This window comes from Cibotium barometz, chromosome 4 (assembly GCF_041138505.1).
Source record: "Cibotium barometz isolate CiBa-2024 chromosome 4, ASM4113850v1, whole genome shotgun sequence".
NCBI lineage: Eukaryota > Viridiplantae > Streptophyta > Polypodiopsida > Cyatheales > Cibotiaceae > Cibotium > Cibotium barometz.
In genome coordinates this window covers 7,718,931-7,784,245 of record NC_141049.1, presented here as the reverse complement: position 1 = coordinate 7,784,245, position 65,315 = coordinate 7,718,931, and the positions used below count along the sequence as shown (strand labels likewise).

At 42.2% G+C, this 65,315-nt stretch overlaps 1 protein-coding gene across 3 annotated transcripts; it reads left to right on the top strand.

Moving 5' to 3' along the window:
• The first annotated feature begins 17,534 nt into the window (after positions 1-17,534).
• On the top strand, positions 17,535-56,970 carry EMB2804 (tubulin folding cofactor B). 3 transcript variants are annotated; one of them, XM_086785108.1, is made up of 9 exons: positions 17,535-17,649; positions 17,723-17,856; positions 25,066-25,217; positions 25,351-25,469; positions 25,763-25,824; positions 44,735-44,776; positions 56,020-56,153; positions 56,297-56,366; positions 56,565-56,970. In XM_086785108.1, the coding sequence occupies exons 2-9, from the start codon at positions 17,746-17,748 to the stop codon at positions 56,613-56,615; spliced, it is 741 nt and encodes a 246-aa protein (XP_086641234.1). In that variant the 5' UTR covers positions 17,535-17,649; positions 17,723-17,745; the 3' UTR covers positions 56,616-56,970. The 3 variants fall into 3 exon arrangements, with proteins under 3 accessions (XP_086641234.1, XP_086641242.1, XP_086641227.1); XM_086785101.1 differs by lacking the exon at positions 17,535-17,649 and having other exon boundaries at positions 17,661-17,856; XM_086785116.1 differs by lacking the exons at positions 17,535-17,649; positions 25,066-25,217 and having other exon boundaries at positions 17,656-17,856; positions 25,337-25,469.
• The last annotated feature ends 8,345 nt before the right edge of the window (positions 56,971-65,315 follow it).

Genomic DNA, 65,315 nt, shown 5'->3' with positions numbered 1-65,315 from the left:
AGGAAGCGGGCTTGATAAGGGAACCTTTGGCTACACATTGCATGATGCACATTGGCAATGGTTGTGGATTACGATATCTGTTATTAGGATTTAAAAACCTTGTATAAAAGATGACAAAACTATTGGAAACAGGGTTGCATAAATGCATGCACACACACACATAGTGAAGAAGCTCAAGGGGGCACACAATGAGATGATAGATAGATAATGAATGTGTAATGTATAAAGATGATAAGTATACCTCAAGATGAGTGTCTACTAGCACAGGAAAAAAAACTCTTAAAGAGGGAAAAAGTGCCCGAGTTTGTCCTAGTGTGTTTACACATATCATTACCAAATATGGCTACAAATCTCCCTTTGTAAACAAGGAGTGAGCTAGTACTAAAAGTACAGAGATGTGCCAAGCTCTTTGGACTATGAGAGGGATCCCAGACTAATCCTTTGTGAAAAGCTTTAAACTTCTCTCGTGAGAGAGCATTTATGAATAAATTTGCCATGTTATCCTGCCAAGATGATTTTCCCTGTGGAGCATCTCTCCCTAACATAATGATAATTCACCTCAATGTGCTTTCTACAAGCATGAAAAAGTGGATTCCTCACAATTGCATGTCCACGAGACCTCATGTACTTCTTAAACAAATTAATCAGACACATATAGATCAAGGAAATAAACCATAGACTTTAATCAAATTGACAAGATTAAAACATAGCATAGAACATGAGATAAAGTAAACATCACCATCAACACACTATTGGGTGTAATCTCCCCCTTCATGCATGTAGCTCCCATTTCCACGACATAAGTCTTTTGAGATTTGTATTTAATATATAGCCCAAGGAGCTAATAATAGTTGTGCGTACAAATTTAGGCTTGCTTTTTTACTTTTACAAAAATAGGTCAAGCACTAAAGCAGCTTGTTCACACACTAACTGTAAATAACCAAAACTCTTCTAGCATATGTGCTTGTAATATAGCAACATCATGCACAAGCTTGCATAAATAATATGTACAATCATTTGGCACATGGCCAACAAATATAACTCATACAAAATAATAATATTATGAGATGATATAGATTAGATCCTTTATGTACGACACGTGCACTACTCAACACCTATATCACAAATGTAAACACATTAGTTGTTCAAATTAATTGCTATCTCCATAACAATTAATCCCAATATGAAACTTGGATAGGCACAAACACAACATACACTCACCACTTGTTACAATACGATAAGAGTATCATTATACACCCATGGCATGTATTACCACTTGTTACACTTCAATTAGCATGGCACATCAATTGCATAAACCATTTGTTATGCTTTGACCGTGTGCAGTTTGTCTAACGTAGTCCACTCATTTCACTTTAGCCACATACAATCGTCAAGCATGGCACTACTTGTTAACCTCAACAACATACACCTGTGAAGCATGGTCTCAAGCTATACCAATAATACTAGGTAGCTAGTATTTAATGCAGGGTCACCCACGATACCAATTCACTAGGATGGCACACAAGCGTCCGAGCATCCCCGTTCAGCTAAAGGGTGGACATTATGTAACATCCCTCCTGCCTCGATAAGCAACTGACCTCAGTAAGGAATTCTATGTGTAATAAATGTTGGTATCCACACAAGATCACACAAGAAGCTATGGAGGATGAAATATCATCATCATGGTGGAGTGTGTGTGTGTGTGTGTGTGTGAGAGAGAGAGAGAGAGAGAGCTAAAGTGTGTGTGTGTGTGTGTGTGTGTGAGTGTGTGTGTGTGTGTGTGTGTGTGTGTGTGTGAGAGAGAGAGAGAGAGAGAGAGAGAGAGCTAAAGTGTGAGAGAGAGATTGCACAACTTGAATGGTACTCATATGAAAGAATGAAGGACCCAAGTACTTGCTTCTATAGGCACGAAGGCCTTTGTCTTTTGACCCTAAACCTATATAAGGGGTGTTTATAACACAAAGGACACTAGACTAGACTGCAAACTAACTCCGAAATATCTAACAAACCCACCTTCAGAGTGATGGTGGAGTTGCATGCATTGCCTTCAGTAGTCCCGTATACCAACACAAGCAGACACAAGACGTGTTCCCCGCTCCAGATCGAGATGCCAGTAAGCATGGCTCAGAGGCCAATGATCATGACACAAAAGGCTGAGAGGCTCAACAAGCGTGGCTTAAAGGCTTAACAAGCATGGTCTTGGTGGGAAAGATTTAGAGGTGAGGTCTTGCCTCGAGTGACAAAGACAACCTACATCGGCATACCAAAATAACCCCCCTCACCTAAAGCAAGGGCAAAGAAGGGTATGATGGAGAGGAGCCTTTTATAGAAATAAGACGTTACATAATCTAAAAGGATCCAAAAGATAAATAACTCAGATTTTTGGAGACTACCCGAGCAAAGAACCCTTGATTCAAACATAAAATAGGAAATAGATAATTATGGAGAGATTTAGATCCTCCCCTCGATGCCGATGAAGATCCTTTTTTGGCGTCGTTTCCATGCTAAAGAGACCTCACGTCCAAGCAAGATTTTCGAGGTAGATGTGTTCAATGAAACAGTAACGATCGATGATGATGCATTTCTCATCTATTGAGGGAGCACACATATGCACATCAAATGTATCCATGGTCAAACGCCTCGATCCATGAAAGCTCTTGGTGATGAAGATTTTTATCTCCCATTTTAAAAAAGGTGATTTTATCTCTCGTATGGGTTGGCGAGCAGAGGTGGCCGTCTTGTGAACAAGCATAAAATAAAATAAAATAAAATGTTGAAGCTGCTTTTTTTCTTTTGCTGGTGAAGAGCACCTCACTTCACTGGCTAGTTGATGACGAATTAACTGTTGGGCGTTGCAAAGAAGGAGGTGAGCAGGCAAATGAGGGCGACGATGGTGTAGTTGGGGGCCAGCAGGGCGCAACAGTGGGCACTAGCGTGAGAGGCCACGCAGTCGTATAAGGAGCCGTGGGCAGGCGTCCAGAGCCACAGACGGAGCGGAGCTGAAACAAAAGAAACAGAAGCTGCTGCTGCTGTTGGCATGTCAGCAAGAGCGTCAACGAGGAGAAAAGCCAAAGCGCAAGACAAAAACACAGTTGTTTTTCGAGGAGAAAAATGCAAGGAAAAAGTGCATGCCATAAGGCAGATGGTGAAAGGAAAAAAAACGCTTATGGCAGCACCTCAACGAGAAGAACCTCCTCTGATACCACATTGGTATCCATAGGACCACACAAGGAGCTATGGAGAATGAAATATCATCATCATTGTGGAGAGAGAGTGTGTGTGTGTGTGAGAGAGAGAGAGAGAGAGAGCGCGCTCAAGTGTGAGAGAGAGAGATTGCACAAATTGAATGGTACTCATATTAAAGAATGAAGGACACAAGTACACGCTTTTATAGGTACTAAAGCCTTTGTCTTTTGACCCTAAACCTAAATAAGGGGTGTTCACACCTTGTTCACACCACAAAGGACACTAGACTAGACTCCAGACTAACTCTGAAATATCCAACAATAAATTCTAGTGTCCCATACCACCAGAAATTATCCCACATATGTGTCTCATACCATAAGACTAATACGTAGTGAAAATTTCATAAAGCATAGTTCAACAAGATGGAAGGGCCAATTTCTCTAAGAATTTCTGATTTTGATGTATAAGAACTCTCCTTGACATTTATAAAAAGTCTTAAATAAAATTTGTTGCAAAAATAATCAAATGAAATGAATATATTACCTTAGGAGTCCAAATATTCGCTATAGTAGAAGTCTTCTTCTTTGTCATCAAATTTTAGTACTTTTTTGCGAAATAATTTGAGAAGCAACAATTTAAAAATTATAAAAGTAACAACCTAATCTGATTCTCGTTTGTTGGAAAGAAGCTTGTCATGCCGCTTTAAGTCGATGAAAATCTAATCTTTGAAGTTGATGATGCTTGAATTTGAAGAGTTGGCAAAATATTCGAAGTAGAACTTGTCTGTCGAGAGAGAAGTGGCAAAATAAATTTTGTTAATGTTGTATAGTCAACAATAAGCCATGGTTCCAAAAATCTTCAAAAGCTCGAAAATATTGCCCAAGAAATACGTCTGACGTAGAAGATAACTAACATAAGAACTCCTTGGTGTCAAAATAATCCAAGTAAATAAACACTAAATAAATCTTCATCAAAAGAGTCGTGAAATGTCGAAGAAGAACCACCATAAAGTTTTGTCCACTTGCTAAAATATGCATAAGAATTGCCTCTATGCAATTTGTAGAAGAAGTGGAATTTTTGTAGTTGCGAATTATTGCCAAAAATCCCCTTGAAAATATGCACTTGCTAAAATATGCATAAGAATTGCCTCTATGCAATTTGTAGAAGAAGTGGAATTTTCGTAGTTGCGAATTATTGCCAAAAATCCCTCTTTGAAGAAATGAAGGGCTGAATTTGCAAGACCTTAAAGCTTAGTAACATAAGCTGTTAAAAGCTTCAAATCATAAGCTTTGAATTAAAAGCAAGGGTTCATGGTAACATAGATTTCAAATAGTATAAGCTTATAATAATATAAGCTTAATGTTTAAGCTTGTTTTAAAAAAAAACCTTCTCCACGGCAGCGAAGCACCGACAGCACAAACTATGAAAAGGAGAAAAAACCGCCTACCAGCTAGTTGCGTAATCGCCGGTTGTAGTCGCTCATCAAGACAGAGAAGAAGAGAAAAATCGCCACCCCTTTTTTGTGTATTTGCCTGTGCCTAAAGAGAGAGAAAAACAAAACTAGCCTACATCTCTCTAAGTTGCGCCTTGTTTATTGAGAAGAGAAGAGAAGAAAAGAAAAATCATGCGCCTTCCATGATAGATTTACTACTCTGTGTGCCAATTCAAAAACTGAGAGCAAGGCATTAATCCTCAAGCTTTGCTCCCCTACATCTATAAAGAAGGATCTTTGAACCATTCTCAATTTTCAAAAAGCACTTTTGTGAAACTAGGCGTGGTTTCTCTTGCGCAATAGTGGTTTTGGAGGAAACCGTGACAATCTCTCTATGCCCTTGATCTTGTTCTTCCAAGAGTCCTTAAGTTTTTGTCTTCTTTATCCTTTGGATTTTTATGAGCTTATTCCTTTTTTTCAAGTGCAAGTACCCACAGCTCTGATACCACTGATACCACTGTCTCACGGGACCTCATGTACTTCTTGAAGTAATTAATTAAACTCATATATACATCAAGGAAATAAACCATAGACTTTAATCAAATTGACAAGACTAAAACATAGCATAGAACATGAGATAGAGTAAACATCACCATCTTCACACTATTGCGTGCAATCTCCCTCGTCATGCGTGTAGCTCCCACTTCCATGACATAAGTATTTTAAGATTTGTATTCAATATATAGCCCAAGGAGCCAATAATAGTTGTGCGTACAAATTTGAGCTTACTTTTTCACTTTTATAAAAATAGCTCAAGCACTAGATCTTGTTTACACACTAAGTGTAAATAACCAAAACTCTTCTAACATATGTGCTTGTAATATAGCAACACCACGTACAAGCGTGCATAAATAATATGTACAATCATTTGGCACATGGCCAATAGAATAACTTATACAAAATAGTAATATTCCGAGATGATATAGATAAGCTCCTCTATGTGCGACATGCGTACTGCTCATCACCTATCTCACAAATGTAAACGCAATAGTTGTTCTAATTAATTGCTATCTCCACAATAATTAATCCCAATATGAAATGTTGATAGGCACAACACAATATACACTCACCACTTGTTACACTACGATGAGAGTATCATTATACACTACGATGAGAGTATCATTACACACATCATCTAGCATGGCATATATTATCACTTGTTACACTTCAACTAGCATGGCACAACAATTGCATAAACCACTTTTTACACTTCAACTATGTGCACTCAACAACATATACCCATTAAGCATCATCTCAAGCAATACCAATAACACTAGGTAACTAATATTTAATGCGAGGTCACCCACGATACCAATTCACTAGGATGGCACACTAACGTCCGAGTATCCGTGTTTAGTTAAAGGGTGGACATTATACATTGTCATAGCACTCTGACTATCAGTAAAGATGGTAGTGGCCAAGGACTCGCCAATACCCAAATCAGCAACAATAAGGTGTCTGAGCCAAACACACTCAACTGTAGTTATAAATGCTACCCTATACTCAGCTTCACAGCTAGAAGTGGCCAAGGACTCGCCAATACCCAAATCAGCAACAATAAGGTGTCTGAGCCAAACACACTCAACTGTAGTTATAAATGCTACCCTATACTCAGCTTCACAGCTAGAAGTGGCCATAGTGGGTTGCTTCTTGCCGAGCCATGACATACATAACATCTAGCCTAGTCTAAGTCTGTAAATGCATGCAACTATGATTTACCCCCCTTGGGATAAAACAACCCAAAGTGCTTAGTGTTCTTTAGGTAACAGAAAATCTATTTGACATATTGCTAATGCTTAGTGTTCTTTAGGTAACAGAAAATCTATTTGACATATTGCCAATGCTTTGTGTCTGGGCTATACATAAATCTGCTCAATACTAAGACCCCATATTGAATGTCAAGCATGGTATTACATAAGAAGATAAGACATCCAATGGCTTCTTAATACAAACCCGCATCAAAAGGATCACATGCACCTTCAAGACTAAGTGACAAACTAGCAATAGGTTTGCAATCTCCAAGATTAAACCTCTTCAACAATGCCTCTATGTACTGTGTCTGGATGCTAACAATGCCATCAATATGCTATCAAAACTCAATGCCCAAATAATAGTACAACATGCCAAGATCTGACATTTCAAAAAACCTAGCTATAAAAGCTGAAATATAATCCTCATTAGGGCATGTGAGTAGCATGTCATCAACGTATAGCATGCTGACCAAAAATTCATCTTTAGTCCTCTTAATGTAGAGGATATTATCAGTAGGAATGTCGTAAAAACTTGGTGCAACCAAGTATGCATATATGTTCTCATACCATGCTCGGGAGCCTACTTAAGGCCATACAAAGCTTACTTTTGATTCCTAACCTTTCTGAAATACATAGACCTCTTCATGAAAATCTCCATTCAAAAAAGTAGTTTTGACGTCCAATTGATATACATTCCAACCTTTATGTCCTGCAAATGTAATGATACTCCGTATGGTAGTCATATGATATGTGGGTGCAAAGGTCACACCATAGTCAATGTCTTTTTCCTGTGCATAATTCTTTGCAACAAGCTTTGCTTTTTGTATTGCTCGACACTACCATCAGCTTTATGTTTAAGCTTGTAAACCCATTTCGTGCCAATGGCCTTCTTGCCACATGAAGCTCCCAAGTATCATTTTTTTTGTAAAGCATCATATTCAGATTGCATAGCACTCATCCATTGTTCTGATTCGTTTGCTTTATGAAAGGCCTGATAGATTCCTCTTCATTACATAAACTCTGGCAATAAGAGCATGACCTACATCAACATGAGATGCATGATGAGAATTTGCTCATGTTTTGCTATGCAAAGGAGTGGCCAATTTTCTATCACATAGTGTTTAAACCAGCCATTTTAGCATACTTTTTGACCCCTCAATTTTCCTTCTTTCCTTATCAACTACATTGTCCACATTTGTCTCATTCAATAGGCTGATTTGTGGGCTGAAAAGCATGCTGGTTTTCAACCTATGTGGACTAGTTTTTAGCATTCCTTTGAGTATCCAAATGCTCTACATCAATGTGTCCTACATTGAACAATGGAAAGAGAGTGTGGAATATCCTGCGAACATACATTTTAATGTTTTTGACACGAAAGCAAGGGATAAATTGCATCTTCCACAAATATAAAATCTCTACTCACAGGAATCTGCTTTTGGTACCAGGATGCTAGAGAGATGGTAACCTTTATTTTCCAAGCTATACCCTATAAAAATACATTTAATAGCCTTATTGTCAAGCTTGCTGCTGCAAATTCACACAAGCACAAGTACATAATAAAGATAACAAAAAATGAGCAAGTGGGCCACAGAGGGCTTTCTATCATTCCAAGCTTTAAAAGGTGTAATTTTATGCAAAGCCTTTGTAGAACACTTGTTCAAAACATATATTGTACACATGGCTGTTTCTAGCTAGAAACCATGTGGTAACTCTTGACTTTTGACCATACAACATGCCATCTCCATGAGAGACATGTTTTTGTGTTCAGTTACACCATTTTGCTGAGGTGTATAAGACACAGTACATTGGTGTTTTATCCCATGATCAACCATATATGCATAAAACTCCTTAGACACATACTCCCCCTCTTGATCAGTACACAGGGTACCAATCTTACATGTAGAAACGTTTTCAACCATAGCAACAAAGTGCTTAAAGCATATAAAAACCTTTGATTTCTATTTCAATGAATATATCTAGGTATGTCTGGAATAATCATCAATGAATGTGACAAAATAGAGGTAGCCCCCAATACATGGGGTCTTCATAGGACCACATACATCACAGTGTATAAGCTGTAAATTTTGGACAGCTCTAGTTGAACCATCTTTGGGAAATGATGACCACATAAATCTCTCACAAACATGTTTGATAGGGGCTTCAAGATGTGGCATCATAGACACCATGTCATGCTTCTGCGAATGCAACAAACTGCCAAAGTTCAAGTGACCAAAGCGTGCATGCCACAGCTTAACATCATCCATTCCCTTTGTGGCAGAAATTGTACCACAACATGCTTTTGTTTTTCATATGCATCTAGCCTGTAAAGATCATGAGACAAAGTACCAAAAGTAACAATTGTATTGACATCACTGCGATCATGAACAATACATCCGTCATCCACAAACTAAACCACTAAGTTAGCCTTAATAATGGTAGAAAGACAGATAATAAGTGCACCTTGATCCCTAGTATATATAATACACATAATTAGTTACATCACAATTCTTAATTAGACTTAGGAACATTAACACATCTCATTAAATCCAAAAATTTATAGAAACTACCAAAAACCAGGCCAAACCAGCTCTCAGGTAGGGGACATGAGCCCACAGTCTTGTGCAAAAAGACGTGATCTGACACATGAGCCGTGAATCATGAGGCTGTGAGTTTAGAAACATGAATCTACAAATGTGAGCTTAGAGGTAGGTACATCTAATATAGTATGTACTAATTATTATAGCCATAAAGACACACCTATCCATGTCCTTGGAAGATTTTCTTATAATATAATATGTATCAGTTGTTTACAATTATTAGAAAATTAAGTACACTTATTACCCCCAATAAGTGCACACCAACCCTATCGTAGACCTTGTTCTTGGATTTTTGTAGGCCTATTTCACACCAGGGAAGTATGTGAGCTTACATATACAAAAGGATCGAGCTTGCATACATAAGCCTAGACACATGAACCTACATACGTGAGCCAAGGGATGTGAACCTGTATACATGAGCCTAGACACATGAACCTACAGACAAGAGTCTAGAGGTGTGAACCTGGACACATGAGCCTAGAGACGTGAGTCTAGAGGCACGATCCTGGAGACGTGAGTTTAGAGGCACGAGTCTAGTTAGACACATGAGCTTAGCAATAATAAAAAAACTTGTTTAAAACCATTCATAGACCTGATCCACAAACGCCAAGGATCTTTTAATGCAAACCCAATCTAGACTACTTGTTAGAAATGATATTACAGTCAATTGGAGCACATCAAACCAACCCTCCTCAAATCCACCTCCCTGCAAAAACAACCGGTGCCCCCCAGTTAAGAAGGCTAGTCTCCTTGAGTGACACAGATATGAGTAGAGAAACAATGGAACACCTTAAAACAGGAGCCGCCACGGTCCTCTGAACTCCGGATTCATCAATTGGCTTTGTAAACAACATCTTAAATTTTACGAAGAAGGTATCTAACCGCCCTATTTTTGGGTGCAACTCCAGTTAAGGAACGAGAGCAAGACCAAGAACGTCAAGGCTCTCTCCCGCACGAAGCAATCAAACCATGCCCGATGCCACAATGTTTCAAACATTTGGTGTTGATCCTAAGCTAGGTTTATCCTAAGCAGACCATGACCAACAAGTAGCCCAAGAACTACAATTACTGACACATGAGACATGTCTCTTTTATCGTACCACTAGGGATAAATATTCCATAATGCACCTAGTAGCAAGCTCAAGAAGCAGGAATCCTGCTCCCCACCACACGGGCCCATTATAGAAGTGCCTTTACTACGAAATCATGTTCCAGTTCTTCTCCATTTGGACGAGGAACATGGAACATGGGGAAGGGTCAAGAGCCAATGTCACGGACTACATCCTTACCACAAAAGGGTTCCACAAGGGCATTCATAGAATGTATTGTCGTGTGCAATGAGCCAACAACCTCAAATCCAAGACCAAGGGGCATTGGAAAACGCGTAGTCCAACCCCATAGGGCAAGAGATCCCACATGAATACACAGAAGACATGCTTAGGATGGTGTTCGAAATAGGAAGGGGGGTTGCAACCAACATAGTACCTAGAGGCTTAAAGTTGGACAAAACCAAGACAATCCATATCTCAAGGATGATGACCAAATTTGATGGAACTTGAGATCCTATTCAGTACCTAGAGAAGCTTGATCAAATTTGTAAGGCCATGGGATGGATTGGTGATCCCACCAAGATCTGCTCATGTGGATGTTGCCTTGATGAAGGCAAAGCAAACATGTGGTTTAGGTCACTAAACCCACTTGAAAAGGCCAGCTAGATTCTCACCCCAGTGGAGCTAGATGGAGGGCATAGATCTATAACCTCAAGCAAGAGGAGGGTGAAATAATGTGGGACTATATTACAAGAACCAAACAAGTATTTCCATATGAGATATAGTACTCTCGCAAAGACTAGATGACTTATCGCCCAATTTATGTGATCGATCAAGAGGCTTCATGACCATCTCTATAGGTTTAGACACTACATCTTCGATGAGTGCTATTGCAAGGTAATAGACCTAGAAGACAATCTCTAAGGCAAGGATATAGAAGTCATTCACCCAAACCAAGAAATAGGGGATGCATCATCCAAAGTCTCTCTTAATCGATTTATGATTGGTCAAGAGGCTTCATGAGCATCTCGATCAGTCTAGCTATAGTTTTTTTTTTTTGCAAATGTTATGGTTACAAAGTTGAAAGTGAAGAGTTATTAAAATCATGTCCGATTTTAATTTTTTACGGTTGCCTTGTTGGACAAAAAATGGTGTACAAGTTATAATTCAAGCACATTGCACATATGTGGCAACTAGAGAAATCATATAACTTGATCATAGTGTAAGCTCCACCTCCCTTTTGGTGGCCACAGTCTTGACTGAATGAGTGTGAGTGAATTAAGATACGTTTCTTGCCGCTCCTATGTGTAGGTGTCATGTGAGCCTATAGCCTCGATATAAGGAAGCCAATGAAGAACATGCTCTCTGTGGTTTCCTTCTTCTTGGTCAAGATATGGTGGGAAAAATGGGCTTTAATACTTTTATTTAGGAATCTTTGCTAAGTCTTTAGCAATTTAAAACCATATTTGTTGGTAGTGATGTGTGTGAACACACTAGGACCAGTCATGGCACTTTTTCCCTCTTTAGGAGGTTTTTCCCCCCGTTCTAATATACACCCACCTTGGGGTATACTTATCATCTTAGTATAGCACACATTCATTCTCCATCTATCATCTCATTATGTACTCCCTTGAGCTTCTCCACTGTGTGTGTGCGCATGCGCGCACGCATTCTTACAACCATATTTCCATTAGAGCATACGCTCTTCATCCATATCCGTTATGGTCCTATATGATGCAACATGTATTGGTAGCCAAAGTGTGTAGTACTTTTTATTGAGGTTTTTCATCCATCAGAGCATACACTCTTCATCCCTAGGAGAAGAAAGAAGACCTGTAATAAAGTGTGTAGTACTTTTTATTGAGGTTTTTCGGTCAGATTTTGCCTATGGGCACATTTTGGGAGTTGTTTGCATGGTTTTTGATTTTTTGCATACATATTCAGGGCCCAGACTTGCATTGTTCTTCATCGTCGAATTTAATCTACGAGCTACACTTTAGCGACATTGATCTCTACATCTTACGAGTAAAATCTCTACTCACTTTACTTTGGATTTCTTTCATACACCTTGCAGGTCTCCATTGTCAGTGGCCTTATTATCATCCACCGTGGTTGCATCAAAGAATCACTTAAAGCACTTGTAAGTTGCATGATTACTTTCTTGGGTATTATAAAAAATGGTAGACAGTGATGTATTTCGGATATTATCCACTGAGGATAAGCTTGACGAGATATCCGTTATGGTCCTATATGATGCAACATGTATTGGTAGCCAAAGTACTATAGAATGTTGTGGTACTGAGAAACATCCTGGTTCCTCTGATAAACATGATGCAAAAGGCACATCTGTAGACACAGACTCAGTTTCACATGGTGTATTACCACAGGATAGCATACCTCCTATGTGTAGAAATAAACACATAGTGGGATGGAAGAGATGCACAGGCACATGTGTTGCTTATCATTCCTCACATTCGGTCATGCAGGATTGCTAAACATGCTTGGGATGCACTTGCATCATTGTACTAGGTAAATAATGAAGCATGTTTTGCTTATCTAAACAAGCAACTAAAGTCAGAGCATATGAATGAGGGGAGACTCTATGGATAGTTTCCTTACAAAAATAAGGAGCAGTTGGCTAGTGTTGATGAATAATATCCTGATAGTTCATTGGTGCTTACTATCTTGAATGTGCTGTTGGAATCATATCAAAAGTTTTGCTTCTACCATCAGACTTGTGATGAAAGGCAATCCAATTGCCTTGAAGTTTGACGACTTGGCTTTTGTGCTCTTGCAAGAAGAGCAATCTAGGCAAAACAGATTTGTCATCCATACATGAGATTAGGCTTTTGTCACTAGCCAACAAAGAGGCAAAGGTAAATCCTTGTTGGAATATGTGGTGCCCCCATGTACCAATGTAGAAGAACCATGTGAATGGGTGGTATGATGAAGGAGATAAGGATAACGATTATGTGAAAGATGAGGATGATGATGTGGCATTTGGATGAGCCTTTCACAATGTAACCAAGGCCTATATTATGAGCATGATGATAATGAAGAAGGTGCTAAATGCACTTGCCTAGTACTCTGTTGTTATATCTTCTTAATCACTCTACTAAGTTAATTGTTTTCACTAATCATAGCTTATATTGAGTATGAGCCATCAAATGGATGCCATGATGATACTATGATGGATGATGTCAACAATGTTCATGTCAATGTATGATCAACCAGCAGGGGCTTAGACAACCGTGGAAAACATGTAGCCTATATGTATATCACAGCATGTAGATGTGTGAGGTCTATGTATGTGATACAACATGGATATGAGAGACCCATGTTATGTTTCCCATGATGATGAAATGCCACCTGTAAGCATTGATGATGTAGCTTATGTGGAATGATGACCATGTATGAATGTATGTGTATGCTTCCGCACTTATCCCCTGGTATGTATGGTCAACTTAGCAATATGTGGTGCCAACATGTATCAATGTAGAAGCACCATGTGAATGGGTGCTATGATGGAGGAGATAAGGATAATGGCTATGTAAAAGATGAGGATGATGATGTGGCATATGGATGAGCCACTCACAATGTAACCCAAGGCCTATATTATGAGTATGATGATAATGAAGAAGGCGCTTGTAGTTGATGAATACACTCGCCTAGTACTCTTTTGTTATCATCTTCTTAATCACTCTACTAAGTTAATTGCTTTCACTAACCATGGCTTATTTTGAGTATGAGCTACCATACATCTTTCTTGCTCACACACTTCCCATGATCCATGTATGTTTGCAATCCTTTCCTTAGGGTAGTTACAAGCCAAAATCAGAGTCATCGGGCAAGCCTGCAAACAAGGAAGGTGACAAGCCAAAGAAAAAGAGCAAATGCAACTATTGCAGGAAACTTAGTCACTACATTACTGAGTGCACGAAGCGGATGGAGAAGGAGAAAAAGAAAGAGCCAGGTATGGCTATAGCTGATGTGTCAACATCTAATGTAGAAAACAAAGAATCTGCAAACTATGCACATGATGATCGGGCTTTCATAGTGCAATGCAGTTTGACCCTTTGTATAAGAATGTATGCATGGCTATTACATATGTACATGTTTAGTATTTTGACAATGGTGCTAGTAAGCACATTACTGCTCATTGTAGTTTGCTGCATCACTTGAATTTTCTCCACAGAGAACATTGTTACATGTGCAAACAACTCCTTATGTCATGTAAAAGGAATTGGTAAAATTGTTCTCACTGCACAAATGGTGTAGCAATCATGCTCTTAGATGTATTATATGTACGAGGGATCAAGACAATCTTGTTATCTATATCTGCCATTACTAAGGCTAGCTTAGTGGTTCAATATGTGGATAACAGATGTATTATGATCGCAGTGATGGCAATACAATTGTTGCTTCTGGTACTTTGTCTCATGGCCTTTATAGGTATGAAAGACAAAAACATGTTGGATGTACAATTTCTGCTACAAAGACAATGGGTGATGCTAAGTTGTGGCATGCATGCATGCCACAGTATGTTGTATGTACAATTTCTGCCACAAAGACAATGGGTGATGCTAAGCTGTGGCATGCATGCTTTGGTCACTTGAATAGTTTGCTATGTTTGCATAAGCAAGACATGGTGTTTGAGCTACCACATCTTGAAGACCCTATCAAACATGTTTGTGGGGGTTGTATTCTTGGAAAAATGTAGCAAGCATCATTTTCCAAAGATGGTTTAACTAGATTTGTCCAAAAATTGTAGCTTATACACAGTGATGTATGTGGTCCTATGAGGACACCATCTATTGGGAGCTACCTCTATTTTCTTACATTCATTGATGATTATTCCAGACATACTTGGGTATATCCATTAAAACAAAAATTAAAGGTTTTTATGTGCTTTAAGCACTTTGTTGCTATGGTTAAAAATGGTTTAACTAGAGCTTATACACAGTGATGTATGTGGTCCTATGAGGACACCATCTATTGGGGGATACCTCTATTTTCTCACATTCATTGATGATTATTCCAAACATACCTAGGTATATCCATTGAAATAGAAATTAGAGGTTTTTATGTACTTTAAGCACTTTGTTGCTATGGTTAAAATGTTTATGCATGTAAGATCGGTACCAAGCATATTGATCGAGGGGGGACTATATGTCTAAGGAGTTTATGCATAAATGGCTAATCATGGGATAAAACACCAATGTACTATGCCCTATACACCTTAACAAAATGGTGTAGTTGAATGCAAAAAACAGGTCTCTCATGGAGATGGCATGTTTTATGGTCTCAATAGTCAAGAGTAACCTCATGGTTTATGGCTAGAAGCAGTCACGTGTGCAACATATGTTTTGAACAGGTGTTCTACAAAGGCTTTACATACAATTATACCTTTTAAAGCTTGGAATGGCAGGAAGCCCTTCATGGCTTGCTTATGCATTTTTGGTTGTGTTGCTTATATACTTGTGCTTGAGCAAATTCGCAGAGCAAGCTTAGTTAAATGTTTTTTTTTGGGTATAACTCGAAAAGTAAAGGTTACCATCTCTATCCTCTTGCTACCAAGTGGATTCTTGTGAGTAGAGATGTTATATTTGTGGCAGATGCAATTCACCCCTTGATTTCATGTAAACAGTAGCAAAATGTATGTTCGCAGGACATGTTCGACACTCTCCTTCCATTGTTCAATGCAAGACACATTGGTAGAGCATTTGGGTACTCAAAGGAATGCTGAAAATCAACCCACACAAGTTAAAAATCAGCATGTTTTTTAGCCCACAGATTAGCCTATTAATGAGGGAAATGTGGATGATGCAGTTGATGAGGAAAGAAAGAAATTGAGGAGTCAAAATGTATGCCAAAATGGCTGGTGCAAATACTACGTGACCACAAATTGGCCACTTCTTTGCTTAGCAAAACATGTACAGGTTCTCATCATGCATCTCATGTTGACACGTGCCATGCTCTTGTTGTGAGTTTATGTAATGAAGAGGAACATGTCTCCTTTGATGAAGTAAAGGAATCAGAATAATGGATGAGTGCTATGCAATCTGAATATGATGCTTTAATAAAAAAATGATACTTGGGAGTTGTATGATTTACCTCATGGCAAGAAGGCCATTGGCACAAAATGGGTTTACAAGTTTAAATGTAAAGCTGACGGTAGTATCGAGCCATACAAAGCAAGGCTTGTTGTTGCAAAGGGTTATGCACAAGAAAAAGGCATTGACTATGGTGAGACCTTTGCACACCCACATGTTATATGACTACCATGTGGAGTATCATTGCATTTGCAGTACATAAAGGTTGGAATGTACATCAATTGGACACTAAAGCTATTTTTTTGAATGGAGATTTGTATGAGGAGGTCTATGTATCTCAGCCTCGTGGTTTTGTTCAGAAAGGTTAGGAATCAAAAGTATACACATTGAAAAAAGCTTTGTATGGTCTTAAGTAGGCTCCCAAAGCATGATATGAGAAGATACATGCATTCTTGGTTGCACAAGGTTTTTGCAACAATTTTACTGACAGTACCCTCTACATTAAGAGGACTGAAGATGAATATTTGCTCATTATGTTATACGTTGATGACATGCTGCTCATAGGCCATGATGATCATATTTCAGCTTTTATAGTTGATTTACAGAGGTCTTTTGAAATGTTAGATCTTGGCCCATTGCACTATTATTTAGGTATTGAGTTTCGGCAGCATAATGATGGCATTGTTATGTTGCATACACAATACATAGAGGCATTGTTGAAGAGGTTCAATCTTGGAGACTGCAAACTTGTTGGTACACCATGGAACCTGGTTTGCGACTTAGTCTTAAAGCTATACACTTAGCATGAATAGGGATGCTATCTTAATCTCCTCTAGTCTTGTAAATCTTGTTTCAAGTTTCTATGGAAGAGTGTCCATGGTTTTTAGGATATGATGAATCTAATCCTTAAAGTCAATGACTCATATTCTAAAGTCTCATCTTCACTGTCCAAAAATTTGTTACATGATCGACAAATGTTGTGACAAATGATCGAGGTGGTCCGAGCTCATGTCTCAACCTCCTTTGCAAGAATCATTGGGCGAGTCTTTTGTGTTTTCAAGATTTACTTTTAAGGTATGTCACCCTTGTGAATGGAGATATGATCAATGTCTCAATCGTGTCGTACCAACTTTGCATCTTGCCTATCGAGGATCATGTGTTGTACGACCCTCACAAGGATCATGTTGTGTGACCCTCTTTGATGGAAGTCCATTACCATAAACAAGTAGTGTAAAATCAACCCAAAGGTCATGATGTTAACATCCTAAAGGATTCCCATGAGTTTTAATGCGTTCCCATACCAAGAGACTAGTGTCTACGAGTGGAATGCTTTACAAAGAGACTAGTGTCTATGAGTGGCGGGCTTCCCTAGTTTCCCAATAACTCTTGGTGATTATGTTGACTCCATATTTCTTTCCTTTGTACACAATGAGGATTACGACATTCATTTAGTTGCACTCAAAATAATGTCTATAGAGAGAAAGAACAACTTTGACCTACTACTAACGCTGATTCTAACCTGTAAGTTCTCACACTCCGACGTTAGTTTACTAAGACTTTCGAAATGATTTCCGTTTTTTTTTTTGAAATATAGAGTTGCGTGAAGGCAAGACGATCATGGCGACGACGCACGCAGGGCTGCAGAATGTGGGCGATGGGATCGTGTCCCTATACGTGTCCCACTCCAATCTCAAGCACCATTCAAGCCAGCTACGCTTCAGCCTCCATGTAAGTGAAGACACACATCGACATCGTTACAATGGATTTCTTTGAAGGTTTTGGGCTTAGTTCAGGGTTTTGGCGTGGCCAACCCTCCTTTGGGAAAACACCCTTACGCAGTTATTGTAAATCCATATGCATCATTTCATTATTTCTCTAGAAAAAATTAGAGCAAAACCCAATCTCCTTTCTCAAGATCCATGTGTCGGTGATGTTGGTTCACTTTCTTTTGCTTCTCCCTAGACATTCAAGGCTGCCTGCAGTTGTGAAAGGTTGTATCTGTGTCTTGGACGTACTCATTTGCGGCCAATATATCCTCCTTTGTACAAAGTATTGAAGCAAGAATGTACTGTTTCTCAAAGGCAAAACATTTGTTGTTATCATACTGATTGTGGCTAGATTTAGTTTCTTGGGGTGTATTATTTGTTGGGGGTGCACTAGATTGGGAATGATATGCCTTCCAATCGTTGTGCTTCCTTTGATAGGCCTTGTACTAATCTCAAAAGGTGTATCTGGTAAAATGAACCATCTTCTTGTATGGAAACTCCAACAAATGGTGGACACTTTTCCTAGGTTGATTTTTGATAAAAAAATATAGCACTTTAACATGTCTTAAATCATATAATTGCTTACCAGCTACTCTCCATGCAAAAACGCACATGAGAACTGCCATCTTCTCTGATCCAGGTATTATCGAGGTAGTATGTGTGAATGACTCCTAGTATGACCCTTGGGCCTCGACTACCCTTATATAGTGGCTAAAGGCTGGTCATCTACTAGGGTTGGTCGGTTGGGCAACTGTACACGACTAGATACAATGTATGTAACAGTTGTTCACACTAACTAGTCCTTGGGTGCCGTGGTGTCTAGTATTCGGCTATCTTCTCTGAACTAGATATTGGGTTTCTCTGAACTAGATATTGGGTTGCTGCTTGGAAGATGCACCTCAAAATAGTTCCTTTGAATGATTGTAGCATGATCCTTGACTGCCCTTATATAGTGGCTAAAGGCTGGTCAGCTACTAGGGTTGTTTGGTTGGCCAGTTTGGCAATGTCTAGATACAATGTATCTAAAAGGTGTTTGCACTGACTAGTTTTTGGGTGCCCTGGACACGTGTCCGGTATTCGGCTGCCCAAGATTCTTTCTACGAGCCCAACCCTGATGTCGCCTAGAAGGTGGCTGATGGTGATGTTAATATCCATATGGCACTCACAGATGTAATGCAAATGACATCCCCTCTTGCTAAACTTGGAGCATTGGGAACACATAAAGCACCCTTGATCCATGCTCCTTTATCGGTATTTGGGTTCTTTTGGTCTCGTCCAATGGTGGCTCTAGCATCTACTCCAAACACACGGGTTCGGTCACCAATAGAAACGCTAACCAAGTTATCACCACGGGAACCACCTCATCATTGATAGCCTTGTTCTCCTCCTCAGTGGACTTACAAAAACCCTTTTAAGCAACTTGTCTTCAAAGAATGTTACTAGTGTTGGCTCTGACCTGATTGCCACTTACGTAGGCACTTCCTCGAGATCTTCCAAGGGTCTACACTCCGTACTTGGCGAAACAGTCTCCTTTGCCACTTCTTCTCCTAAATTCTCCTGGGCAACCTTGAAAACTCTATTGTTGAGTTACAACCTCGAGTGAACTCTCCACTTCTACACCTTTGTCTTCGGGTTTGGTGGTTGTCAAAGTTGCATCTTGTGTTTGGATCTCTCTGTGACACGTTGCCAATTGGTTCTCCCAACTCTTCAAATCATTATCATTGTGCTTCCTCGCTTGCATAGAGGAGATGAAAGGCTTGTATAGCTGCTCCCAAAACACCAAATGTTCCATGGTTCACAACCTGAGGCAAACTTTCTCCATGAAGAAAAACACAAATTTGGCTTCTTGGAGAAGTAGCAAATTTGCATGTCTACCTAGGCTTTGACCTAATCTATATCTTGTGAGCAGTCGGCCAGCCCTAGAGGCAGTCCGCCAGCTCACTCATGCACTATATAAAGAGTTTCCCATTATTTACTCCTTTATCCACTTCCCTTGCACATAGTTCAACACTCAGTTTGCTGGCCATTGCCATTGTAAAGCTTTACTGCTATTATAAAAGGTGATCTTGTCCAACTCTCTCAATCTCCTTTGCACTCTCTCATATGTTTACTGTTTATGCTTCCGCCTGTGCTATCTCCTTCATGGTATTATATGCTTAGGTCCAGGCTGCTCCAAACTTTGCAAATCTGCCCACCTTTCCCTCCTTTTGCCGAGCGTTTTTCTCCACATCTCTCCTGGCTGCAGATCTGAGACAACAGTGGTTGCGTTTCCCCAACTGTGCTGCATTTTCAGGGCCAGCCAGCTGGCTGTTTGCTGCAGGCCAGTTTTGGTGGCTGCGTTTTCTCCTACAGAGGCAATCTGACCAGTTCACTTGGCTGCGTTTTCTTCTACAGAGGTAAAAGGTGGAGTTGTGGCTGTGTTTTCTACACCGGCATCTGTTTTTGGTGAGTTCTTTGCATTTGGTGTTGCTAGACAAGTGGCCCTACATTGTCCTCTTCCTCCACGAGTCCTTACCCTTCCGGTAGGAGGTTCCCGGTGGATCTTGGACTGTTTTGCTGCTGTCCCGCCTCTTTCTCTCTACGGTTTGAGAGGGGGCTGATTGTTCCTAGTGCCTCGCTTCGTTCGAAAGCACTTGAGAGAAGTGTTTGAGAGCTGAGATTTGTTCTTTGCTACTGTGGATATGGCTCCCCCCTACGAACAAAGATGACAAGTTGAAAGGACCGAACTACGCTCATTGGAAGCGTCATATGCGGGTCTAGTTCATCCACAAGGGTTTGTGGGACATTGTTCAGGGCACTGAAAGGAAGCCCAAGTGTCCTCAAAACTCTAGGAGGTGGACTCAGGATCAGGAGGATGAATTTGCTGGGGAATTACAAGACTGGGAGAATCGGGACTTGAAGGCGCATTCTGTGCTTGTGCGGACCATCACCGAGGTGGTCTCACCGGCAGTGCAAACTCTCACCAGTGCTCATGAGGTATGGTCAAAATTGGAGGATCTCTTTGCTTGAGATTCATTGATGAGGGCAGTTACCTTGCAGGGGCAGCTCTACGGCTTCTTATTTCCTAAAGGCAATTCAATGCAGTCTTTTCTCATGAAGGCCAAGGTTATCCATGACTAGTTATTGGCTATGGGTGCTGCTTTGTCCTCTTCTAAGCTGGCTGCTCTTATCCTCACCAAGCTTCCTCTGGACTATGATGTTATTTCTCGATCTTTGCAGTGCCAGGTCACATCCACTCAGTTGGATTTTGATGATCTTAGTTCCCTACTTTTGGAGGAGTCGTCCGTTCTCATCTCACAGGGTAAATTGAAGGTGTCAGTCAACAGTTCTGACCAAGCACTTTCCTCAGTTCAGAAGAAAGGTCGGAGTCGCTATTTCTCTTGTGGAAAAAAGGTAATCTGTCCAAAGATTGTTTATCCAAGAAGAAGGACAAGACCAAGGGCAAGGCTTCATCTCAGAGAAAAGGCAAAGACACGACACAGGATAGTGATACAAATTCTAGTACCACTTCTAGGGCTCCTAGGGCGCTTCCGGCTTAGGAGAACCCAGATAGTGTACTTCTCTAGTACACATGCAGTTTCCCTCCATGTGCTTCCAGCCAGAAGAGGCTTGTGGGCGGGAGAGGGGGCTGATTACAGCTCCACTTACTGGTGCATGGGGACCGTGATTCGGAGTTCCAAGCATTAGACATCTGGCAGGACTTGGTTATCTTTGGTACAGCACAGATTATGAACCAGATCTGTTCCAAGTTCATTGTTCGAGGCTTTTGGGACGTGATGTGTTCCGTCCATTGTTGGGGATTATGAGCGCGGTGTGTCCAGCAGCTCATCATCTATTCTTGGAGTTCACTACACACTTCTGTGGGAATTCGTGGCCAAGCAAAGTTCCTTGCTGTTCGTGGTGGCACCTTGTTTCGAGGAAACAAGTTGGCAGTGCTCTCTCCGAGGTGATTTCAGTATTCGCGGTGTTGGAGGGTCCATGGTTGCATCTTCATTGACTTATCTTCTTCCGACTCTTGCACACTATGAGCTGCAAAGGGGGTGTTAGAATTGTGCATCTCAGTGTTCTGGGGCTTTTACCACTTATCTGGCATTTTATTGTATTTCTCCTATTTATTTGTCGTGTGAGCAGTCGGCCAGCCGTAGAGGCAGTTGGCCAGCTCACTCATGCACTATATAAGGAGTTCCCCATTATTCACTCCTTTATCCACTTCCCTTGCGCATAGTTCAACACTCAGTTTTGCTGGCCATTGCCATTGTAAAGCTTTACTGCTGTTATAAAAGGTGATCTTGTCCAACTCTCTCAATCTCCTTTGCACTCTCTTGTATGTTTATTGTTTACGCTTGCGCTATCTCCTTCAGTGGCACCCGACTCACAGGATTGCCATTCCCTTGGGCTTTGTGGAACACCTCCAATCAACCTCCAGGGAATTCTTCCATGTCTTGTGTGCACTTTCCTGTGCCTTGGACCTGTGCACCTTCATTTGGGACTGAATCAGTGTTTAGCCTTGCTAAGCCTGATGCTCTGATACCAATGCTACATGCGGAAGCTCTAGGAGTCTTCTTCAGCCCTAAATACCATCTGGGAACATGCTGATGCAAAACACAAGCAGAAGATAGAGAAGAGAGAGAGCTGAGTATACAGTATATTCATATGGTACAAAAAGGTATACAATCTTCCAGCCCTTGGCTGCCTTCTTGAAAAGGTGTAAACCTACTCTATACCTATATCTATGATCCAGCCCAATGATGGATTGATTGAATGAAAACAATGAGCTCAATTGCCTTTTATAGGCTTGGAATAACTTGATGGACTGTTGGTTGGCCAGGTCCTGGACAAAAATCCACATATTGTGCTGCAGCCAACAGGTCCTACTCTCCCATATGCTGGCCGACAGCACCACCTTGTCCACGATCAGTCATTCTTTTGCCAAAAGTAGCAACACATGCTCAAAAATCTAGTTCTGATGTGTCTTTATCTTGTTGTCTCTTCAAGATTAGCCTGGGATTAGCCAGTGCATGTCCTGCACATGACATCCCCTTTTGTTAAACTTGATGACGGGATTCCAATTTGTGTTCTTGGATGACTATCATCATCCCATTCTCTATTCCCGGAGTCCCCCTGTCATCATTCCCTCTCTGGCAACCATTCACTGAACACCCGGCCTGGTCTTGAAATCCACTCTAACTCTGATGAAGATCTATGTATTTGTTCCATCCAGTCCCCTTTCCATTCATGCCCTGTCCCTGAACACAGTCTTTGGTCGTCTTTCCTGAGTATTGAGTCTAGCACTCTCACTCCACCCCTTGGAGGATCAACCTCCCGTGGAACCGTTGCCGGAAAGCCTTTCCTGGTGTGCCCCAAGTGGCACTCTACTCACAAGACTGCCATTCCCTTGGGCTTTGTGGAACACCTCCAACCAACCTCCTTGGAATTCTTCCATGTCTTGTGTTCCTCTCCTTGGGCCTCGTACTTGTGCACTTTCCTGGGCCTTGGACTTGTGCACCTTCATCTGGGACTGAATCAGTGTTTAGCCTTGCGGAGCCTGATGTTACATGCAGAAGCTGTGGTAGTCTTCTTTCAGCCCTAAACACCATCTGGGAACATGTTGATGCAAATGCAAGTAGAAGATAGAGAGAGATAGCTCAGTATTCAGTATATTCATATGGTACAAAAAGGTATACAATCTTGCAGCCCTTGGCTGCCTTCTTGAAAAGGTGTAAACCTAATCTATACCTATATCTATGACCCAGCCTAATGCTTGACTGAATGAATGAAAACGATGAGCTTAGTTGCCTTTTATAGGCTTGGAATAACCTAATGGACTGGCTGACTGCTGGTCGGCGAGGTCCTGGACAAAAATCCACATATTGTGCTGTAGCCGACAGGTCCTACTCTCATATGCTGGCCAACAGCACCACCTTGTCCACCATCAGTCATTCTTTTGCCAAAAGCAGCAACACATGCTCAAAAATCTGGTTCTGATGTGTCTTTATCTTGTTGCCTCTTCGAGATTAGCCTGGGATTAGCCAGTGCATGTCTTGCACATGACACCTATGCAACTACTAACGCTGAGGTTACTGTTTATGTGGCACTCACACCTGTGATGCACATGACAAGTTGTAATTGTACAACCAAGATAGAGTCTCTCTTTTTAAAAGAGCTCACACTTGCTCAACTTGATACGAACATGTTCTACCCTGAAGATCCACAAATCAATCCCCCAAGTGCTCACCATGTTGACATAAAAAAAAAACTACAATATTCTTTCCTAGATTTGAACAGTGTCACAAGGAATGCTTTGTTGTTTCATAGGTTTTGTGCCTAATAGGTTTCGTTTCATGTTTCAATGAGGTTGAAATGAAAGTCTCATTAATATCATGATCTACCTGCAACGTGATAGCACTATTGCTTGATTTTAGGTGTGGCAAGCTTGAGATGTAGGCTGAGAGCTATTGGAAGAACATACTGGGCATTGGGCAAGAGTTAAAAATTTAATTTCACCAATTTGGGTGAAACACACATTTTGTTGGGAACATTTCATCCCTTTCGGAATGTGCTGTAGCATTCTAGGAAACACGTTTTCATGTGGCTAACATAGCAATGTGTGAGTAGCAACACCAAAAATTTGTAATGCACATACCTCATTGAAAATCCCCTTTTTGAGTATATTATCTTCCCTTATTTGGATCTCATAGATGATATGTTCCAAGTTCAATCTTGGTGATATCCTTCACACCGTGCTGCTATCATTGATCAGATAATAATTTTCATGACAATAACTTCGTGAAGAACCTTGTTGATCTAGGCATAAGCACCTTGTCCTCTTTGCCAACTACAATGTCCCCCCAAAAACTTGCTCAGCTAAATAAGCCCCGTGCGGGCATAATCCTATAGTTGCCTAACAGTCTCTTTACGTTCCTTAGCCCTCAGCTGTATGGGATCCTTTACATCTGATATGTGCCAAGGATGAGCTCTATCATTTCATCCAAACCCCTCTTAGAGAGCAATCCCCGTTCTCTTCCTACAACGGAATTATTTTCTCTCTACAACTCACTCTTTGGAAAGCACCCCTTTGTATGTAATATTGTATTCTAGTTAGAGTTTTTTAATGATTGTTAACCTGTGCATAGATGAGAAAAGGATTTTCTGTCAACGCTTGCTGAAACAGACTTCAATAGAAGCTGTGAAGGAGAGACTTAGCATGAACTCTGGCACTGCTGTTGGAGGGATGCTACTCCAACTTTTTGATGAAAGTGATCACAAAGTTTGTGATATGGTGGATGACTCAAGACCTTTAGGATTCTATTCTCCTATGGACGGGTAAAATTTTCCTTGTCCAGGCTATGCAAATGTGCTAGTGTTGATGAGACAAGTTCTAAGTAGCAGTATTGACAAGGCTACACTTTGCTTAAGTATGATACTACTTACCTTGGTAAAAGTGGGATGTTTTTAGGTACCGAATTCACATAGTGGATCTTGACCCTGGTTCATTTACAGCGAATGGGTGGTTAGAAGATACCTCTCTTGTGGAGAAGTACACTATAACTGATGAGAACTACGATAAGCGAGACGGTTAGCATTCTCTCACTTTGCTTTTCTGTTTAAAAAAGGGTGAGATCTCTGCTGCATTCGATTTGTGAAGCTGAACCATAGAACTCAGCATAGTAATTGGGTTTATTCTGGGTATTTACCAATGAGAATGTAGTGGGCTAAGGTGGTGGTTACTATTATAGTAATTGATAAGCTGTTTTGTATAGTGTTGCCAACAGTCTGAATTTGAATTGTGTGGTTAAGCTAGCAGTTTTTCTTGATTTTGAAATGGCACAATGAATCATATACAAGCCATGTTGTTTATGCTTTACCAGACACATTCAGAAAGTTCAAAGAAAAGAAGATTGCGGAAGACTCATCTTGGACTCATCACAAGGTTGGTCATTGGGTTTTTGGGAGCTTAGATTAGGAAATTTCTGGCTATTCTTATTGCCATCCTTGAACATTATCGTCAATGATCAATTTTTTCAAGAAATATTCATTGTATAAATTAACCTAAAATTCAATTGTGACTGCTCCTGTACGTTCACCTATTCACACCAAAAGAACCAATGTGCTGACATCTTCTCAATAGAGCTTGTGTGACCACAAAAATTTACTCTCTAAGACCAGGTGAGAGAAATAAGGCTTTTCCTAGGTCATGCGAGAGTCTTGAGATGGAGTCCACACTGCCTTCCTGCCAATCCTCAGTGGCCTATGTTGAGGAGTTCAATGTGGAACTCCCCCAGCCGAACAATCACCCACTACGCTCAGCTGGGAGAAACACATTTGGGTTGACTACCTTGGATAGGAGGTAGCTGCTCACAGAAATGCAAAACTCCCTTGGTTGCCCACGTGGCGTATGGCTGGTGTAGCTGTACCTGGGAAGGATTTTACCACAGCAATGGATCTGGCTTTCAGTAAGGTGGTGCTTCTTGAGCATAAGTGCATCAAGTTTCAACCTCGCCTCCCACCAATGCTATTTGGGCTCCTCCTGAATAACCATTTTGTGGCTGCACCTCCCTCCAATCCATGCACATTTTTATGCTACCTCATCAGCTCTAGATCCAGGACATGCTCTGTCGCCATCGAGCTACCTTTCGACATGGGTCCATGGGATCCACTGTATGGGTGTCCTCCTCCTAGGTCTAGATGAAGCTGGTGATGGTTGAGTGGTGAGGGAGGGGTCGGTGGCTGGGGCCGAAGCTCTCTCAAGAAAGTGTCCCCATGTTTGTGGAGCTCGAGCAAAAAGATCCCTAGGCAATGCTGGTCCGGGAAGTCAATGATCTTGGAGAGTGGGCCAAACCCCTCATGGAAGCAACAGTGAAACATCCCGCGCATAGTAGTTTGGGGATTGTTTGAAACGGGTTTCCTAAAAGTTTCAAGCGTGTTTCAAACGGGTTTTGTAAAATCAGCCCAAAGTTTCCTACTTGTAGGTTTTTACATGTACAAAATTTCAAAATATATACTGTATAAAATATGTAAAAATAACACTGAATGCATAGAATACATGGAAACATCAATTTCAAGCCTACATGTAAGTTGTAACAATTTACAAAGTACATACTGATCACTGACATAGCACTTTGCAAGTGGCATGAGGTTTGAACAATGAAAACTTTCATTACAAACAAGTTAACAACTTGTTACTTACTACTTAAAAACTTGCAACTTGCAAGACTGAAGTCTGAACGGGGTAGACTGCAGTCTTTGAATCACAAATAACAAAAACCATATAATCTTCTATCATGAATGATCATGATTCATAGACCATGGTCCATGATCCATGATCCAATCATCCATTATTCCATGCCACAAAAAAAAACCATACATGACACTACATAGGTTAAAAGTTTGAAGTGTTTATGTCACATGAATCATGATGAATCAATAGTCATGGCCCAATGCCAATAAACAATACAAAATAAATCATGATAAGCCACATGGCTCAGGCTCTTAGTCTAGCTAGTAGCTAGTCCTGCAAGTCCTCAATCTCCTTGCCCTCATCATCGTCAGACTCAGACTCAATGTGAGAATCGGAATCGGATGTGGAGGAAGCCTCAGTTGAGCTACTTTTTCCAATAAAAAATTTCTTTCCACGCGGGTTGGGTTGATTTAATTTTTTTAATTTTTAAAATTTTTTTGGCCTCTTGCTTTGCGTGCATCTGTAGACTGGCTTTGATACTCCCTTTTTGCAAGGCCTTGCCATGGGGATGGGAGTCCTTTGTGTCTGTGGTGCAAAGCTACCTTCTGTAACGTTATGTTTCTTGGATACACTTGTACTACTTGTAAGTGAGACATCCACATCTTCCGCCTCCTCATCTCCATTACTCTCCTTTTTTGCCAGTAACTTCATTTGGCCTAATAATTTGGCTCTCTTTCACTTTTGTAATGATGCCTTGATAGCATCCGGCACAACTTGACAAGGGCCAACCCCCTTCCCCGCTAAACCTACGAAATGGGCCTTCACCCTGTCTATACTGCCACCAGACTGCAACCCATAGAATTTGCACTTCCATTTGGAAACACCTCCACCCTTGTAGGAGGACGATTCGATCACATGGGTCCACATAGCATCTCTTGCGCGAGGCATTTTGTTGAAGGAGTGTGCCTGCAGAGAAACCCCCAATTCTCAAACCTATGCATTTATACTTCAATCGGCAAAAATCAGACATGTAATGGATTACATACTTGCTTAAGACCCCTGGGCAGAGTCTAAGCAGATGTTGGAGGCTTAATGGGGTCTCTGTGAAGAAAACCCCCAATTTTCAGCATCTCCATCTTGCCCCAAATTGGCCCAAATTAGCAAGCTTCAAGCCTTAGGTATTGAGCAAATTTGATAAAAAACACACCTGGCTGCAAGCACGCGACCCGAGGGAAGAGTGGGGGATTCGTAAAGAAATGTGCAAGTTAGGGATGGCACAGAGCTCGATGTTGACGTTGAGGGAGAATGGCGTACCAAAACAGAGAAATGTCTTTATCAAAATAGTCGCAATTTTCAAACGTTGGATTTGGGAAAAAAAAAACCAAGTAAAAAAAAAATTGCATGAAAGAAACACGTTTCCTACAAGGAAACGTTTCCACGTTTTCTATCTTGAAGGAAACGTGTTTGCAGGCAAGTTGCAACTATGCTCCCATGGATCTCATAGTATACTGGGCATCGACATGTGTAATGCTCCTTAGTATCAACCTCTGTGTGGCATAATCAGCGGATCCTCTCCTTCCTGGGTCTCCATATGAGCTCCCCGGCTCTGAAGATGCGCTTAGCTCTTCCTGTAACCACTTTGAGGCGGTGGGATGAAACCTGTATTTGGAGAATTGCAATTTGCATGGCATGGGACATGTGAACACTCAAGTAGCTTGGTTGCTGGATGAATCCATCCTTAGTGAGGGTGAGGAAATGATCTCTGTAGAGGTTCATCTTTGGTGGGAGCTCCGAAGGTGTGATCCATGTGCAGTGGGTGTAGTAGTTGAGAAGATCTAATCAGATAATCTAGTTGGTGTCCTCATGAGAGAGCTGGAGAAAAGGGGAGTCCAAATATACTAAAAGGGTGGGAGGCGGTCCATGCGGAGCCCATATCGTGAGAACTAAGTGGAAACTTAGGCATACCATACGCTAGGGTGACCCTTAACCTCAAGTGGTAGCTGTCTCGAGGACTCTAGGGCAAGCCTCGGGTACCTGTGGGGATCCATGTGACTGATGTGATGGAGGTATGTGACTATCTAGAAGAGTGCATTGAGTGTCCACTACCATCGGGGCTGGAGCTATAACATGCAACGGAAGTATTCGTAATTAAGGAACCTATCACACAAGTCTCACACCGCCTTCTGTATTCTGAGTTTTGCGGGTTTAGTAATCCACTTTTAGGACTTCAAACTTTAAGAGTTTTAGAGAGAGAGAGAGAGAGAGAGACTATACACCGTATGGGGTCCCGAATTACCCACTGAAGGCCCCCCTATCCCGTTACCGGAATAGTATTTGCTTTATTACTTTGGACTGACGATAAGCCAAACGCAAGATCTCGGAGGACCAAGAGTCGGCTGAACTGTACATGGCTGTAGAAGCACCAATGATGACCGATCTCAAGCCTATGCACTCTTCCCAATGGATGTAGGAAGGCTGCAAATCTGAGGCTGAGAGAAGGGGCTGATTGGGACTGTTCTAGGCTGTGTATATATGCTGAAAATGAATGAATGCGTTTTACCTTCACCGATAGGGCTGTAGCAAAACGATGATATGTGTGTATGCTGAAAACTGTATGTGTGCTGAAAACGCAAGGTACTGAAGTGCTTCTATTGGTTGAATGCTGTAGATGCTGCGTTTGATGATGGATGGCTGAATGCTTCATGTGTTGATTCTCCTTGTGCTGAAGGGAAACGCTTGACTCCAAGTAATGATGATATGGAATGAGTGATGCAATGCTAAGCTATTTATATGAGCTTTTGATGCTGGTCGGTTGGCTACAGAGCTGTCCGACAATGCTAAGCTATTTATATGAGCTTTTGATGCTGGTCGGTTGGCTACAGAGCTGTCCGACTGCATCATTATTGCTACACGACTAGAATAATGTGGTAAATGCTATAAAATGGTAATTAAATACTAATAAATATGGAAAAAATATTGAAATAATGCTGAATAATATTCTAATGCTTCTACCATGGTCTATGTGGTCTTATGTGCCTATGGGATGGATGATATGCAAAATGCAACCATGAGCTGATGCAAACCCTAAGGCTTCTATGACTTCTATATGTATGAATGATTCTCTCCAAGTGGGTTAAGGGACTTTGACTGACTGATTGACTGTCTAAGGCTGAGGAATGACCTATGTAGCTTGTGCCTGACATATCCTGAACTGAGGATTACAATGGGGTCACGACGTATGACAATTATTATCCTAAAGGGTACTAATACTGTACAATGTTGCACTGATGATGATGAGCCATCTTGTCACCATGCACTATAGTGCAGAGTGCATGTGACGAGAGCAAACTCTGCGTGGATACTTTGGTGTGGGACTAATGCTTTGCTGTGGATCATACAAGAGAGCATTGCCTTTGAGAAAAGTCGCAGCTTTTCTCACTTTAGAAGACTCCGTGTAATTGCCACCAGAAAAAGCAGCATCAAACTGCTGTAAAAAGGTAAGTGCCTTAAGCTTATCTTTGGCCCCACTGAATGTGTCAAATTTCACAGCAGCTCCCCCTTCCTTATAATCCTTCGCCTTACCCATAGGCGTTAGATTGTCGTAAGGAAGTGGCTTCACAAGATTGCTACCCCCAGCATTCATGCCCATCATAGGGTCAACATTACCAATTCCCACACCTGGCATGCCATACATTCTAGCCATGTTTCCAAACATTCCATTATGCATACCGGGCTGCATGTCCCCATACATATTTCCTTGCATTCCAGGTTGCATGCCCCCAAACATGTTTCCTTGCATTCCGGACTGCATACCACCTTACATATTCCCTTGCATACTAGGCTGAAAATTAGCTCCAAAAGTCCCTGGAATATCCATGCCTCTGTGAGGGTAACCCCCAGTCATGGATTGGAACACAGAGCCACCACCAAAATAACCTGGATGCATAGATTGCTGAGGAATAGATGGCTGTCCGAAAAAGGAACTCTGTGAGTTAGCACCAAAAGCATGTTGCATGTTCGGAAACTGTCCAAAAGATGGATCCTGTGGGAAGGCACCACTATTGCCCTGAGGTGGGTTCTTAGAACGCACTTTCTTCTTCTTCTTTTCAGGCTCAGAGCGGGATCTCATAAATTCAGCAAACTTCTCACTTTGTGTGAGCTGCATAAACACATCCATTACACCGGCCAAACGATTTTTAAACTGAGCATCATCTTCTTCTTTACTAGGCATATCTTCTGGCTGTGTTACATCCTCATATTGTTCATCATCTGCAGCCTGTTCTCTTGCAAGAATATCCTCAGATTCATTTCTCTCGAGAGGTCTCTTGCTCTTCCTCTTCATTATAAAAATATTCATCTTTTGTGTCTGACATGTTGCTGAATTTTTCAGTAATGACTTTCCTCGAGTCAACCACGAGCTCACCCCCTTAAGAAAGTTGATGATGGGTCCCGGCAACGAAACTTGGCCTTCGGTAGAAACTAAAGTGCGGTAGACTAGCAGTCACCCTTCCAATTGTAGTCCAATAAATAATAAAATTAACTGGAGCTAGAATGCCCCAAAACTGAAATGAAATCGACACCTGTTGGCTGTCATGGCCCTGTGAAAATGGAACAGTACAAGTGTGGGCATGGTGGTTGCAGAGTCAGAATATTTTATGATTCACATGGGGGGTGCCCGGACAGAGTTTAAGATGTGTGGACATCCCTAGGTGTGAAGGGGGGAACTAGAAACATTAAGCTTTAATGTTTATTAAAGTTTGCCCCTAGGCCTTAGTGGCCCTAGGAACTTATTAAAGTTTGGGGCCCTAGGGATTAATTTGGGGGAGAGTCACTCCACTTTTGGAGTAAGTGTATCTCTCTCTTCTCTCTCTCTCTCTCTAGCTTTTGGAAAGGAGGGAATCGTGGAGTTCTTGAAGCGCATGTACACAAGCGTGGAGAAGTGGAAGGAGAAGGGCGACTGCTGAAGACTCTTTGTTGCAGTTTTCCCTGTGCAAACCAGCCGTACAGCCTGTACGGACAGGCTGCAGGCACTTCCTTGGTCCACGCTACACACAGGCGGCTGTTAAATTCTGCTGGATTCTCTGCGCACAGGTCTGATCAGGCTGTACCAGCAGGTACAACAGCAGTACAGTACTGTACGGCTGCCGTACAGTGTACGGGCAGTCAGGTACAACAAGTGCAGTTGCTGCAGGGGTGTAGACAGGTGCTGGACAGGCCTGGTTACTCAGATTCAGGCGACCAGAATCAGGACAGCCGACTGTTTGTGCAAGTACAACTCCTGGCACGTATCCCGAGGTGGTACAGACGGGTACAATGCTGATTTTCAGATCTGTATTTTCAAGGACAGCATAAGAGTGAACATCAGGAGGAAGATACAGGCAAGTACAAGCACATGTGTGAAGCAGGGTTGTGGATACAAGTGCCTGCAAGTACAAATTGGTGCTGTTGCTTTCTCCAGTACTGTTTCACGAGCTGAACTTGGTAAGCCTTGTTTCTGTTCATCTATCTCTCTTTCTACTGCTTGATGTCTGTTGCAGATATGTGTTATCTGGCCCCTTGTGAGAGGAGGGGTATGGCAGATTGACAAGGGTTGAGACAGAGTTTGGACAGCACATGTATGTTTGAGTTGAGATGATGTATCACGCACTTGAGTTATGCCAGATGTATGCCCATGGCTGGCCTGCTTAGCGATCTTGGCTGATCAGAGGGAGGCACAGTGTGTTATTGTGGAACACAGATCTGTGTGCATAGATCCTCTGTGCTGAGAAGGATTTGTGGGCCGTCAGATTGGACTTACAGGTGTAAACTCTTGGCTGATCTTTGTGTTGTACTCAGCCATTCATATTATTTTAATTGAATAAAGAAATACCGCAAGGGGCGCCAAGCTTTGGGGCCAACAGGTGTCGCTGTGTTTTCAGATTTGGGCACTCTAGCTCCAATCTGTGTTCTTTTCACATCTAGACTACAAGTGGACGGGTGATTGCTTCTACCGCACTCTGGTTTTCTATCAGAGGCCGGTTTCAAGGTTCCGTTGCCGGGACAAATCATCAACTTTCTGAAGGGGGTGAGCTCGTGGTTGCTTTGAAGAAAGCCATTGCTGAAAATTCAACAAACATGTCTGATACAGAGGAAGAGTACTTCTATCATGAAGAAGAAGAGCAAGAGACTTCTCCTGAAAGAGATGTATCTGAGGATATTTTTGCAGGAGAACAGGCTGCAGACGTTGAGCCTTATGAGGATGTAACACAGCCAAAAGATGTGCATGGTAAAGAGGATGATGATGCTCGGTTCAAAGATCGCTTGGCTAGTGTTATGGATACTTTTATGCAGCTCACACAAAGCGAGCGATTTGCTGAATTTTTGAGATCTCGTACAGAGCCCCAGAAAAAGAAGAAGAAGGTTCGTTCGAAGAATCTCCCACAGGGTCATAGTGGTGCCATCCCACAGGAACCATCTTTTGGCCAGTTTTCGAATATGCAGCATGCTTATGGTGCAAACTCTCAGAGTTCCTTCTATGGACAGCCACCTATTCCTCAACAGAATATGCATCCAGGTTATTTTGGTGGTGGCTCGGTGTTCCAATCCATGACTGGGGGTTATCCTCAGGGAGGCATGGGTATGTATGGGCCTTTTGGAGCCAATTTTCAGCCTGGCATGCAAGGGAATATGTATGGTGGTATGCAGTCCGGTATGGCTGGAAATATGTTTGCAGGCATGCAACTTGGGATGCAAGGCAATATGTTTGGTGGCATGCAGCCAGGTATGCATAATGGAATGTATGGAAACATGGCTGGAATGTATGGTATGCCTGGCATGGGAATGGGAAATGTTGACCCAATGATGGGTATGAATGTTGGGGGCAGCAATCTTACGAAAACACTTCCATATGATAATCTAACGCCTATGGGAAAGGCGAAGGATTACAAGGAAGGGGGAGCTGCAGTGAAGTTTGACACTTTCAGTGGAGCCAAGGATAAACTTAAAGCACTTACCTTTTTACAGCAGTTTGATGCTGCTTTTTCTGGTGGGAATTACACAGAGTCCTCTAAGGTGAGGAAAGCTGCCACTTTTCTCAAGGGCAATGCTTTGCAGTGGTGGTCTACTCTTCTTTTGCAGGGCATAGCACCCACCACATGGGTCCAATTCAAACAGGTTTTCTCTTCCGTATGGCTCACATCTACATTTGAGGTGGATGTTATGACCGCATGGCACAAGCTGGATGCTTCAAAGTGTGATAGTTTGGAGGATTATAACAAGAAGTTTTGGGAAGCTCTACTCCCAGTGACTTCTTATCGTGCCGTGCCATTATCTGAGCAGGTAGAGAGTTGCCCAAGGAGGTACGAGATTATTGTATAAAGACAAGAGTAACGAACATGTCACAGATGATTGAAAATGCTATGACAGCTAATGCGTTACTCACAAGTGGTTCATCTGGGTTTAAAGGCAGTAAGAAATTGGGCAAGAAAGTTGAAAAATTTGGGCATGCTTCTCGTGATACTAAAGGGTCTTCAGAGACAAAGTATAAGAAGTTGCCAATGCCCAAGAGGACTTCTGAGGAAAGACAGGCTTTGAGAGATGCTCAAAAGTGTTTTTACTGTACTGAAGAGGGGCATATGTCATTCAATTGTCCCAAAAGAACGTCCAAAAAGGACCCTGACAATAAAGGAGAGCCCAAGCCAAAGAAACCAAAGCCTTCTGCAGGCTTAGTTCCTGATCTTGTGGGGGAGCAGCTAGGTGGTGAAGCTACAGAGTTGTGCAGGGCATGGGGCAAAGTGAGAGATCAGAATGCTTTGATCTTCTTTGACACAGGTGCTAGAGCCAACTTCATTTCACCAGATTTGGCTGGCCGATTGGGGATTCGCGCAGAGGAGATGGGGCCGTTACATGAGGCAAATATGGCTTGTCCAGGGTATGCAGAACCCGTTACTCCTATCATTGGGAAGCTTCGGCTTCATTTGCAGGGTTATGTGGACAGCGAGGAGTTCTTCATCATGCCTTTGGATGGCTGTGATGTTTTGTTGGGGATGGCATGGTGCCACAGGGTACATGCGGTGGTGGATACTTACAATAGGAAAATTACTCTGACTCATAGAGGGAAAGAGCATGTATTGGATGTAAAACTCAAAGGGGAATCTGTCCCTATTGTATCCGCTTTGGCGATTTCATCAGTAATGAAAAAGCATCTTTCCGCGTACTTGATTTATGTAAAGGATGCACAGGATGATGAGTCTAAGTCTAATTTGTCAATGTTAGATAAGGACAGGGCTGATTTCTTAAGTGGGTTTCAAGACTGTTTTTCCGAGTCATTGCCAGGAGAATTACCTCCCGAGAGGCCAGAAGATCATGCCATAGATCTGATTCCTGGTAGTACTCCACCGAATAGACCGCCGTACCGTGTTAGTGCAGCCCAACAGGAAGAGATTATGAGTCAGGTGCAGGAGCTTTTGAATAAAGGGTTGATACAGCCTAGCTCATCACCCTTTTGCTCACCTGTGCTCTTAGTGCAGAAGAAGGATGGTTCTTGGCGCATGTGTATTGATTACAGGGCGCTCAATAAGAATACCATCAAGAATCGATTCCCCATACCGAGGATCGATGACATCTTGGACCGCTTACAGGGCTCCACAGTTTTTAGTCGTATTGACTTGAAAAGCGGGTATCATCAGATACGCATTAGACCCGAGGATGTGCATAAGACAGCATTCCGAACCACATTTGGGTTGTATGAGTTCTTGGTTATGCCCTTTGGTTTGACGAATGCGCCTGCCACATTTAACAGAATGATGGACAGGATTTTCAGACCTCATAGAGAGTTTGTGGGCACATTCTTTGATGATATGATTGTGCATTCACAAACTGAGGAAGAGCATAGAAGGCATTTGGCCATTGTGTTTGCAGAACTCAGAAACCATAGATTGGTGGTTAATGGCAAGAAGAGTGAGTTTTTCTTGCAGGAGATACATTTCTTGGGGCATATTGTGTCTGGTCATGGAGTCCGTATGGATCCAGCAAAGGTGGAAGCAATACTTAATTGGCCAGCTTTTGAGGACCGTGCATGATGTACGCAGCTTTCTAGGATTGTGTTCCTATTATAGGCATTACATACGGCACTTTGCTGAAATTGCTTTGCCTCTTCATGCTTTGACGAAGAAAGTAACTCCGTTTAGATGGGCTGATCGGGAAATTACAGCATTCAAAAAGCTCAAAGAAAAGCTTACTTCAGACCCAGTATTGGTGTTACCGGACCTCCGAAAGGCTTTTGTTGTCCAGTGTGATGCATGTGGAAGTAGCATTGGTGCAGTTCTCATGCAAGAGGGACATGTGATAGCCTATGAGAGTAGAGTTTTGCAAGATGCTGAGAAGCATTTACAAGTGTATGAGAAAGAGATGTTGGCTGTAATTCACGCTCTTTCTACTTGGAAACACTACTTGCTTGGGGCTGATTTCACTGTGCAGACAGATCATCAGACCTTGCGTTATTTCCTCACGCAAACTAAGCTTTCAGAGAAGCATATGCGTTGGGTAAACTTTTTGTCGATGTTTCACTTCCAGATTGTACATGTGGAAGGCAAAAAGAATGTAGTGGCAGATGCTTTGTCACGTAAGCCACAGGTCTCTGCAGTTTCACTTGCTTATCATCATGAGCTTGATGAAATGAAAGAGCAGTATGCCCATGATGAGGACTTTGAAAGGTTGTATGATCAGATGTCTGAGGGTCAGCGGCATGAGCATTACACTCTCAGAGATGGGTTTTTATTGATGCATGGCAGACTGTGTGTTACCAGGCCATTGCGACTCAAGGTTATGATTGAAAGTCATGCTCCACCGTATGCAGGTCATAGAGGTATTGACGCCACGGTCAAAGCAGTGGAGACTTTCTTTTATTGGCCAACCTTGAGAAGAGATGTTGATGCCTTTGTGAGGCAATGCATCGTATGTCAGAAGGTAAAGTTTGACCGTCAGAAGACACCAGGGTTATTACAGCCTTTACCTATTCCGGATAGACCTTGGGAGAGCATTGCCATGGATTTTGTATTTGATCTTCCACGGACACAAACGGGAAATGATCATATGCAGGTTCAGTAAGCAGGCACATTTCATTCCCGTGAGGAAGACAATTAAAGTGGACCATATGGTGAAGTTGTTCATGGCGAACATCTTCAAGTATCATGGCTTGCCTACGTCTATCATTAGTGACCGTGATCCACGGATGACGAGTTTGTTTTGGAGAGGGTTGTTTGACAACATGGGTACAACTCTCAAGTTTTCATCGTCATTTCATCCACAGACAGATGGTCAGTCAGAAGAGGCTAACTCTACAGTGTTGGATCTTCTTAAATGTTATGTATCAGAGCATAAGCAACAATGGGAAAAATATCTTCCTTTGGTGGAGTTTGCATATAACAACACTGTACATAGCTCGACAGGCAAGGCGCCTTTTGAGACTGTAGGAGGGAAGAAGGTTCCGCCCATTTTGCATACAAAGGATAAGATCTTTGAGGCTGATCAGTATGTGGAGAGCTTGGATGAAGCTTATCGGAGAGTTAAGTTGGCCCTCCAGAAAACTCAGCAGAAGCAAAAGAAAGCCGCAGACCGTCACAGACGTGATTTACAGTTTGCATTGGGTGATTGGGTTCTTTTGCGCTTTGAAAAGGCTAGGCTCAAGAAGATGAAGGGTAAAGAGCGCTTATTCCCTAAGTTGAGTATGCGATATTATGGGCCTTTTCAGGTTTTGGAAAAGATTGGTGAGGTAACCTATCGTTTGAAGTTACCAGATCACTGGAGGATTCACAATGCTTTTCACGTGAGTCTTCTTAGACCTTTTCGTGGGGATGTGCTTGAGGATGTATCAGATGAGGCTTAGCCGGAAGTTGAGGAACTTGATGAGGTTCTGATTCCAGAGCAGATACTGGCACATAAAGAAAGGAAGGTACGAGGTAAAGTTTCCCGTCGCTATCTTGTGAAGTTCAAGAACTATTCACCGATGGATGCGAAGTGGATGGAGGAAGGTGACTTAACAGATTCACCTCAGGTTTTGCAGCTTTATCTCGATGCCTTTGAGTTAGAGCCGACTCTTATTGTGGCTCATTCAGGTTCAGCAGAGCATGGGTCTGGAGCATTACCTGATGCTCAAGAGGGAGGTAGCACCTCCACTCCCTTGATACAGACAGGCTCAGATGACATCTAGAGGTCGCTTGGTGCAGATTTTATCTCACCCGAAGGTACTGAGGCTGACAGTACATCTGTTTATGGGACTTCTATGATATATGTGTACTAGTCACATGGAGATTTTTGTGGATATGTATGGTTCACAGTGGTATACAACTTGGACTATTACTATGCCATTGGTTTGGAGTGAATGTTGATACATGTGTATGGCTCAGAGAGATTGGGACGCTGATCTTGCCATATTGTATATTTCACTTTGGATATTTTGATGCATCACCAGAATGCAATCGAGGACGCTTGCCATTTTTCAAGAGGGGGGTATGTCATGGCCCTGTGAAAATGGAACAGTACAAGTGTGGGCATGGTGGTTGCAGAGTCAAAATATTTTATGATTCACATGGGGGGTGCTCGGACAGAGTTTAAGATGTGTGGACATCCCTAGGTGTGAAGGGGGGAACTAGAAACATTAAGCTTTAATGTTTATTAAAGTTTGCCCCTAGGCCTTAGTGGCCCTAGGAACTTATTAAAGTTTGGGGCCCTAGGGATTAATTTGGGGGAGAGTCACTCCACTTTTGGAGTAAGTGTATCTCTCTCTTCTCTCTCTCTCTCTAGCTTTTGGAAAGGAGGGAATCGTGGAGTTCTTGAAGCGCATGTACACAAGCGTGGAGAAGTGGAAGGAGAAGGGCGACTGCTGAAGACTCTTTGCTGCAGTTTTCCCTGTGCAAACCAGCCGTACAGCTTGTACGGACAAGCTGCAGGCACTTCCTTGGTCCACGCTACACACAGGCGGCTGTTCAATTCTGCTGGATTCTCTGCGCACAGGTCTGGTCAGGCTGTACCAGCAGGTACAACAGGAGTACAGTACTGTACGGCTGCCGTACAGTGTACGGGCAGTCAGGTACAGCAAGTACAGTTGCTGCAGGGGTGTAGACAGGTGCTGGACAGGCCCTTGGTTACTCAGATTCAGGCGACCAGAATCAGGACAGTCGACTGTTTGTGCAAGTACAACTCCTGGCACGTATCCCGAGGTGGTACAGACGGGTACAGTGCTGATTTTCAGATCTGTATTTTCAAGGACAGCATAAGAGTGAACATCAGGAGGAAGATACAGGCAAGTACAAGCACATGTGTGAAGCAGGGTTGTGGATACAAGTGCCTGCAAGTACAAATTGGTGCTGTTGCTTTCTCCAGTACTGTTTCACGAGCTAAACTTGGTAAGCCTTGTTTCTGTTCATCTATCTCTCTTTCTACTGCTTGATGTCTGCAGATATGTGTTATCTGGCCCCTTGTGAGAGGAGGGGTATGGCAGATTGACAAGGGTTGAGACAGAGTTTGGACAGCACATGTATGTTTGAGTTGAGATGATGTATCACGCACTTGAGTTATGCCAGATGTATGCCCATGGCTGGCCTGCTTAGTGATCTTGGCTGATCAGAGGGAGGCACAGTGTGTTATTGTGGAACACAGATCTGTGTGCATAGATCCTCTGTGCTGAGAAGGATTTGTGGGCCGTCAGATTGGACTTAGAGGTGTAAACTCTTGGCTGATCTTTGTGTTGTACTCAGCCATTCATATTATTTTAATTGAATAAAGAAATACCGCAAGGGGCGCCAAGCTTTGGGGCCAACAGGTGTCGCTGTGTTTTCAGATTTGGGCACTCTAGCTCCAATCTGTGTTCTTTTCACATCTAGACTACAAGTGGACGGGTGATTGCTTCTACCGCACTTTGGTTTTCTATCAGAGGCCGGTTTCATTGGCCCCAAAGCTTGACGCCCCTTTCGGTATTCCTCTATTCAAATTCAATGAAATGTAAAACTGAGTACAACATAACCAGCCAGGAAAATAAACCTGTATGTCCAATCTGGTAGCCCTCAAGACCTCTTAGCACAGAGGATTCACTTACAGATCTGTGTCCCACAAAATCAACACACTGTGCTTCCCTCTGACCAACCAAGACAATTCAGCAGGGCAGCATCTGGCATATTCCATGAACATGGTTCCACAACTCAGTTCAAATATACATCCACTGTCCAGTCTCTGTTTCCACCATTCAAACTGCCATACCCCTCCTCTCACAAGTGGAAAGAAAGAAAGATTGACAAGTTCAGAGCTTACCAATTCAATGCGTGGTTCTGCACCAAAGGGATTGACTGTACCAGTCTGTGCTTGCCCAAGACTGTCTGTATGTAACACGCGGAAGCTCTGGGAGTCTTCTTTCAGCCCTAAACACTCTTGAGAATCATCTGATGCAAAAACGCAGGTAGAGAGAGAGTAGAGAGAGAGAGAGAGAGGTGCTGGAAAATTCAGTATATTCTATGGTACAAAAAGGTACCTAAATCTGCAGCCATGGGCTGCCTTACATAAAAAGGTGGTTAACACCAAAATCTGTCTCCTATGGGACCTCTAAGGATCCAAACCCCTAGTGGGATTGAATGAATAGAATGATGGGCACTTGGGCTATTTATAGCCCCTTGATATTCATGGGGAACTGGCCGACTGCTGGTCGGCCAGTTCATATATTCATAAATCCCTTTTTACTTCAGCCGACTGGTTATACTGCTTGCTCATGATGCGCCTGATGCTTGCCCATGTCCTCTGATTCAGCCGACTGGTTCTGTGAGCAGCCGACAGCATCCCTTTGGTTCTTCTCCAAGCCTTGCTTCAATCTACACTGCAGAGGTGCTCTGTGCTCTGTGCTCCATCATCCTGGTTCTTCTACTGGGTTCATAGTCTTTATCTGTTTGCCTCTTCTGGATCTAGCCCTGAGAATGTCCATGGCATCTGTGATGCACATGACATCCCCCTCTGCTAAACTTGATGACGGGAATCCAACCTGCTCTTGGATGACTATCATCATCCCAATCTTGTCCCGAAGTCCCTCTGTCATCATCCATGCCTGGCAAACCCTTTTCTCTAAAAATCCGGTCTGTTCTCCAAACCACTCTGTCTCTGATGAAGATCTATCCATTTGGTCTTCCTCTAGTCCACAATCCATTCCTGCCCTGACTCTGAACACCGTCTTGGTCTTCATTCCTGGAATTGAGTCTGGCACTCTCACATCACCCTTGGAGGATCAACCTCCCTTGGGACCGTTACTTGAGAACCTATCTGGCTCATGGAACTGCCATCCCCATCTGGCACTGTGGAACACCACCAACAAACCTCCTGGGAGTTCTTCCCGCTTCTGTGCTCCTCGCCTTGGGCTTCGAATCCGTGTACTTTCCTGTACCTTGGACCTGTACACCATCACCTGGGACTGAATCAGTGTTTAGCTTTGTTGAGCCTGATGCTCTGATACCAATGTAGCACGCGGAAGCTCAAGAGTGTTTAGGGCTGAAAGAAGACTCCCAGAGAATCATCTGATGCAAAAACGCAGGTAGAGAGAGAGTAGAGAGAGAGAGAGAGAGGTGCTGGAAAATTCAGTATATTCTATGGTACAAAAAGGTACCTAAATCTGCAGCCATGGGCTGCCTTACATAAAAAGGTGGTTAACACCAAAATCTGTCTCCTATGGGACCTCTAAGGATCCAAACCCCTAGTGGGATTGAATGAATAGAATGATGGGCACTTGGGCTATTTATAGCCCCTTGATATTCATGGGAAACTGGCCGATTGCTGGTCGGCCAGTTCATATATTCATAAATCCCTTTTTACTTCAGCCGACTGGTTATACTGCTTGCTCATGATGCGCCTGATGCTGCCCATGTCCTCTGATTCAGCCGACTGGTTCTGTGAGCAGCCGACAGCGTCCCTTTGGTTCTTCTCCAAGCCTTGCTTCAGTCTACACTGCAGAGGTGCTCTGTGCTCTGTGCTCCATCATCCTGGTTCTTCTACTGGGTTCATAGTCTTTATCTGTTTGCCTCTTCTGGATCTAGCCCTAAGAATGTCCATGGCATCTGTGATGCACATGACACTGTACTTTTCTCCCTGCAGCCGCCTGACTGATGCACCAGCTTGACTATGATAAAGCGCCGCCTACCACTGTTCAGGACGGAACAGGTCTGTAGCCACCTGTACCACCTGTCCGTACAGGTCTGCAATATCTGACTGTACCTGTCCGTACAGGACTGTACGGACTGTACTTGCAGTCGCTTGAACTTGCCCGCCTGCCGTCAGTACTCTGTCGCCAGCATCGCCTGCAACCAGCCTGTGCGTAGCAACCTGTACCTGCAGTCGTACAGCAGCCAACAGTACGGACTGTACTTGCTGTCCGTACCTGCCAGCGCCACCTGAACCAGCCTATGCGCAGCAGCCTGTTCCTGCAGAAGATGCGCCTGCTCTGTACGGGCAACAACCTCCAGCGTTGTACGGCCTGCAGCCACGTGGATTGTACGGAAGCCAACAGCCCCTCCTATGCAGCCAGTCGACCAGGAATTCTCTTCTCCTCCACGCAGGTTGCTTGCACGTTTTTTCCAAAAGCAAGAGAGAGAGAGAGAGATGAGAGAGGCGTGTAACTCCTAAAGTGGAGTTACCCCCCTTCCAATAATATCCTAGGCCCCTTTCTTTAATGTTTATTAAAGTTTCTAAGGGCCACTTATGCCTAGGGGCCACCCATGGTTAGAACATTAAAAATATTAATGTTCTTGGTCCCCCTTCACACTTGAAGATGTCCACACATCATACCATTTGTCCGGGCACCCCAAATATGAATCATTTAATATTTATTTTGCTCACCAACCACCATGCCCACACTTGTGCTGTTCCACTTTCATAGGGTCATGACAATTACCTTGGTTTTACCAAGGTTAACAGTGAGGTCCCGTTGAGTGCAAAAATATTGTAAGGCATCCAAATGTCTCTGAAGCCCCTCAACTGAATCTGAAAGGAGAACCATGTCATCTGCATAAAGTAGTAGGGGAATCAATATGCTTGCCAATGTGGGACCAGCCGCACCTAATCTTTCAATGAAGTTGGAGATCTCATCAATGTAGAGGCCAAAAAGAGTGGGTGATAGAGGGCAGCCGTGTTTCACCCCAGTAGTGTTGGAAATCTCTTGCAATGTACCTCTTGGGGCTCTCACTCGTCCGGTGATAGACTCATAGAGGGCGATGATGCTCCAAACGATGGCAGATGGGACTCCTATCTCTTGTAGATGCTGTAGGAGGCAGGCTTCGGGTTAAATATCAAAAGCTTTGAAAATCCACAAAGAAGCAGTAAATCCTCCGATGTCATGCTCTACTCTCCTTGATGATGGCAGGGAGGGTGAAGATGTGGTCAAGGGTAGAGTAGCTTCTTTGAAAACTTGCATATCTTGAGGCTTTGCATCCTTGTCTCTTTGCAAACGAACTGAGCTCTGCCTCTAGCCCGATCCATAGAGTTTGGCCAATGATCATGATCGTCCTGTAAGTATTAGGATCAAGTGGATCTCCGGCTTTGAGGATGGGGGTGATGGTGTTAGTGGACCAAGAGGGTGGAAATCCTTGACAAAGGGCTCTATTAGACATGTAGCCTAGTAGGGGTGTTAGGGTACATGTACTTGTCATGTGAGATGGGGGGTGGTGGTGGGGGGACGGGTGGTGTGCAAGTAAGAGTGAAAGAGAGGTAGGCATGGTCAGCTTCAAAGGGGGGTGTGGCGGGATCGAGAAGTAGGGGAGGTGTGCCAAAGCCGGAGATTCCATCAAGTAATCCATGGTGTTGGTACCTCTTGAGTAAGGGAAGGAGGTGAGGGCATTGGAGGAGGGCCATCGGGACATCCCATTATAGATAACAAGACCATGTGCAGCTCCCAGCTCTAAGAAACGTCTCCCATACACCGTGACCTCCTCACGGTCCTGTGATGATCTCTATAACCCCGTGTCAGTGGTGTCCAGCTCCTGTAGTCTGATAGGGTCACCCAGATCAAGTAGTTGGACTTGGTGACTCCCTGTCTAGCGTTGAAGACCTCGAGCAGGAGGACTTCCCCCAGCTGTTTGAACTCCATAATATTCCCATATAGTGGTAAGTATGGTGACTGCCATGCTTTGCGGCGTCGTAAGGGGAGTGGTGCAGTGCAAAATAACACACAGCAATGTGGATGACACTCTCCCCGGTAAACTGTAGCCGCACTCAAAGATACCATATATCCTCATCTTTCCGGATGATGCTACGAATTTGTCGGAGGTGGTGTCTAAAAAGGACAGCAGCTTGATGACTTGAGTGGGGATGTCATGTTCTATGCACGATGGAGGTGATGATCTCAAGCACATTCATGCACTTTTTTTTGTGTTTACAAAATAATTTGAATCTTCAATCAGTGTATATATTGTCTTACAAGAAATAGATATCAAGGTTTTGAATTAACAGCACACACCTTGTAAGATTGCACAACATAGAAAGTATTTGAATTAGCTGAATTTTCAGCCTATTTATTTTGTTGCAAATTATGATGACTAACACAATTAAGAAGAAACTTGAGTGGATGAAATTTTGATGACCAAATTGTGTTGTTTCATCAGTTTGATTCAAGCTTCGGCTGTTTGGAGAAAGTGCTAATGAAAGATTGCTTTTGAGGCAGATAGATGAAAGCTATATGGAAGATTTGGCGGCTCTAATCCACGTGAGTTTTCAGTTGCTCATTTTTCTTGTTCTTGTTGTTGTTGTCCTCAGCACTTAAAGAAGAAAAATGGGCTATTTTCCGTGATGGAAAAACTCTCATTCAAAATTTAAGCTACCTGAAACCAGCTGCTCATCTAACAGCACCTGCTGTTTACATAGTCTCACCAACATCGGATGACCCTAATCTAGCATTGCTGTAATGTTACATCTCCTAGTGGCATAGTATATGAACACTAGGACCTTTTTTTTAGTTTGGTTTGATGTTTCTTTTCTCGGACCAGAGATTTAGCATAGGACCTATGGTCTTCATTTATGTATTTGGTCTCGTTCATTTTGGCCTTCTGGAGGTGTTTATAGAACTTTCTTTTCTCACACGCACTGCAAGGGAGCGATCTAACCATGTGCACCTCTTGTTCTATGCTAATCCTCCAATCAGCAAGTGACCGAAGGAGCAAGGCCAGCTCTTCGTCACCCTCCTAGCTCCTAACAGGGATAAAGGATAACAGCACGGACCCTTCTATAAGTGAAGGCACACAAACATTTACAAATCTTTTCGAGGGACAACCCAACAGAGAACCCTTATTGACTCGTACAAAATGATGAAGGGGAGAAGAGGCTTAGAAAGCCCAATCGTCCTCGACCTCACCTAGAGTGAGGCCTTTGACCTGGACTGTTGTAGCATGAATTTCTTCTTTATCATTACCATATTTTGAAGAGTTTGGAACAATCGTCTTCAAGAAGATTGGCATGATGTTGTACTTGTTCTTGCTCTTTCTTCTTAAAATAGTTTGCTTCTTTGTGTCCAAGCCGCTTAGAGAATTTGCATTGAATCTTCTTGTTCCAATTCTTGTTTGTGCTGATGAAGGCTTGATCAATACCATTCTTGGTTTGCTCCTCTTTGTTCCTCCTGTCTTTTTCAATTAAAAGTGATATGAGATGATCAAAAGTAGTAGTAGCAAGATGTAAAACCTCTAGAGTTTGTTGGAATTAAGTGATCCTCTGCATGCTTGGATGAGCACTGCCATTTTATCCGCATTATCGAGCTCACTTTTCAAGCTGGTAAGTTGTTGCACTAATGACCCAAGCTTGGCCAAATGACCACTTAACTCTTCACTTTATGTGTTGTGAAATATTATGCACTTTGCACAATGCCCTGTATGTTTTGTTATCAGTCATCTCCTATCTGTACACTATGTGAGGACCTCTGTTGTGGGTGTGTCTGTCCAGTTTTGGTGTGTCCCCATTTTTCCTCACTTCCATGTATTTTTCCCATTTTTTTTTTGGGTGTGGGAGGGTTGTCGGTTGCTTCCGTTTGCTGGCCGACTGATGGTTTGAGACCCGACCTGCTGTTCAGCTCTGGCCGACTGCCCTTCTGCTGGCCGACTGGGCTTGATCTGGTCGTGGGCTGCTGTCGGTTGTTTTTGTGCTGGCCGACCAGCAGCCTGGGCCCATATAAAATGGCCCCTTGCCCCCCACACTCTTCATTCTGTATTCCGGGATTTATTGGTGTATATAGCAGAGTTACACTAGCTTCTCTCTCTCTTGCATCTGTGTATTGCTCTCTATAGCTGACTAGTCGGTTTGGATCTTTGGATCTTTGGATCTTGGATCTACATCATCACGGAAACAATACCCCATACTCCTTGCATGAGAAGAAGTTGCACCTTGGTTTGCCAAGTTGCAAACCTGGTACTAGAATACTTTTCATTGGATGGTGCAGACATCATGATGGAAAGTAGGTTTACCCCTTGAATGGGTATCTCATGGTAGTGGGTACCTAGGTACCTTACGAGCAAACACGGTTTGAGAAAACTTTTCAATGGATGGTGCATACATCATGATGGAAAGAAAGTTTACCCCTTGAATGAGTATCTTTATGCAAGCATGGCAGTGGGTACCTTATGCTGAGACTTCGTGCTGATCACAACAGGCAGCCCAAACAAGGTAGCAGTAGGACGAAGGCAAAGTGCAAGAGGGGCTGTCGAGGAGAGGCGGACCGAGACTTGGCATAGGAGGGGCTGTCAACGATGATCTCAGAACTGCGGGTGGAACAGGCCGGGAAGCAGCGGTGGTGGATGCTTTAGCACTAGCACCGCCAGGCAGACGGGCGGTGCTGTCGACGAGCTGAGCAGTGGTGGTGTGCCATGCTGTGCCGTGGCACCGCCCGATATTGGCAGCAAGAGTGGGTAGCACCACCTGAAATTGGCGGCGAGAACGGCGGCGGCTTTGAAGTGGTAGTAGCAGCTAGGCGAACAAAGATGAACAGCTGCAGTGAGCTAAACCTAGCTCTGATACCATGTTGAAGCTATTAGGGTTTGAGAGCTGCACATGCAGGTTATGGGGGATAGAAGGTGACCATAGTGGCATAGTGTGGGTGTAGAGAGAGAGAGAATGCTCAAATGCACATAGAATTTGCACAACTCAACAATGATTCTATTGATTGATGTTATGAAATCTTCAAAGAGTAGAATGCTTCTATAGGCTTACAGCCTTATCTTTTGAGACATCACGCACATTGGGGCAATGACACATGGCTAGACCTATGACATCATTGCGTATCACATTCACACATAATATCTAGCTATAACCTTCAAAGAGTAGAATGCTTTTATAGGCCTATAGCCTTATCTTTTGAGATATCACACACATTGGGGCAATGACACATGGCTAGACCTGTGACATCACTACGTATCATGTTCACACATAATATCTAGCTATAAGTGGCTGCTCACATGCATAAACACACTAACACATACTAAGAGCTGATTCACACATGAAGCTCTGAATACCCAACATTTATCCAGGATGCTCCTATCCTGAATGTTTGCGTACCATGGATCAGATCTCGGAGGTGGGGCTGCAGTCCATGGCTGATGGTTTTGGCTAGGATTTTGTAGGTTGTCCCCATATGTCACCACTCGCGAATCTCCAACATGTCACCTCCCTCCTTGGGGATCAAGTGAATCAAACCCTCCACCAGTCTCTTTGGCATAGGGAATCATAATCTCATTGAAGGTCGCACGGAAGCAGCCCTCCATGATCTCCCAGTGACAGAGAAACAGGCACTTGCCCCTAGGGAGTGCTTGCAAAGTCTTTGCAATCTCCTCGGAAGAGAAGGGTGTCATCAAGAAGCTCTAGAGAGCCAGTGGGGCCACCTCACACGTGTGTTGCTAGACCCCCTTTTTCGCATCCTGTACCAGTAGGGAGTGAGGCTCAGTGATGAGGAGGGAATTGAAGAAGCTAGTGGCTATGGCTCGAACCTGGGGCAGTTTGGAAACAACGGTGCCGTCCTTTAAGCCTCCGGATACCATCCCTCTGGTGAGGCCGTGTCCGCTTGAAGAAGTCCCCTGTGCCTGTCTCCAGCTCGAGTCCAAAAAGACGCACAGGCATGGAATTTGTATTCCACTCTCCTCTCCTCTATGGAGCTGATTTCAGTGTGGGCTGTGGCCATCTGAGCCTCAATCGAAGGGCTGTCCGGTGTGAGCTCCTGGAGAATGGTGCTGATCTCACTGAGCCTAGTATCCAGAGTTGCCGCTGCTGTGCCCTAATTAAAGGCCAAGCGTTCCCATAGCTCCTCAATCCTCCTACAAATCTCTGGGTATTGTATCAAGTTCTCAGGTATGCGGAGGCTCTGCTAACTATCCTGTCAACAGGGGTCCTCTAGAGAGAGGGTGACGGGCGAATGGTCGGAAAAGGTAGTGCCGGCTAAAATACCAACCAAACTGCCTCATCCACATGCCCACTCAACAACGTAGAAATGATCCAACCGGGAGAGGTTGGGGCTTGGGTTTAGGGGTTAGGGTGACCCTAAACCCTAAACCCTTCTGTGCACCCAAACTCCGGGAGATGCTAGGGGTCCTGTCCCTTGATGGTGAAAATAAGCTCCTTCCAAGCCGCAAGCTCAGCACTAGAGACGGTATCCTGGCTATCCACCTAGTCTATCCTCTGTGGTCTCCAACATATTAAGATCCCTTGGGGCAGGCCCTGCTGAATCATGCTCTAGAAATCCGCTCGACTTGCCATGGAGTTAGGGGGCATAAATGTTGAGGAGGCTAGGGGTCCTGTCCCTTGATGGTGAAAATAAGCACCTTCCAAGCCGCAAGCTTAGCATTAGAGACGGTATCTTGGCTATCCACCTAGTGTATCCTCCGTGGTCTCCAACATATTAAGATCCCTTGGGGCAGGCCCTGTTGAATCATGCTCTAGAAATCCGCTCGACTTGCCATGGAGTTAGGGGGCATAAATGTTGAGGAGGCTGTTGAAATTAGGGCAATGTGATGAGCTATGGTGGATCAAACACTAGAATCAACATCATTAACAAAGTGATTAGCAAATAATTAAGACGTAATTAGCAAATAGCTTAATGTAGGCATGGATAATCAAAAACTAGCAAATTCTCATTAGGCCAATGCCTCAATTTATAGAGTTTACATCCAAGCATCTAATCCCACTGATTTCTCCTTGATTCACTCCACCTCTCCTAGAATATCTCCACCTCTTTTGCTTGATTCTCTCCACCTCTTCACTTTTCCCAGAATATGTCCCAGAATATCTCCACACTTCCTAAATCTTCTCATGCTACCCTTTATTCTCTCCCAATAGATTTTTCTCACCTTTTCACAGGTTCTCTCACATTTACTCATCCTCTTTTACAGCCTTTAACCAAGGGCTTGTTCTCGCACACACCCTATTCACTTGTATATTTCAACACCTCCCCTCAAGTGAATACTCTAGCATACCTGGACCCTATACCAAGTGTCCCTCTTACTTGATAGTCCGCGGACCGCGACCAGTGTCTAGCACACCTCCTCTCAAGTTAACTTAGCACACCTGGACCCTATACCAAGTTTCTCTCTTACTTGATAGCCCGCGACTAGTGCCTCGAGTCCCTAAACTCATAGTCCTTGACACTCTCTCTCTATGTGTCCAAGGCTTACTATAGTTGCCCGCGACCTTGACTAAAGTACTCACACATACATCTATCTATCACGTGGCCTACATCATCGGTGGCTCAGAGGTGGTTTTACTTTGTTGGGGCAAGTTACATTGGGTTGTGGGGTCTCTCTTGATCGTGCGATTGAGCTTGGGTGGTCCAGACGCCCACGACCACGGAGGAGGGCATCCCAGCATAGACGGATGTTGCAGCGGCAGATTCGGATTATTCTTGCGAGGCATGCGAGACACCCAGTCAGGGTGCTGACCACACAGGATATTGAGGAGATCCGCCAGTGTCCGATGCGGCACATATTATGAGATGGAGGTACCTCCATAGTGTACCTTCCAGTTCCAGTTTCATTTTTTAGGTGCCAGTAGTATCATCTTTATTTTTTTCATTTTCTGGGTTTTTTTTTAAATCCAGACATTGTATCAGATCCACCATGATGTAACTTTTGGTCTCATAGGTCATTATGGCCTTTTGAAGACGTTAATATAACATTTCATTTCATTTCATTTCTCTCTCTCTCTCTCAGAGATTTTCACATGGCTCCTCACTCTTTGGAGCCTCACATCTTCTCTTTTCTTCAGTCTTCTTGTCGTGGCAGCTTCTCTTCTTGTGGCAGCTTCTCTTCTCGTGTCCATGTCTTTCTTCAATGCTTCCTCTAGATCTTCTTGGTGTGGATCTTCTTCTTGGAAGGAGATGTTCTTCTTCTTTCATGGCTGGGGCCATGAGCTTGTCCGTCAGGTCTTCTTGCTCCATGTGAGCAACATGTTTAAATGTTTTGCTGACAGTTCCTTTGGGTTTTTGATGTTTATCTTGTATCATTATGTAATGCAAACCTAAATTTATGCGGGAGGTCTTACCTCTTGCCTTATTCTGGACAAGGGCAGTGTCTGATCCCATTTTTACACTGATGCAATGTGCCCAAAACATAATGCGTATAGTATTCATTCTAATGCACATTCCCAAATGCAACTCTGGCTGTGAATAATCTTGAATTTGAGTGAGATTTACAGGCATTAACTAAGGGTTAAATGCAAAATGATGATTATCACAAATTTATCAGCACAATTTTACCGGAAATTACATTAAATCAAGGGTAACCAATTTGTACGAAATGGTTGGAGTATCAAACTAACTCCGAATTGAAATCTGAAGTTATAGGGATCTGTATCAGATACCTAATGGTTAATTTGAACCCTCAATTGCACCAAAATACATTGATTAGCACTGATTAGCAAATTAATCCACTGTTTTGTGTGCAAAAAACAGAGTATGCGGGGAGTCCAGATCTGGTACCTTAGACTTCAAATGAGCTCAAATGCTTTCAAAGCCATCAATAGCAATGAGTCTAGTAGAGGATTAAGCCAAGAAACACAAGATTTGACCAAATATTGAAAGCTTAATCTCTGTTTTACCAAAGTCACCTGCAGATTTGATGAAGAGCTTGGATCTCACTGTAGACTTGATGAAATTGAATTCTAACTTCACCAGCTTGTAGAGCATGCTTGAAAACACTTGGGGCTAAGAGGAATTAGACCCATTTGAACTGATGAAGAAGAGATCTGCAAATTTCTCCTAGAAATAGGCGCCAAATTGAATTCTAACTTCACCAGCTTGTAGAGCATGCTTGAAAACACTTGGGGCTAAGAGGAATTAGACCCATTTGAACTGATGAAGAAGAGATCTGCAAATTTCTCCTAGAAATAGGCGCCTGAGAAAATCGCGATTTCTCCTAAACGCGTCGGCGGTTTGTTGTGCTGATTTGATGAGCTTGAAGAGCAATAAGATAGCTAGCTTGGGCTAGAAGGGTTTGGCCTAATGTGATGTGTGCAAGGAGGTAGAGCTCCTCCACCAGCTGGGGGTGCAGAGGCTTGTTGAAAAAAGAGGAAAATTTATAATTTTCTACTAATCCTAATTAGCAAAATGATTAGCAAGATAATGGGCTCACAAAATGATGGTTTCTAGGCATGGCTCTGATACCATGTTGAAATTAGGGCAATGTGATGAGCTATGGTGGATCAAACACTAGAATCAACATCATTAATAAAGTGATTAGCAAATAATTAAGACATAATTAGTGAGTAATTAGCAAATAGCTTAATGTAGACATGGATAATCAAAAACCAGCAAATTCTCATTAGGCCAATGCCTCAATTTATAGAGTTTACATCCAAGCATCTAATTCCACTGATTTCTCCTGGATTCACTCCACCTCTCCCAGAATATCTTCACCTCTTTTGCTTGATTCTCTCCACCTCTTCACTTTTCCCAGAATATCTCCACACTTCCTACATCTTCTCATGCTACCCTTTATTCTCTCCCAGTAGATTCTTCTCACCTTTTCACAGGTTCTCTCACATTTACTCATCCTCTTTTACAGCCTCTAACCAAGGGCTTGTTCCTGCACACACCCTATTCACTTGTATATTTCAACAGAGGTCCACTTGGTCCTCCCCAAGTCTGATAATCATCCACTGTGCCCTTCCTAGAACTATTGTGCTGGAGTCCACCACCATTGGAAGAAGCTGTTCACTAACTGAGATATATTCTCCGCCTTGGATCTGAGATGGGCCAAAGGAAGGTGACCAAAATGTGTGACTCCTACCCTGCAAAATCTTCCCACATTTGCAGGTACGCCCAGCTGACAAGTGATGCTCCTGAAGAAAGAGAATGTTGATAGAGCCTCCCATGAAGGCTCTCTGCAAGACTCCGCGTGTCACATGCACTCTGCACTCAGTGCATGGTGACGAGATGGCTCATTATCAGAAGTGCAGCAGTTGTACAGTTTTAGAACCCAATAGGATGATAATTGTCGTACGCCATGATCCCATTGTACATCCTCAGTCCAGGATAAGTCAGGCACGAGCTACGTAGGTCATTCCTCAGCCTTAGCGGATCAGTCAGTCAGTCAAGTCCCTTAACCCACTTGGAGAGAATCATTCATGTATGTAGAGTCAGTAGAAGCCTTAGGGTTTGCATCAGAAAGCACTCTGCATCCTGCATAATATTCATTCATATGCCTGTGCATCATTTACTTGGCTTTGGCTGCACGAGAGTCATCACGACGAGCAAAGTAGCGAGCCTCAGTATGACTGTCTTACCATAGTAATCACATTCATTGCTGTCTTGCCATAGTAATCACATTCATTGCTTTTGTCCTTGGACTCCTTTGAATCCTGTTTACCCTTGCCTTTGCCTTTGTTTTTGTTGGAGGTCCCTTTTTCGCCTTTGCCTTTGCCCTTGTCAGAGGCAACAAAAGCAGACTCTGACTTGCCTTTTTTGCGAAGCATGCATTTGTCGTGGAGATAACTCACGACTTCCTCAAAAGGGGGGAGAGAATCACGGAAATAAATATTATCCTTAAAAGAATCAAAGGAAGTTGGCAATTTACCAAGAAGTTTATGGATGGGATTGTTGATGGTGCTCTCGTACTTCTCAAGCTGCATCTTGATACGGGTGAACTCTCCAATCTTCTCAAAGTCAAGTTATTTGACTCATTGATTGTAAGCTTCTCCAGATATGACTCCAATCTGGCAAATCTTCACTGTCGAAACTCTCCCATACCTCCTCTGGATCTCTGTCCACGTTTGATGAGCATTACTCCGAGTAGAGATAAACTGTGCTTGTATAGATGGAGTCATGCAATGGATGACGAGAAGACGAGCCTGAGCATCCAATATGCTTCTCAAAGCAGGGTCCACCAAGTGAGGTGTGGAGATAGCCATCCACACACCGGCTCCTTCCAACAATAAGTGAGTGTAGAAAGACCATGTATGATAGTTGGTTCCTGTAAGCTTCATGGAGTCACTGACTTGGGGAGGATTGTAGGATGGTATATGGGTAGGGGTGGGAGCAAGACCTGGATGAGATAAACTTAGAGAAGAAAGATTGGGAAGAGGAACCACCTTTTGAGCAGGAGCACTCAGCAGGGGATCTAGGCAATGAAGGAGTTGGAGTAGCAACGGGAGCAATAGTAGTAGAGAAATATCCTGAAGCCATGTCCTCTGACAAGAAACCTTCTCGGAAGAAAGAGGGCTGTAAAAAAAACGGCAAATAGCCTCCTCTGCAGCGGTGCACAGCAAGCAAAGAGAAAGAAGCGAGCGAGGGAGGGTGGGAAAAGAGAAATAGAGAAAGAAAATCTCTTAGGGAACCCTATCCTCAGCACCTAGAGGAGAGCTTCAGCCTCCAACAGCAAAAAACGCAGCAGTTCGGCAGTATAGATGCAGAAAATGCAGCACAATGATGAAGCCTCTGCTCCAATCGGAAAAACGCGGCAGTTTCTTACGTGTAGATCAACGTTTGGCTCTGATACCATGAAAGAAAGAGCATCACAGGTTGTAGGCCCAAAGCACAAACTGTAGAAGGCTGGAAATAGTTGATTATTGCTGAAAATGAGCACGAGGGAAGCACGTAGGTGCTTACAAGCATAAGAGATTGTTGCTTGACCTCCAGCAGATATACAAGAATGAGGTGAAAAGTGGGGGGAAGGGTGAGAACCCTTATATATCCCTCGAGAGAGCTGGTCGGCCAGCTGTAGAGCAGGTCAACAGCTGTCCAATAACATAAAATGCAATAAAATGCCTACAAAATGGTAGAAAAATCCCAAATAATATGCGCTAAATATGCCAATGCAGGGTCTCATAAAATGACCAGTACAAGCATGAAAAAAGGTGATGTAGACCTCTGGAGAGGATGGTGGGGGGGGGGGGGGGGGGGGGGTTGAAAATCGGGAAGACCGGCACCAAATCACTACGTGGGACTTGATGCTGGGACCCTCTTGGGAGGGCGGATGGGGCCTCCACTCCAGATAGATGATCCTGAGATAAATGCTCGAAACAGTTCTATGACACGATTGTTTCCGCCTAGGTCCCTTCAGGCTGTCTTGCCTGGTGGCGGCATGCTGCCCTGGCTGGGCGTTGGCGCTGTGTTTGCCACCGGTAGTACCCCCATCCTCATCAGGGGTAGGGTGTTAGGGCTTCTTTTGGTTATTCTTACATCGTGGCCTCCCCACTAATCAATGAAGCGCTGTTTTTGGAGCAAACCCCTCTTGCCTCAGAGGCATGGTAGCTTCTCAGACGGTACAACATTACATATGGGGATGTAAGCTCTATAGCTTAGCTTATGAGAAGATTGAGGAGAGATACCATTCATGTTGCTTGGGGTGCTACTGCTTGGCTCACTCAGTCTAGTCCACAAATATTTTTAAGGGCAAGGATCTGGACACTACCATAATGATATACAGAGGTGTGGCCCAACATTGCATGCTACTGGATATTCCTCATACATAGTATAGACCGCCTCTACAGAAGTGGATTGATACTACTTGGGAGATCATTTCCAGTACCACAGCTTGGGCTAGATGCACAGAGGCTATTGAGGGCATTCAGATAAATGACACTTAGTGCATGTGTACTATATGGGGAGATATTATTTACACTCTTATGGCCACATGGGCTCATATACAGGGACCATCCAGATTTGCACAAGCAAAGCACACTGTTTTCAGGAGGCAGTGGGATCAAGGGATCTTTTTCTCATTGATCCCCACAGGACTCTATTGGCACCTTTGTACCCCAGATTGGTTGAGATCACCCTACATTCTGGGATGAGGATTTTTTGTTCCGGCTTCTAGCTGTGATTTTATGTGGTCTCAATAGAAATCTCCTCTCTGCCCAAAGAAAATAAATTAATAAAAAACTAGCTGAGGAGGATCAAAACAAACTAATGGCTTCATGGTTTGATCAAGAAAAGTAACCTACACACTAAATGAGTTTAAAATGCATTGATAAGTTCAAACTAAAGCTGTATTGTGTTGCAAAAATCTCTGACGTAAAGTGAGCGAGAGAGTACATTATTTCAGAGCTACAAGGAGAAGCATCTAGATCCTCAATCTTGTCCTTGATTCTCTCAATCAACTCTTGAATCTCTCCATCAATCCATTGACCTCATCAATTTGTATCATTGCTTGTGTCAAGAATCCGTAGCCTCATTTATCCTTTTTCACCAACTTATGATCACCAAACATAAAGTACAAATAGACCCCTTAATCAACTGAGAAGAACAAGCGGCCTCCGTCCACTCACACAATGTCGATGCAGACCCAAAATTTCACAACCACTTGGGCTTGAGGCCATTGACAAATACATGTGTGCATTTCTCTCTCTCTCTCTCTCTCTATACATACATACATATATACATATATGTATGTATGTATGTATGTATATGAATCCTAAGAAATCTGGATTTGATGGAAGTTTTTGTTTCTATTTGGTGAAAAGTTGCTGGAGTCTTGTCTTGGGCAGGTTGGTAACCGGTGTGAGATCGACCCAGGAGGCAGGAGAGGAGTTGTAATGTTTGTTGGTAGGGCAGACACTTTAGCTCCGGGCTATTGGATTGGTGTGCAATATGATGAGCCAATAGGCAAGCACGATGGCATGTAAGGCTTCTTTGAAAGCTAAGAGTGAATAACTCGGATAATTCCAAAACTTAGTATTGGCTGAAGGTTAATATACCATTGATGTGTAGAAGTAAAATTACTGGAGCACTTCTTGTGACTTGGTATCGTTTTTTTATGTGAAGGGTGAAGGGAAAAATGTACTTCAGATCTCCTGCAGGCCATGGGGTGATGGTTCGGCCCGACAAAGTCAAGGTGTGTTCTGAGAGAGAGAGAGAGAGAGAGAGAGAGAGAGCACTTCTGTCTCAAAAAATACCCCCTCTGGCTGTTGATGGACTTAATAGAAGTAAACCCACTCAGCATTCTGGCTTCTTGTCATCTTTGGATTTCAAGCTCCCTTCTTTGAGCATGCGTGACTGGTTTAGAAGGGGGTTTAATATTTACCATGTGCAGGTTGGAGAGTATCCAGAGCTTGATCCCTTTGATGATGTTGATGAAATTTAGAAATATTTGTGTACAGCCAGCAAGTCACGTCCCCAGAATGTAATTTTCATCTTGTGCAAGAATTCAGGACCTCTTTTTCCTCTTACAAAAGAGTGTTGATCAACAAATACAGACCTTCTTTTCCCTCTGAACTTGGAAATCAGGGACACTCGTAGAGCAGTGTGGCCTGTGTCTTGTAAGATGCAAGCACGTGTGTGCACACACACACACACAAGCATGCACAGTCATGGACTAAGAGAACACTGAAAGGATTTGTAGATTTTGTATTAAGAGGGTTTTTGATTTTCTAGAAAAGCTGTTACGAGGCCACTTCATTTGACTGGGTAAGTATTATCCAATGTTTCTCATTGTTTTCTTTTAGTTTGTTGAAAAAGTACTTGGCTATTCCATGTTGGTTAAAACCTGGAGGGATATTGGTGCAGATATGGTGGAATGCCACCCCTTCAGTACTACCCCCATGTATATGCTAGAAATAGACTTTAACTGAAAAAATTTCATTTTATACCCTTATTTATAGTTTTTGATTTTCTAGAAAGGGCACTTCGTTTGATTAAGTACACACTTTCTTAGGTTTCTCATTGTTTTGTTTTAGTACATACACGTGTACATATGTATAATTGCCTTGTCGAAATTCTCATTTCATAAGCTTGGATATGTTCCAAGCCTAAAAAGTTTGTGTGTATTCTTGTATGTTTTCTTGTGTCATGCATGCTTGATTTAAAGAAAGTGCTCTTGAATTTTTTTGGTGGCGGTGTTAGATTAGTATTCAAGAGCAGCTATGTTGTTTGGTGTTTTTGTATTTGTTGTGAAGAGCATCAAGTTAGTGGGCAATGAATTTGATTAGTTTAACTTGTAAAGAGCATCTTTGACAACTAGCAAGGTGTCTAAAGACTGTCAATGTAAGCTAATTGGACGCTCTTTGCAAGTCGTCTTTAGTCTCATTTTATTCTTGTCTTGGTTAAAAATTTGGAGATGTGAAACTATTGAGGAAGTTTTGAAATGACATGTGGGGAAAGAAAGGGTTTTATAGTATAGGCATATGCTATCCAAGCCTCCACCCTATAGAAGCATGTAGTAAAGCAATTGGAAACTGTCCATTTTATGTTTTCACGTATCCCCCCCCCCCCCCCCCCCCCCCCCCCCCCCCCGTGCCCCCGCCGATTGGCCTTAGGGGCCTTAGGCCCAAGATCCTCCCATAGTTACCGTTTTCATTGCTTGTAGGTGTTTTTTTTCCAAGCGTAGGTGATGCTGTCAAGGGAGCACCTAGGACCCTAGACAAACATCTCACCACGTCAGCTACCAGCTCATTGGCCTATACATGTACTTTTATTTAAATAGACTAGTGTCATGACCCGTCCCTGACGGGCAAAAGTATTCTTGCATGCATAAAAACAAAAGGCTCGTCCTTGAGGGCGAGTAGACATGAAGCCTTATATTTGAAGTCCATGTTGGGCATCATGGTCCTCAACTTGCCAACCTATATATAAACACACCATGCTTGCTATATATATATCTATGTAGAAGCTCCTAAAGCAATTATATTTCTTTGAATAAAGCACCAAACTTGGCATAAATATATATCAAGCATTCCAATCCAATATAGTGTTCACAATTTTAACACACACGAACATAGTATTAAAACAATCTTCGGGCAATTGGATTCTCTCCCCTTGAAAGCTTGAACTTCTTGCCTCCATTTGGCAAAATATATTTAAGATAAAAACATTAGATTTTACAAGGTATAAGTGTTAGAAAGAAAAGATAAAACCTTACAAAAGTCATTTGGTGGATCAATATTTGAGATGAATGGCGTTTGAACAGGCTTGTAAACAATAAATTGAAAAACTCGGTAATGTCTAGTGCTTATGCACCGAAACTCTAACTTATTAGGCTTTTCATAGGCTATAAACATTATATGTACATGTAGTTGTTTTTCAATCTTTCGCAATCTTAGATTGTAAATTTCAAGGAGTCCAAAGCAGTGTCTTGATCATACAGATCTAGCAATAATCTAGGTTCTAAAAAATAAAGATGTTTTTTGTTATTAAAAAAATGTATCAATAATAATATATTTTTTAAATAAAATATAAAAATCACATAGAAAGCAAGTTTTTGTATATATTGTAAAACATCGGTGCTCTCTTTTAGTTTGATTATTAGATATATTGTTATTTGTCCTTTCTAAAATAGAGGGTCTACAATTGAGTCATGAATATTAAATAGATTATGGAAAACAATGATCCTTATATTATAGTATCCGTCGAAAAAAAGTACTTTCAATATCTTGTCCATCACCATAAACAAATATAAATGATCTTCTTGCTACATCCATCCTAAGTAATATATCCATGATATCAAATATAATACTCACTACATTAACTCACTACGTTAATCCATTCTAAGTAATATATCCATGATATCAAATATAACACTCACTACATTAATAATTTACTCTCTCTCTCTCTCTCTCTCTCTCTCTCTCTATGGATGTTCAATATTTTGAGCCAAGCAAGGAAAATAAATAATACTACTGTATATAAAAGTAAGTCAAAAGCAAATATTTTCTTATCCCAATGCTTAAAAAATAAACAGTAACTCATTGAGTCTCTTCATCCATCTCAACAATTTGATCCACCCCTTGAGCATCGATAGGGCACTTTCTATTGTGATTCTGCATGGTGGCTTAACCTCAATGTCAACCATTTATTTCACACAATGTAAGTAGATTTTACATATCAAATCAATATCACCAAAAAGTGTAGTATCAATGTGAGATAAATAGAAGGATTTTACATCCATCTCCTATTTAACTTCATGTCTTCGCATCTCTATGTAATTATTGTCACTATAAAAGAAACATCAATAAACTTCAAAGCATGCACTTACTGAAAGACCATAAATTGCATATGTCACATCTTTGCAAACATTCTTGTTTCAAATGTTACTTTTTTGATATAGAGATATCTATGAATGCAGTCTAGGGCATTTGTAGGCTACCGTATCAATAGCTCGTTCTTTATCTTTTGGACGTAGATTACATTTACATTCTTCTGCATGTCATTTGCAATACCTCTTTGTAGAAAACATTAGTTGTGAAGACTTCGTTTGAACCTTCTATGTTGCTTTTCTGATCCACAATGTGCTTTACATACTTTCACTGCATCAGATGATCTAACACGTGACATAGCAACGTACAATTGTCCATGTGTGAATACTTGTGTGGCCAAATAAAGTCCCAACACACTCAATGTTTATCCTTGGGATTTATTTATTGACATACCAAAGGCTAACCTCACAGAACTTGTCTCCTTCTCAATTGAAGCATAGTTGGTATGAATGTTATTCTGAGAATAAAAACATTTGTCTCCAATATTTGTACTTGTAACGATTTTTGCTTCTATCACCTTTGAATGAAATTGCTTACATATCAATCTAGTACCATTACAAAGTCCCTGTCGAGAGGGTCCAAATTACAGAGCAACATGATAGAAGCATTAATCTTTAGAAGCAAGCGATGAGGAGGGTAACCACCACCTAAGTTTAAAGTATTTAAGTACTCAATTGGATATAATATTCTGTCATTCTCAGAAGAAACAACTGAATCTGCACTGAGGTATTCTCTTTCAAGACCGGGTAGTAATGCACTTAAGGCTAGTTCATTGATCTCATCAATCTCTAGGTTTTGTGATGCAAGAATAGTACGGTCTTTAAAGAAGCATGTATAATCCTCCACTCTTTGAAGATCTTTGTATTCCAATTCTACCAAACTCAAAAGGGAGTTCCCATGGATCAACATTCGTGGTGGAATTACCACTTTGCCTTCATTGTTTGAATGACCTATAGAGCCATCAATTTGTAAAGTCCATTTGAAAAATTCTTGTTCTGTACAATCATAAGTACTCTGTCTGAGACCCGCATGTTTTGGGTGAGCTTTAAAGCATTCACATATCTCCAAACATGTGACTGGCAGAACGTTGCTTCAACAATATCCTCACGGGATCCCTTTGCCCACAACGGGTAAGATTTGCCTAAAGTCACCACCAAAGAGCATAACTTTCCCACTAAACACTATCACTTTGCATAATGTCTTTCAATGTCCTTTCCAAAGCCTCATATGCATACAGATGCATCATTGGAGCTTTATCTCAAATGATTAACCTTGCAGGCTTCAACATCTCAGCCAATGGGCTATTAGCTTTGATACCACATGTACTAGAAGCATTAAGAACCAATGGGATTTTGAAACATGAGTGCGCTGTACGACCATTTGAAAGTAATAATGTAACTACTTCAGATGATGCACATACCAATGCAACTTGATTCTCTCCAAGTAATCGAGATAGCAAGGCATTATAAAGATATATTTTGCCTGATCTACCTAGTCCATCGAGGAAAAATAAACCACCCTGCTTCAAAGAACCAACCTCAATGATAGTATCAAATGCTCTTGATTGACAACTATTTAGACTCCTTTCCATGGAAACAGACAAATCGGCCTGTTGAACAGAATCAAACGTTATCTCTTCCATTAGCAAACCATTGTTGACAGTGGCAACACTTGATCTATCATGAATAGGCAATCCTTTAAAATCATGTAGTCGCTTTCATATTGTTGTAAGATGTCTTGCATGTGCAACAGAGCTTGATTCTTTGCTATAGAATGACAAACACCAACATCAACACACCCTCTCTGCTTTAAGGCATGGAAAAAATCTAAAAGTTTGGTGGAGAATTTGTTCCAAAGTTGTCTAAGGGATATAGGCTCACAAAAAACCAGTATAATGACGCACTTAGAATCCTGTTTTCTAAAATGCAGTTTCTTGAAGACACATATACCACTCCTCAATCACTCTCTAGCATTCCTCTGGCTTCACATGCAGCCTTAAAACAAGGATACAAATGTCTATTCACTGTTCGTACGTCCTCAAAACATTTACAGCCTTTGCACATTGTGAGTAACATGCGTAGGTAATATTGCTCACCTACACTCGGGCTAACATTATACATGCGTCCAATCATATTTTTCTTTTTTCTTTTAGTCCATGATCAAAGAGTTGTATTCCATACCCACTTGCAAGGGAAATCAACATATGGCAAGCTATTTGCATATGCATATAATTGATTAGCTTTGAACCATTTGGTGAGAGAAGTTCTCTGGCTTCTGTCACAACTAATTACATCACACAAATCATCATGATAAGTGAATATCACATTATTCTGCATTGAGAGATGAACATGCAACCTTTGTATATCAGGCTTTTCATCATGCAAATCATATTGGTATAAGCGTCAGCATGCCTCTGACGTGGACATATACTGTGCATCCAGATATTGAGTAATCTCGTCAATAACCCTATGTGTATCTTGCAACTCTATAGTAGCTCTATCATGTCCTTTATATACATACTTATACAAATACTTCACTGTTGTAATGGTAGAGCATACTTCTATGTTAATATGGGCTTTGTATCTCATAGAGAGAAAAGGGTTAAATGGGACAACCCATCGGTTATCCACCCTATGATCCTTTACTTGGATGAAACTATCATCGTCTCGCCACATGTAAGTTGGATACCCATTGTCATCAATGCTAGTAGTCTTAGAAAGCCTTCGAGGGTACCGTCCTGTTAACCATGCAAGGAGAGCGCACATTTAGTTCTCCACATGATCCATGGATATTGCAATGACTGATTATGTTATGCAACTCAAGAAACATCACCTTATTAGGAATTTCAGCACATACCAACATATCGTAGTGAGCACTCTCAGCAGTCAGTTTGCATCCACTTTCCAATATCAATAATATATGTGCATGTGGCAAGCCTCTTTTTTGAGATTCAATAACAGAAACAAATCCCACTACCTTCTTTCAAAATAATTATTTTTTCACCAATAAGTGCTTCATATCCTTATGCTTCTCATAAAAGACCCGTGCCGTCAAGTCAGGTCGATCTTGGGTAGCCTGACTCGGCAGTAAAGCATTGCTTATTTCATCCCACTTAGGATTGCAAGTAAAGATAAAGAGGTAAGTTTTACCCATCTTCCTAACAATTGCCATTGAATTTTGGTACAATTGATGCATATATTGAGGCCCCCTAGTATACGTAGATGGTAAAACTATCTTGCGTCCAGCAATGCCCTCAGAGACTCTATTGATCTTATCGCTTCGCTTAAATTAACCATGTCTATAAGACCTTGGTATACTTCAGCACATGCAATGCTTTCTGGCTATTGCATATCCATACTAATCTTGATTCTTCCATGCTACTATATGCATCAACAATGTACTGTTTCAAAAGTCAACCATCGCATGCGTTTGTATCTTCCCTAATCTGTAGTCTATATAAATAATATTGTCGTTGAGTTACAGTCTTTGCCACCTCATTTGAACCTTGTTTATTTCTACCATGGATTGGAATTCCAACATGCCAACCATCCTCTCCGCGAGGAAATAGAAAAACATATAATAAAGGCATATATGAACGGTGCAAGTTAGATATTTTTTTATAGCACCTATGCGAGACATTATTTGAATATCTCCTTGTCCCACATGAAAATGATCTCCTTGACCCAAACATGATAGTTGCTACGTCACTTCCTATAGGAACCAAGTACTGCCTTGACATTGATTGTGCTTCGGTGGATGACCATTCTCAAATCTGCATCATGTGGACTTGACTGTAACATTTCTCTCATTGTACAAAGTGGATAGGCGTTCATACATCATTGTTTGCAACCTTTCAAGCATGTTATGATTTAAAGAAGTCATTCCATGAAGTCTATTCTCTAATTCATGCTCTGTATCATACACATATAATTGGGCAAATTTGGGAGCCACATCTCGTGTTACATCAAGTATTACGGAACCAACACGATGATAGGTAGTACCATGGATTTGAAAATTGGATACTCCTCCTTCCCTAGTGAACTGATTATCCAAGTGAGCACCCAGTGAAACGAATGCCAAGGCATTATTATAAGAGTGTATATTCTTCTTGTATTCCTTACTTGCACTATCATTACCAAGCAACAACCTAACCAATGCAAAAGGAGGGTTTTCCAAAGGCAGTAAAGAGATTTCCCACTTGCACAATAGTGTTTGCTCACATATTGTCCAAGCTTTCTTGACGCACACATTTTCAGATTAGAGCACCACAAAAATGACACTTAAGAAAGGGCTCCTAATAATGAGAGAAGAGTACAATCTCCAGAACATACCACTATAGTTGCTCGGTGCTTAACATTCCAAGGAAACGAAAACACACGCCTTATAGAATGACATTCACATTTAATACCTTTCACATCACCAATGGCACAGCAAATAGATTGAAAATTATTAATAGGAGCGGTCTCATTTATAGGTAGCTCATTTAAATCAAAAGAAACAGGGCCTCGTGCCATATCTCTATGTGCCTTAATAGTCTGATGTTCATTGATAGATTCTTGAAGTACCATAGCATTGGCAGCCGCTTCGTTACTTGAATCTAAGTGGATTCTACCATGGAATTCTCTATACTCCTCCTCATTTTCAAACCTTCCAAATGTTTCGGTTTCATTGCCATTAAAGTACTCTGTTAAATTAGCAACAATTTGTTTTCAAATTCAATCCCTTCTCCACGAACAACTATAGCGAGACGCGTGTTGCATCCAAAATTTGAAGCTGACGAGCTTGGTTTAAACTCAGGTATATACAGCTCCTAACCATCTTCAACCTCCTTCGAAATACAAAATAAAAAATACTAATTTGCTTTTTACAAACTTTCTTAACTTTAAACGGACAACACAATATACCTTGTTACATTTATTGTACTTCAAGTGCCATTGTCACAATGTGACCCTACTCTCAACAAATAGACTCCGCACAGTAGCAAACATGATGCAATTATTAGAGAGATTTATAATAGATAAGTGAGTATAATATATACAATCCATCTCCTTATGACACTAATAAAAGAAAACCTGTCTCCGTCTCCAAAGAGAGAGCAAGAGAACAAAATAGAAGAGATATAAAGAACTTGAGAAAATAGGGAATTCATAACTATCACCACGGAGAGCCGGATTTGGAAAGTTGCAATACAATTTGTCCTTGAGCAAAAGCATCATTACTGTCACAAAATCTCTAGGAAACTACCCTAGTTTCTAACATACGGATCATCTTTTTCATAATAACATTAAGTCGATTAACATATATCTTTAGACTTAACACATCTCCAAGCCTAATGTATGTACCTGCTCTTTTAGAGAATCGACTTGTTCTTTACATTCCCTATTACATCCACCTAGACGTTCACCAATTTGAATATGCATATTTTCCATGAAAGAAATCATGTCTAGTTGGTTAGCCTCCATGCAACCACTACTGTCAAGAACGCAATGGAGATGATGTGTTAACTCATCTCTTAGCGTATCTCCCCTTTGGCTGCCACTTCCACGGATCTCATCCCAAAGGGCATCTAGGTACTCCTTGCAAGCAACCAGATTTTTCCCAGTGCACTCGTATATATCCACACTAGTTTGTAGACGTTTAGAGGTTGGCTGTCCAAATGGAGACCTTGACCAAGCAAGGTGTTTTGTAGCTCGAACATTCATAAACTCAGGCGGGGTAGACAAAGCTACTTCTGCATTGGAAGCATCGTTCACAACCATTACATCATTGGAGCCGTTGTTATCATCTTGGATCTCCATTTATTGTAATCCAAA

What these genes read in the sequence shown, in the direction of transcription:
- EMB2804 (XM_086785108.1), top strand. Translation starts at nt 17,746, where the DNA reads ATGGCGACGACGCACGCAGGGCTGCAGAATGTGGGCGATGGGATCGTG. An exon ending in TTCTATTCTCCTATGGACGG is followed by an intron (nt 25,218 to 25,350) that starts GTAAAATTTTCC and finishes GGATGTTTTTAG; the next exon opens with GTACCGAATTCACATAGTGG. An exon ending in TTCGGCCCGACAAAGTCAAG is followed by an intron (nt 56,367 to 56,564) that starts GTGTGTTCTGAG and finishes TACCATGTGCAG; the next exon opens with GTTGGAGAGTATCCAGAGCT.